This window comes from Calidris pugnax, unplaced genomic scaffold, assembly GCF_001431845.1.
Source record: "Calidris pugnax isolate Ruff unplaced genomic scaffold, ASM143184v1 scaffold211, whole genome shotgun sequence".
In the NCBI taxonomy this organism is placed as follows: Eukaryota; Metazoa; Chordata; class Aves; order Charadriiformes; family Scolopacidae; genus Calidris; species Calidris pugnax.
This window is the reverse complement of record NW_015091083.1, coordinates 7,795,661-7,867,174: the sequence shown is the minus strand read 5'-3', so window position 1 is coordinate 7,867,174 and position 71,514 is coordinate 7,795,661. Positions and strand designations below refer to the sequence as shown.

The window sequence follows — 71,514 nt, the reverse complement described above, 5'->3', positions numbered from 1 at the left end:
TTCTTATAGTGGGAGGTTTGGCTGGAACAAGATATCTATGAGTCAAACATGGTTTGCTGTGAATCAGTTCCCTGTTCGTGCCTCACAGATACAATCTGCAGCTAAATCATAATAATTTCTATTGACTAATAGGAGGTATTCAGGATTATTAATTAATAATTCAAGATTAACATAAACCACCACTTAAATCCACTCCCAAAGGCGGCAGTCCTGGCTGCTCTGCAGGCAAGGAGTGAGACTTGGCCTTTCCCTGATGGACATTCAACCTCAGGCAGCCTCTGCTCCAGCTTCAGTGTCTGCTCTGCAAGAGCTGAGCTCTGCTGGCCCCAGACCCAGACCTTTAAGGTTATTTTTCCTCTTGGACAAATGACTTTTCTACACTTTTTTTTTCCAGTTTACCTGCTGGCCCCAGACCCAGACCTTTAAGGTTATTTTTCCTCTTGGACAAATGACTTTTATACACTTTTTCTTCCAGTTTATTTCACAGCAGGCAATCTAGTATGTTTTGTATCTGTATGTTGAAGTCAACTGTCTTTCAAATGGATGTGAGTGTCAGTTTTTTAAAGAACCTTTTTAGAAATGCCTGTGTGATTTATTAGATGCGACGTTATAACGTGGAGGCTGAACTGATCAGCTGAGAGAGGATTTCACAGCACTGACCCCCAGAACACCCTGTGAAGCAGTGAGACAGCGGGCACCCCTGGGTCAGAGAAGGAGTGATGCCTTTGAAAACTAGAAAAGCAGTGTATTAATGACCTGTGTTCTCAGGTGGCCAGAGACCTGGACTCGGGGGAAATCAGAGCTCCCTGCGGCTGGCACAAGGTCTGTGCAGGATCAAGGGCTTCTTCCAAAAGGGACAAGGAGAACCAAAGCAGCAATATAGGAAATTATGGCAATAAATAGCCTAAGCAAGCATTTCTGTGCCTCTCTAACTCTCTGGCCACCCTCCTGGTTCATACTGCCCCAACTTGGAGAGGCTGGAAGCTGCCCTGCCTCAGCGATGGCGTTATGTGTGTGCTTTGGAAAGCAGAAACTCAAAATCTTCCTTGGAAATGTGAAATGTGTTGTCCAACTGTACCTCTGCTGCCCGACCCCCACCCAGATGGGTGCTGGCAGGGGTTCATTGTGCAAACCTTGCCCTGGTCTCAACCTTACTGCCACCATCTCTTCTGTAACCTCTTGCAGACCAACAGGTCTCTTGAGCCCCGGGTGCCAGGGCCTTGTTGCTAGCAGCTGGTGTCTGCAAAGCTGATTTTGGGCAGGCTTTTGCGGGAGGAATGACTCCAACCCATGTGTTTGGATTAAGGATGGTGATTGTATGCACTCATTCAGCTCAGCTGGCACCACAGGCCCTGACACAGCCCTTCTTAGCTCCCACCTCAGTGGTGGGAGGTGCTGGGGGAAGTTGGATGAGACTTTTGGTTGCTTTGTTTTGTTTTGACCGTAATTGGAGAATCCAAAGAAGGGGAAGAACCATCAGATACTCCTGGCCTGGGTGGAGACGGTAAGGAGATGTCTGGGAAGAGAAGGAGGTATCTGGGAAGAAAAGAGGTGTATGTGAGAGGCTGTAGTGCAGCTGGTGGTGGAAACAGGGTGTGAATCTTGTGGAGTTTGTGAGCTGCTCCCAGTGCAGCTGCTCTCGCTGTCACCTCCCCAGGGGCTTGCTCCTGGTGCCTTTTTGGAGTGACAATGTGCTGCTGGCTCCAGAGCAAGACACTTGTTTTATTGTTTAGTGCTTGTTTTATACTCATTTTAAAATTGATCTAAAACAGTAGTAGCTTCTGCATTGTGCAGGAAGATGCAAGTGAGCCAGGTAGGAAGGAAATAACGGGAGGGAGAAGAATTTGATTTGAAAAAGTAAAAAGAGTTAGTTCCTCATTTCCCTATAAAAAGGAGAAGAAGGGGAATTGAGATGTGGCCCTTAAAGGGTGGAATCAGCTCTGCTGCTTTGTGAAAAACGAACCCAATTCATAGTTCTCTGGTAAATCTGAAAAAAATACTCTTCCTGGTATTTAAAAACAGCAAAATTGTTGTTCCTTTTCTCAGAGAGTGATGGCAAGTAAGAGTGAGGGTATCTAAGTCCTCCAAATCCCACCTGGTGGATTGGAGGTGATCGAGAGAGATACTTAGAAAGCACTGAGTGTCCAACCACAGGTCCAACCACAGCTGTCCATCCAACAGACAGGAAGTCATCTGCTGCAGCAAATGGCAGGAGGAACCATCTTTGAATCTCCTGGCTGCTTCTGGAGGGGGTAGTGTTTTTCCATTTGATTACTGATTATCTTCTGTCAGGCTGAAGGTTGAGTGAAGAAACAGGGCTACAGAAGATACATTGGCAAGAGAGGAGAAGGGAGCGTTGTATCTCTGGCCAGCAGGCCTTGTCATGGTTTGGGACAGATCAGCCAATGACAACAGGACAGATGCTCTCCCCCAACTCTTGCTCCAAGGAGAGAAAGGAGAGAGATAAAGAGACTTAGGAGTTTAGAAAAAATTAAACTACTTTAGTGAAATATTAATAATAAAATAAAACGGAAATAATGAAATAGATACTATATATTTATATAAAACCATATCAAGTTCCCAGGAAGATGTCACCAGCAGGTGCCATGGAGGTCCCAGACTGGACTCTGGATGGGAATTGGATTCAGGAAGCGTGGATCAGGATCAAAGGGAGACAGACAGACAGACAGACAGGGTCCACCTCGGGCATCAGTCACTGAAGATGAAGAAGCTCCAGACCCTTTGATCCCTCAGCTGTTATCCTGAGCATGGCAGATGGGATGGAATACTCTTTTGGTCAGTTTTGGGTCACCTGCCCCCTCCTCCCCACAGGTGTGACCCCTCCATGGGGTAGACACCCAGGCCAGCTGACCCTGGTTGCCAGAGCACCAGGTGTAAACAAGAACCTCTGTCACAGAAGAGAACATTGGTTCTGCCCCACCCCGAACCTGGACCTAAGCTCAACTGGGCTCTTTTTCCTTGCTTTGCTCCCATCTTTTTCCAAAGAATTGAAGCCTCCAAACTGAGGGAGCTGAGCAGGGGCATGTGCAGGAGGTGGGGCAGCTTTGGGTCAAGCCTATGAAGCTGGCAGAAGGTGAAGATGTTGGGAGCAGGATGCTTTCAGCCAAGAAGAGGCGGAGGCAGAAAAGGTGTAGGGCTGGGAAGCCCTTGGATGGTACGGGGAGCAGGGGGCACCCTGTAACAGGGCCTGGGGTGGGGGGCACCGAGTGCCAGGGTGGGAGGGCTGGGATGGGGGGCTGACTCTCAGCATGGCTTTGTGTTTGCTCCTCTCTAGTCTGGTACCTCATCTTGAGTGCAAACACCTCTTGGAGGGTTCAGAAAACTTGTAGTGCCAAAAAAAAAAAGGGGTGTGGGGAATCCGCTTTACAGAGTATAAGCTGCTTTTTTTTTTTTTTTAAATATTTTTCTCATGTTGCATGAAAGACCAGTAAATCAAGTCATTGTTTTGGTAGAAGACAGTAGCAGCTTCTTGTTTGTTTTTAAACAGAAGCTGCCTTAGAAAATTTACCACAAGCCTTTCTGGCACCAGGGGAGTTCCTGTGTCTGGGCAATTTATCTATTAGAAAATTTGTCTCTAATGTGCTTTCCTGCCCTCTGCCTGTTTTAGTAGATGCTCAGGAAGTGAAGGACTTTGTTAGAAGCAGAGACTACGTAGACAGACCAGGACGTAAATGCACGGTAACTGTTTTCTAATTGCTGCTACCCTGTCTCCCTATCAAAATATATTTTAGACAGCGTTAGTTGCTTTGCCATTAGCCTGGTGGGGCAGCCAGCTCTGCTGGGGAAGAGCACATGAAGAACAGGTGTGAATTAATTAATTCAAACGGTATCACCTGCAAAGAAACAGAAGGGGAGGGAGGAAGCTGTTCCAGTCCTGTGCCACCACCTGGGCAATAAGGAAAGTGTGTTTGTTTGTAAGGTCGCTGTAGCAAGAGCTTTGGGAAAAACTGAGGGTGTAGTTATTTATCTGCAGTTTTATTTCTGAGATGTAGGCCCAGCAAAAGCAAAAAACCAAACAAAACTGCAGTGCAAATCAAAACAATGTTATTTACTGACCTGGAATTACTGTTCCTGGCAAGTGCAAGGCATGTTCTGGAGAGCTGCCTGTTGTATTTTTTTGAGGGGGGGGAGGGAAGGAAGATTTCTGTTTTCCCCTTATGTCTCACTTGCACCCAACCAGCACCACAAATGTGGGATATTTGGAAGGACAAGCTGGCTTCAGACAGGAAAGCTTTGGGGAAACACGGCGTCTGGAGTTTGTACTAGAACTTCAGTTTCACCCCAAAGCTGTGGTACCTTCTGCTTTGAGCAGCATTTCTTTCCCTTCCTCCCCTGCAGCAGAAGTGTGTGGTAGAGTCGAGCACGGAGTCCGAGCCTGAAGCCAGGGCAGAGGTAAGAACCAGCTCTCTGAAGCACTTTGGTGGTGATGAGGTTCCCTGATGGGTACCCAGCTCTTCCTTCAGCCTCAGCAGGGAGAGCCCAGGATGTGGTCGTTGGGGTTGTTGGATTTGTGACTGTAGAAGGAAAGGAGTGGTGGTGGGGGGAAAAACCCCAACACTGTTCTATCCCTCAGGCTCCGATGTTCACTGTTATTAATTTTAGCAAAATTGGTTCTGGGGGAATGAGGCAGGAAATTGTCGGTGGTTCAGGTAGACAAATGGTTTAGGTAGCACTTCTCTGCTAAGAAGTGCTTAAAGGTGACCTGGGCTGTTTCTGGTGGTTAAGTTTCAGCAGCTCTGGGCCAACGGGACTTCTACAGGTTGGAGTGGAGAACCTCTACCTTCTGAGTGTCTGTTTTGGATGAGATTAAGAGAGCAGCTCTGTTGTTGTGGTGGCTACTTACAAATATTGGTAATTTCTGAGCGTTGTTCTGTCAAACCTGCGTGTTTAAAGTTGGTGGAAAAAAGACCTGATTCTGGAGTGGAGAACCAAATACTTAATTTCTGGGCAAAAGTGTTCAGAATTGATGCTTGCTGTCAGTCCATGGGAATTGCTGTGCTCTCTGGTTTAGAGAAATTGTCTGCTGGGAATCTTCCAGAAAGCACAGGGGGAAGCTGGAGATGTCCATGGCCTCCTCCTTGGAGAAACAAGGCTGGGAGCCCAGCTGCTGGGTTGGATTCCAATAACTGGGCTGGGTGGAAGAAGGGCTTGCAAAGGTGCCAGCCTGGACGTAGAGCTGGTTGCTCTCACCAAGGGTGCTGAGTGGGTGCCAGGCCAGAGCTGGGGGGTTTCTGGGTTTTTTTTGGAGAAACAGAAGCTGCTTTTCTTCATTGGCTTTGGGGGGATGTCTCTGTGTCCTTGAACTAGCATAAGAATGCACTGTCCAAAAAAATTCTGGGTGTGTTTAGTTTGGAGAAGAGGAGGCTGAGGGGAGACCTCATTGCCCTCTACAACTCCCTGAAAGGAGGGTTCTTTTTTTTTTTTTTTAAATATTTTTCTCATGTTGCATGAAAGACCAGTAAATCAAGTCATTGTTTTGGTAGAAGACAGTAGCAGCTTCTTGTTTGTTTTTAAACAGAAGCTGCCTTTGAAAATTTACCACAAGCCTTTCTGGCACCAGGGGAGTTCCTGTGTCTGGGCAATTTATCTATTAGAAAATTTGTCTCTAATGTGCTTTCCTGCCCTCTGCCTGTTTTAGTAGATGCTCAGGAAGTGAAGGACTTTGTTAGAAGCAGAGACTACGTAGACAGACCAGGACGTAAATGCACGGTAACTGTTTTCTAATTGCTGCTACCCTGTCTCCCTATCAAAATATATTTTAGACAGCGTTAGTTGCTTTGCCATTAGCCTGGTGGGGCAGCCAGCTCTGCTGGGGAAGAGCACATGAAGAACAGGTGTGAATTAATTAATTCAAACGGTATCACCTGCAAAGAAACAGAAGGGGAGGGAGGAAGCTGTTCCAGTCCTGTGCCACCACCTGGGCAATAAGGAAAGTGTGTTTGTTTGTAAGGTCGCTGTAGCAAGAGCTTTGGGAAAAACTGAGGGTGTAGTTATTTATCTGCAGTTTTATTTCTGAGATGTAGGCCCAGCAAAAGCAAAAAACCAAACAAAACTGCAGTGCAAATCAAAACAATGTTATTTACTGACCTGGAATTACTGTTCCTGGCAAGTGCAAGGCATGTTCTGGAGAGCTGCCTGTTGTATTTTTTTGAGGGGGGGGAGGGAAGGAAGATTTCTGTTTTCCCCTTATGTCTCACTTGCACCCAACCAGCACCACAAATGTGGGATATTTGGAAGGACAAGCTGGCTTCAGACAGGAAAGCTTTGGGGAAACACGGCGTCTGGAGTTTGTACTAGAACTTCAGTTTCACCCCAAAGCTGTGGTACCTTCTGCTTTGAGCAGCATTTCTTTCCCTTCCTCCCCTGCAGCAGAAGTGTGTGGTAGAGTCGAGCACGGAGTCCGAGCCTGAAGCCAGGGCAGAGGTAAGAACCAGCTCTCTGAAGCACTTTGGTGGTGATGAGGTTCCCTGATGGGTACCCAGCTCTTCCTTCAGCCTCAGCAGGGAGAGCCCAGGATGTGGTCGTTGGGGTTGTTGGATTTGTGACTGTAGAAGGAAAGGAGTGGTGGTGGGGGGAAAAACCCCAACACTGTTCTATCCCTCAGGCTCCGATGTTCACTGTTATTAATTTTAGCAAAATTGGTTCTGGGGGAATGAGGCAGGAAATTGTCGGTGGTTCAGGTAGACAAATGGTTTAGGTAGCACTTCTCTGCTAAGAAGTGCTTAAAGGTGACCTGGGCTGTTTCTGGTGGTTAAGTTTCAGCAGCTCTGGGCCAACGGGACTTCTACAGGTTGGAGTGGAGAACCTCTACCTTCTGAGTGTCTGTTTTGGATGAGATTAAGAGAGCAGCTCTGTTGTTGTGGTGGCTACTTACAAATATTGGTAATTTCTGAGCGTTGTTCTGTCAAACCTGCGTGTTTAAAGTTGGTGGAAAAAAGACCTGATTCTGGAGTGGAGAACCAAATACTTAATTTCTGGGCAAAAGTGTTCAGAATTGATGCTTGCTGTCAGTCCATGGGAATTGCTGTGCTCTCTGGTTTAGAGAAATTGTCTGCTGGGAATCTTCCAGAAAGCACAGGGGGAAGCTGGAGATGTCCATGGCCTCCTCCTTGGAGAAACAAGGCTGGGAGCCCAGCTGCTGGGTTGGATTCCAATAACTGGGCTGGGTGGAAGAAGGGCTTGCAAAGGTGCCAGCCTGGACGTAGAGCTGGTTGCTCTCACCAAGGGTGCTGAGTGGGTGCCAGGCCAGAGCTGGGGGGTTTCTGGGTTTTTTTTGGAGAAACAGAAGCTGCTTTTCTTCATTGGCTTTGGGGGGATGTCTCTGTGTCCTTGAACTAGCATAAGAATGCACTGTCCAAAAAAATTCTGGGTGTGTTTAGTTTGGAGAAGAGGAGGCTGAGGGGAGACCTCATTGCCCTCTACAACTCCCTGAAAGGAGGGTGTAGAGAGGTGGGTGTTGGCCTCTTCTCCCAAGGGAATAATGACAGGAGCAGAGGAAATGGTCTGAAGTTGGGGCAGGGGAGGGTTAGGTTAGATATTAGGAAGAATGACTTTACTGAGGGAGTGGTCGGGCACTGGAGGTGGTGGAGTCACCATCCCTGGAGGTATTTAAGAAATGTGTAGACATGGCACTTCAGGGCATGCTCTAGTGCCCGAGATTGTTGGTTTGTGTCTGTTTGTGGGTGGGTGTGCTGTGGCATGTTTTTTGGTTTGTTTTGTTTTTTGTGTGGTGTGGTGTTGGTTTGTTTTTTTTTTTTTTGTGGTTGGACTTGATGATCTCAAAGGTCCCTTCCAATGGTGAATATTCTGTGATTCTGTGAAATGGCCTTGGGCTTCAGCTCCTCCACTAAAGCCTTCAGGTTGCTGTTGTGAGGAGGTTCTCCTCCCTCCCTGCTGAAACAGGGCCAGCAGTGAGTGCTCTCTGAGCAGCTCTGGTGGATCCTCCTAAAGGAGCTCTTTCCTTGCGCTGTGCTTTTTCCCTTGGTGTGACTGGGATTTGCTTGTAAAAGGGAGTCTCCCCGCAGAGCTCGCTTTCTTTTCTTTTTTAATAGACCCAGACTTTAAGCACTGCTTCAGAGTGATGTGGTTCTCGAGTGTAAATTCATGCAGGAGGTTCTTTGTCTGGGTCTGGGCAAGCCTGTGTTAAGTCACGTGGGGGAAAAGAAGCCTGAAACCTCGGTGTTTCAGCAGCGATACTGAGAGCGACTGAAAGGCTGGGTTTGGGTGTGTTAGTCCTCTGAAGGACAGCACGTGTGTGATCCAGCTCCTGAGGAAGAACTTCAGATCACCCCTACGCAAAAGAAGGAAAAGGGAGCTGAGTGGGAGGGAAGCTCTCTAAACTCTACAACACGTATTGTCTACTATTAGTTAAAGGCTGGTTTGGTTTACTTTTCGGGTGGTAAGGTGTCCAATTACTCTTTGTTCACTTTATAGCCATGTTTTAAGTGCAGTAAGACCATAGCTCTCCTCAGTCCCTCTATTTTAGGCCAACTTTACTGCGCCTTCAAAAGTTAGACTGAGATACGCTCTTTACTGTCTTTTAGCAAGGGGTCAAGCTGCCTTCCTCTCCTCTGCAGTTTTTAGCTACTCTGCTTTTACTTTGATCAGTAATTCCTAGGCAGGTGCTCTATAAACCCCCGTTAACTTCTCTTATGTAGGTCGTGCCTCGCTCACTTGCTGGAGGACTCGGGAAAGCGATGGACTCCAGGGGACTGCAAGTAGGTTGGGCTGTTTTGCAGGAGCCCGTTCTCAGTGGGGCACCCAAAAATTAAAATACAGGTGGGAATGTGTGGGTAAACAGAAAAACTTCCACAGGAAGTCTGTGACTTAGGTTGTAAGCGGTTTTAAAGCCCACTGTATCTTGCTTTCTCTTTTTTTAGAGACTAATATTAGACAGTAAAACATTAGACAAATAGAGACACCATATTTAGAGAAACCTTTACTTTAGTTTTCAGATCCTTATGATGGTGACATAGAAGATGCATCCATTGACTCTGACTGCAGCTCGAATTATTTTAGTAGTGTAGAATTTGCACCGTGGGCAAACAGTGCCCCAAAAGCGACGGCTTTGGAGGATGCTGATACTTCAGATGATGGCGAGTCCTTCCCTAAACCTCCAGACTGGTTCTGCCCAGGAACAGAAGCCAGTGAAATTCAGACGATAAATGACCATAAAGCACCTCTGGAGCTTCCTGGCCAAGAGATGGATTTGCAGAGAAGTCTGCTGCAATCATCTGAGCTCACCAGAGCCACGGAAGCCTTTACCTCCATGTCGCTGGCACCTGCCGCTTCGTTACTGATGAGTAATGATGGGTCTTCAGCTGCTGCAGATATCTTTGCAGTCCCCGGTGACAGCGCTGCACAGCCCGCACTGGCAGCCAAATGCGGTGGTGCAACGGCCAAACAGCCCTTCATTAAAAGGAAAAAAGGGATTCCCCTTCCAGAGGGTGCCAGTGAAAAACTAAGAAGAAAGAAATTCCGCGCGACTTTAATCTGAGGTACCAATAAACCATTGGAAGCATCAGCCCGATTCCTGTATCCAGTGCTGGGAGGCACCTGCTCAATTTCAGTGTAATTTAAACAAACCAAACCTGTAGCATGAGGGTTTGTTGAGAAGGAGGAATGAGTGCAGGGTTGAGATCCTGTATCCAGTGCTGGGAGGCACCTGCTCAATTTCAGTGTAATTTAAACAAACCAAACCTGTAGCACGAGGGTTTGTTGAGGAGGGAAGGAGGAATGAGTGCAGGGTTGAGGTCAGTTTTTAATAGCTATAGCTTGTCCCATTTGCTTCTTGTTTGGGTTTGGCTCTTCATCTGCCCGACCTCCTGCAGGAGAGGAGGGAAGGAGCCGTGCGGTGACTGGTGTTGCAGGGAGGAGCTGACTTGTGTCATTAACATACCTGTTCCTGTTTTGGACACTGTTTTAGGTGTGTGGTCTTCATGTGGCTGCCAGGTTAGAGGTTAAAATGTGGAGTTGAAAACATGGGCTGAAAGCACTCCTCTTCCTCAGTGAGAAGAGTCACGAGCAGCAGAAGTGGTGTGTGTGGATGGGAGGCTGCTGGGTCAGCAAAAACTGTGTCCCTGATCCCCCCTCCTCTACTAGAATTTTTCTCACCTTGAGAGTCTGGGTTGTCCATTTATATGGAAAGGGAGCTACTGTCTATAGAAGTAAAGTGATGGGTTCAAAGATGTTGGTACCAATTAGTTGTGAAAGCATTTGTTCTGTAGGACTGGCAGAGATTTTTAACTTGTCACTCAAAATATCAAAAGGGTGCAAGGCTGGAAGTTAAATACTAACAGCTGCATATTTATTTTATTTAAGCAAATTTACTTTACTTTACTGGAGGTAGGGAGATGGTTTGTAATCACCTTGGATACAAACTGGTTGGAACAAAGAGATTCAGGGGCCTTTTCCCTAAGACACAAGCTGCTGCGCAGCAGCAAAGAACACTGCAGTGACCACTGTGAAGGCAGCTGTAAAACAAACAAAAAACTTGTTTGACTTCTTGATCTCATCCTTAGTCGTTGACAGCAGGTGGAACTGCCATCACTGAAGATTTCTGTTTAGAGTAGCTGTAAACTGGTGTAAACTCAGCCCAGGGGCTGAGCTGTGCACAAAAATTGCTGAAAGAAAGGTGCGTGTTCAGCTGAGTTGCTGATGGCTACAACTTGGCCATATAGATATTAGATATTATATAGATATTATATTGTAATATAACATTATTATATTAGATATTATAGATAGTATTGGCTTAGAAGCTAATGCTTTACATTGCATCTGGTATTCAAATATTGTATATTTGAAATGATCCTGGAGGGAGTGATGGTAAGTGCCAGCCTCTAATGGAGGCTGGAAGAGAACAAGGATGTTACACTGTGGTTAAAACTGCTCTTGGCTGGTGCATGTAGTTCCCATTTCTGTTCCCCACAACTGGACATGAGAACTACACGCAGCAGACAAAGACCACAGGATGTGCTGGTCTGGGCCTCAGTCTTTATAAAGTAATGCTGTAATTCCTTGTTCAAGCATCTAATACCATCCTCCTGGGCTTTTAACAAGACATGAAACTGTAAAAGCAGCTTCAGAAAGAGGAAGCCCTGTAGCCAATAGGGTAAGAAAGTCTTGTTTAGGATACTCTAACTTCCAAATGCATCTCAGCACCTGCACAAACACAGGTCACTTCAAGCAGGAGCCAGTTCATTGCAAACGTTCATGCAATGTCACCAGCTGTCACAGCAGATAATGTCAGGCTGTTGTGTTTTACCGTGCTGAAGATGGACATGCCCAGGTCCTTGTCACTGGAGGTTAAGCTGAACCAGCTGCCAAGGGAGCTGCCTGAAGGTCAACCACATACTGGAGTACCAGCTCCTTACTCTCTGAAGAGATCACAGGTAACAGCTCCTCCAGTCCAAAAAAATCACCGTGAGAGTTGTATTTCCAGGAAGAGAAAGAGTCAAAAGTTTTTCTACAGGTTTTATTTCATATAACATGATCCATCAAATATCACATCTACCAGTAACCATCTAAGAATCTCATCCAGTTTTCCTTCGAAGCCATCTAGCCTGTATTGGCTTTCCAGTGCCCTGCCCTCTGTCTCTCTAGTCAACTTCACACTAATCCATCTGACAACCTAACGGGGTTACACAGCACAGGTAAGTACTACACAGAGGACTGAAGCTACTACAGTCAGAAGAACATTTTTCACTCGGTGCACAGAACTGCAACACCACGTTCATAGAAGCTCCGGGGATCTTCCTTGGTGGCTATTTCAAAGTCAACCGTGAAAATCAGATCGGCACGAGTGAAGTTCAGATAAACTGGTAAAGTAACCTGGGGAAAAACATGAATATAGAAGAAGAGTTAGGTAAGGGTGCTGAGGGGTGTAAGAAGTGCCTGCATGTAATACTACATGGTATTTATGAGATGGGAATTCACTCTCAGATAACTCAATACTCAAAATATGAGAGAAAAACCCCCAAGCCTAATAACAGATCGGCACGAGTGAAGTTCAGATAAACTGGTAAAGTAACCTGGGGAAAAACATGAATATAGAAGAAGAGGAGTTAGGTACGGGTGTAAGAAGTGCCTGTATGTAATACTACATGGTATTTATGAGATGGGAATTCACTCTCAGATAACTCAATACTCAAAATATGAGAGAAAAACCCCCAAGCCTAATAAATTGACATAAAGCACAGCTGCCTTTATAGATATAAATTTAAGTTTTGGCCTGAACAGTATTAGTATTTTTGGATGCTTCTCTTCCTTCTTATCTAACTACAAAGGAAAGACCGAGTCAACACCAGGTCTGTTTGTGCTGGCTTGGAATTTAGGTACCAACTGACACTGAGAATATGACAAAACAATAATTTGATTTGTGGTGCCTGAGAAAAGTATCCATAAAGCTTCAGGGGAAGGTAATTGCTAGGCATGTCTAATTATGAGAGTTCTTTTAAAGACTATGTTTATCCATACTTACAACATTTGCTTTTTTATCAGCATTTGTCTGCTTGATCCAGCGAAGCTGCGTAATGGGGAGTACAGTTGAAATAGCATTTGAAAGCGACAGCTTGTTGTTACTGCAGGTAGCTCCCTGAAGCTTCAGGCCTGTAAATTGAAACAGACTTGAGAGTTCAAGAGCTTTCCTACAGCCAAACATTGTTTCCATACATATCATTTAAGGGCTAAGCCCGCAAAGTGAGAATGAAGTATTTCATACTGCAAAATAAAGAGGTTGTAGCAGATTCACTATCCTGTATTGCTTAAATACGTACTGACCCCAGTCTTGAGATTTATTAGCATTATAAGTACTTCCCTACTAAATAATATCAATCTAGTCTTTAAGTACAGTTGAAATAGCATTTGAAAGCGACAGCTTGTTGTTACTGCAGGTAGCTCCCTGAAGCTTCAGGCCTGTAAATTGAAACAGACTTGAGAGTTCAAGAGCTTTCCTACATCCAAACATTGTTTCCCTACATATCATTTACGGGCTAAGCCTGCTAAATGAGACTGAAGTATTCCATACTGTAAAATAAAGAGGTTGTAGCAGATTCATTATCCAATATTGCTTAAATATGTACTGACCCGAGTCTTGAGATTTATTAGTATTGTAAGTACTTCCCTACTAAATAATATCAGTCTAGTCTTTCAACAGCTTCAGAAAGTATTAACTTTTGCAATGATAGGATCTTTTTCATCTGATACAGCCTAGTTATTAATACCAGAAGCTTCTGAAGATATTTTAGAGCGAGGACACCTTCTTTCTGGTAAGTTTACCTGTGACTCCAAAACTGCACGCGTCCAGCACTGCGTTCTGTGTGGTCGTAACGTTGACCTCGAGACAGAGCTCTTCAAGGGACCAGCTGTTTGCTTGGGCTACATACTGCCTTGTGGCAGTGATGTATGCCTCTGGTACAAACAGGCCTCCGAGGCACACGTGGATGTTCTATTTGAGGGGGAAACAATTTACTGAAAATATTTTAGAGCGAGGACACCTTCTTTCTGGTAAGTTTACCTGTGACTCCAAAACTGCACGCGTCCAGCACTGCGTTCTGTGTGGTCGTAACGTTGACCTCGAGACAGAGCTCTTCAAGGGACCAACTGTTTGCTTGGGCTACGTACTGCCTCGTGGCAGTAATGTATGCCTCTGGTACAAACAGGCCTCCGAGGCACACGCGGATGTTCTATTTGAGGGGAAAAAAAAAAAAAGGCATATCAGCTGCAGTATTAATGATTATCATGAATATTACTTCAGCAATCTATTTACAGTAAATATTTCCTGCTGCTACCGGAACACTGTGTAACTGTTAAACTGCTTTTTGCTAAGGCTATGTCTTCTGTTGTTCTAAAATACTGTTTCCCTCTAATCTGTATGAATATTAACCCCGCTGAGCCCCTCACACAGCAGTCCCACAGCTCCACCATAACCTCCAGGAGAAGTCAGCACAAGATGGTACCTTCAGTTCCTTTGCTCCACCAGAAGCAGCTGCCTGGGAGATATTCTGCAGCTGTTTAATGCGCTCGCTGAAGTCAGACACCCACTGAATAACAGTCATACCCGCTGGGACGGTGTAGTGAGACCAGCTACGAGGCAAAATACCTGTGAAAAAACGTGGTAAGATTTAAGTTTTGTTTGCATACGAGTCAGAATTACACAATATTTTGATGCTTCACTTTTTCTCCCAAGAGCCATTTAAGACTTGGACCAGGATATCAGCCTCTAACTTAGAAGGTTCCTCAGTAAGTGAAAGCATTTCCAAAGATTACAAAGCAAATGGCCTCCAGGTCTACTATTTACTTAAAATGCCATCCAGTTACAGAAACCCTTCAATGGCAGCTTCAGTTACACACAGCTATAAACTGCAGTAACTATCTTCAAGTTTTTGTGAAGAGTCCTCTAGAAAGAATCAAAGAGGTCAAGTGTATTTCAGGAAATGCTTTTGTTTATAGCAGACAGCAGATTTTCATGTATTGCTAGAATGAAAACTCCACATTTATGTACAATCTTGAAATTACAAAGCAAATGGCCTCCAGGTCTACTATTTACTTAAAATGCCATCCAGTTACAGAAACCCTTCAATGGCAGCTTCAGTTACACACAGCTATAAACTGCAGTAACTATCTTCAAGTTTTTGTGAAGAGTCCTCTAGAAAGAATCAAAGAGGTCAAGTGTATTTCAGGAAATGCTTTTGTTTATAGCAGACAGCAGATTTTCATGTATTGCTAGAATGAAAACTCCACATTTATGTACAATCTTGAAACAAGTTTAGAGAACTTGAATATTTTCTAGATTTTCTAGGAGCAATATTACTACTGTGGTACAACTAACTTAAGCTATAAACTGCAGTAACTATCTTCAAGTTTTCATGAACAGTCCTCTAGAACGAATCAAAGAGGTCAAGTGTATTTCAGGAAATGCTTTTGTTTATAGCAGACAGCAGATTTTCATGTATTGCTAGAATGAAAATTCCACATTTATGTACAATCTTGAAACAAGTTTAGAGAACTTGAATATTTTCTAGGAGATTTTCTAGGAGCAATATTACTCATTTACAATGAGTAACTTTACAATGAGTAAATTTAAATTACTCATTTACAACAAAGTACAACTAACTTTGTTCCATCACAATTCAGAGACTGAAAGAATTTAGTAAGATTGCAGCCTAGAAATTAAGCTGCTGATAAAACCTGTACAAAAAAGTCTAAAATTAACTACCTCAACTTGAACTCTCAAACCAAACTAATTAGAATTAGTATTCCTTGTGTCAAATGGTAAAGTCAATCCTAATTTTCTGGCAATTGTTTTTAAGCTGCTGAGCATAACAGCCTGTAACTTACAGAGTGTAACAGGCAAAGAGAGCAGTGGGAGGTGCTGGTTGGAATCACCATACCTTTCACCAGCTCGTTTATCAGCGTGCGCAAATAGTTGGTTTGTTTCTTTTTTCCTTCACACACTTGAACAACGTCTGCAAGGTCCTGCCGAACATCCTGAAGCAGCTTAGCTCCCATCTTCACCTCCCTCTCAAAGAACCGGAACAAAGGATCCTGATTGTCAAAACATTGAAAGTTAAGTTAGAGATCAAAGTTCTTGCTGGAAATATCTGCTACAAAAAACAACCCCAAAATCCTGGAAGGACTGACTGGTAACACAGTGACTACAGGCAGTAAACGTGCAGATGCAGTCTACAGTGCAGAGAGTGATTGCAGAGACTGTTTTACAACCAAAAATCTCCTCTCCTTTGGAGAAACAGGAATGTAGAAGCCTTAGCTGAACTGTTAATGCAGACTGCAGCTCCTTCCAATCAACTCTGGACTTCTTGCAGGTCCAGTTTACAGTGCAGAGAGTGATTGCAGAGACTGTTTTACAACCAAAAATCTCCTCTCCTTTGGAGAAACAGGAATGTAGAAGCCTTAGCTGAACTGTTAATGCAGACTGCAGCTCCTTCCAATCAACTCTGGATTTAATTACCAACAAAAGGTTCCCACCAAGTTAAGTCCTAAATTTTAGCAGCAATTAACGTGCGCTGGCTCTAAAGGCAGTATCATAAGCAGTCAGTGTGCTACAAGTACAACAGGAAGCACTTGTTTCTTGCTACCTGATGACAGAGCAGCTTCAGGATTGGTACCCTTGACAGGCAGTTTATATTTCTTCAAATAATCCCCAGAAGACATAAACCAACTTTTAAAAGCATTTCAAGAAACCCACTTTCTTGAAATGGCACTAAATAGCTACGACAGTCAGAATCAGCATTGATACAGGTTCCATTGTACCCCCAAACAGTTTAATTGGTACTTGCAATCCCAACGCACTGGTTCCAGTGCACCAGAACTCAAGCACTTCCTATGCCCATGTTAGATAAAAATTAGTGCTTACCTTAATGTTTTCCACAGTGCGCTTCAGATGGTTCAGAGTCTGTGGGATAAGGTGAAGCCAGTTGGAGGCTGTGGTATGCAGCGTTCTCATCCAGGCTGGGCGACCATCTGATGTAGAATCAGTTCTTGTCTTCTTCTCAGTTTCTGCATAAGCCAGATCATCCTCATCCTCTAGCATCTGCATTTTCAGCATTTTGCTGATCATATCGATGCCTAGAACAGAAGATACGCTGTCAGTCAGAGCAGCAGTGGCATCAAAATGAAAACATCCCACTACATGCAAGAACTGGGACTTCTCCTTTTCCCTAGTCCAGAGCTAAGACTCAGAACTGCCCGGCTGGAGGCAGCTCTGGAGCTGACAATAAAGCTTCCCAGCATCAAGATGGGAGCTTGACAGCTGGAAGGCTGAATGTAACCACTTTTTTAATTCACAAACTTCAGTTTTTGGACAACTCAAGTGTCTCACCTTGCAGAAGTTAAACTGACTACACTGAGGGAGAAGGGGAAAGCTATCAACTCTTCAGCAGGATTTATATTTCTCTTCTGCTTTTTCGTTAAAATGGTGGCCTGGTCATCTATGGAACACATTGTTAAAGTTCTGGTTTTACCTTGTGTGGTGAGAAGAACTTTCTCTGCATTATTTGGCAGACCCAGCCATGATGGTGTTTGTGTATCTGGCAGCATCTCAACCCACTGGACAAATTCTTCACGCCTGCAAGTCAGAGTTTTAATATTCATTAGAAGGCTTCCCTTATTAGAATGGCAAGGTTAATTCTTTGCTTGAGTCAAACATTTACACACCTACATTCCAGCACAGAAATATAGATTAGGGTTTTGTGGTTTGCTTTGCTTTTTTTTTTTAATTTAATAAAAGTTGCACATAGAGATTATGATAAGGAAAAAATGGTACCTGATTCCATCTGGCATCTGAATATCTTTGTGTCCGTCAACTTTGCAAGCCAGTTTGAACTCACTGTCAAAACTTAAAGTAGTGAACAGACGTTCCAAGAAAGTGTTCAACAAACGCTGATCAAATTCGTTGTCAATGCGCCCTCCATAGATAGACTGTGCCATCAGGGTCTTTAGTGCAGACCAGGGGATTTTATCAGGTGAAATGTTTTGGCGTCCCTGTAAGTAAAATGCAAAACAAGTAGCAAGAACTCTTTCTCATCTCTCTTCTGACAGAGGAATCAAATTTAAGACCTAAGTTAAATTGCTATCAGGTTATTTGTGCTCACTCATTTAACTCACTAAATGTTTCCCAAACAGACTGACTGACTGCAGATCTTCAGTAATCTCAGCACGACCTATACCTAAGCACACAAGACTACTTGCCTTCGCTGTATCATCCAACCAGGTATCAACCGTGTCACAGGCAGATCTCAGATCAGATTCCCCAAATTCATACTTCTTGGACCAGCCCAGGGGAGCGTAGCGCAGGCGCTCTTGGATAATGGCATGGAACCAGGCGAGGAGGAAATACAAACGGGCACGCTCGTTTGGAGACTGGGAAGTGGAGAGAAAAAAATACAACTATTACTCAAGTGAACTGATAAAAATCAGAGTCTGCTAAAAGGTTAGAAAACATCAGATTTAATGCTAGGTTGCTATCAAAACTGAATACATTCTACCAACAGAAGCAGCAACTACTGCTTTACTCCTGTGAGAACAGAGTATTCCATGTACATCTTCAAAGCTGAGGTTTTATCACCTATGGTAAGACTTCAATGAACACATTCTGGCATTGTCTTTCACTTAGAGGAGCTGCAGCCTTACCTTGCACATTCTAGAAACGGGAATGCTGCTGAAAGTCCTCAGCATGTTTGCCTTCACACCAGGAGGAGGTTCGAACACGAAGATTCGTCCAGCACGTAACAAATTCACTGGCACCTAGAAAAGATCAATAAGCTCGAATCCAACTCCTTTAGCCTTCACTAAACTAGATCCCTCTAACAGCACAGTTTGCATTGGCTTCAGAATCTCACTGTGAGCCTTCTGGAGGTTAGGAGAAGCAGCAAAACAAATGGTATGAGGTTTTCAGCTACAATTAAGTTATCAGAAGCCAAGGCTAGTAATTACCCTGAAAAACATGTATTCTACTTTTCCTTTAATGGGGAAAGGCATGAGAAAACCTTCCCTGGGCAGCACTCTTGGCTCTGCCAGCCAGTGACTCTACCTGAGGATCAGATTTTCAAATTGATGCTACCTTTGGATTAATCTCCATGGTAAGGAAGAGTCTGAAGCAAGCATGAGGTTGTAGGGAATGGAGCTTCTTTTCCAGTTGCATGAGCCATCCAGGAGCCAAGTGAACGTTCTTCAGCATTACCCATCTGTGAAGTTTTGAAACAGAACAAGTGCTTTTTAGTGTACAGCTTATGGATCCTGGCTATAACCACCACGAGTAACAGAATAGATTATTTCCCCTTTCCCTCCCATTTACCCTTCTACTAGGCTGTATTCTGGCTGAAACGGAGATAGTACTTACCTTCCAGATTTCACTGCTGTGTTTATTGCTTTATCTGCTTGGTTAAATCCTTCAGCAGAACCTAAAAGACAGAAGGGTTGCTAAAGCTCTCACTGCTAACAATTTTATTTATGCTTTGATGATGGAATAAGGTATATTCTTACCAATAGCGATAGAAGTAATCTGTGTGTTCTGCTCAGCTGCAAGGTCTTCAACATGACCGCTGGCATCGTAACCAGGCACTGAACACATCAGCACAGGGGTATTAGGTTTCACCTGTTGTCCAAAAGGTTTAAAAGGATACAAATCAGTCACTACATAAATATGAGAATGCAGTAAATTCAGTTTTTCTTCCCTCAGGCCAGCTAAAGACATTACACTACTCTTAGATTTACGTTAACAAATAGGAAAACAATCTGCTCCTCATACCATGAGAAGGGTGAGTGGGAGCAACTAAGCACTAGCTCAGGATTTCAGCCCTTAAAAAAGTAGATTACCTCTGTATCTACAATGTGTGTCAGATCTAAAGGCTGCTCCATAATGGACATGAAGGACTCTCCAAGATTTGTTGACACAAAGGTGTGTGCCATTGCCAACAAGCGGTCTGGACGGAAGGCCTGGATCAGAAGCAAGCGATGAATGGCCTGTCCAATGGGAGCTGAAAAAGGGATACAGGGTTAGATGGACAGGTGAGAAAACCATCCTCAACACTCATCTCCTCAATTCTTCATTCAATTTTTCCCACCTTGCTCTGAAGACTAAGTATTTAGAGAGTCAATTATCCCTTTGAAAGGGCCATTGCCAACAAGCGGTCTGGACGGAAGGCCTGGATCAGAAGCAAGCGATGAATGGCCTGTCCAATAGGAGCTGAAAAAGGGATACAGGATTAGATGGACAGGTGAGAAAACCATCCTCAACACTCATCTCCTCAATTCTCCATTCAATTTTTCCCACCTTGCTCTGACTCTCTAAATATTTCGTCTTCAATTATCCCTTTGAAAGATCTGTTGCAACATATTAACGGAATGCTTATGTTCTGTCTTCACTTTCACAGCCAAAAGAAACTTACCATCTTCAGTTGGTTTGTCTTATGTGTCATTTTAGGTACCTGCTCAATTACTCATGTTGTGAGCCCTTTAAAAGCCCAACTTGACAAGATGATCTAGATTCTACTGAAATCATACTGGTTTACAAAATGTACAGTCTAGAAGGACTGTTGTGATTTTAACTTCCAGAGGCAATAGATCTCTTCACATCTTCTCACTCACTCACTCACGTGCCATTCTGCTAGACTCTGAAGTATTCTATGCTTGTCCAGCATGGAGAGGACAGATAACCTAGTGCTGCTTCAGTTAATGGTCAAGCAGCTTTACAGCAGCTGGTAAATACAGGCTTAGAATCCTTAATTTAGAAAGCCACCTACAGGAACGAGCCCTGAACAATCACAGATGATCACAGATCACTTCCTGACATTACCTTTCAGACAGGGGAGGAAATGAAGTATAATGGTTACCCTTAAGTCTTAACAAATTGGCACTAACAACTAATGCAGCAAGAATTAAGACTTCATGCTTAGATACAACTGCAGGAGGAAACTGTCAAGTAGACCAGACACATCCTCAGAAAATCTTTGTCTTAAAGCTTTTTAAAATATTGAGCTGCCTCCAGATTTGCAACAACTAAGATTAATCCAAACTATTATGCAATCTAATGAGATTATGGAAGTAGATTTCAACTTCAGTAGAAGACCAGATCCCAGGTTAAGGTGCAGGAAGTGTAGTACCTAATGTTTACAAAAGTTTGGTTTTTTTAAAAAAACAAAACAAAAACACTAGACTTGAGATTCTTCCACAATCCCAACTTCATGATTTTCCCAAGAATTAAGGTCCAAATTAAAGTTCTACTTTAGAGTTTCTTTAAAATCATAACATTTCTACTTAGATTGAAGTCTGCAGAGTAGGACTGGTGTGAACAATAGTGCAATTTAACTTACTTGCAGGTTTTTCTTCAGTCCAAAGGTATGGTACAGTCTGCTCTGGTGAACTGCTATCCAGCCAGATACAAAATTGCTATATTGAAATAAAATACAAAAAAACTTGAAATGGAGTTTCAGGGCATCAAAAATCTGCTGCAAAGTGCATAGATGCTCAATCTCAGCCTTTAAATTTAGAATTTAATGTAGTGTGTAGTGTTCAACTAAATATCAACTTTCGGTAGGAAACACAGACTGCTGGGGTAGGAATCTCAGCCTTTAAATTTAGAATTTAATGTAATGTAGTGTTCAACTAAATATCAACTTTTGGTAGGAAACACAGACTGCTGGGGTTGGGTTGAACTTGGTACAGTCCAAGCTCTACCAGCCTTGGATTTGCAAACAGATCTTTCAAAATTTTATTAAGTAGCTAAACATCTGAACAATGAAATGCACAACTTCATAAGATTTTTCCTATTTAAGGCTCATATCTTATCATCTATCTTTAGAATACAAATTTAATTGAGTTCCAGATGAAGCATTTGAGCTTTCACCTAAAAATGTCTTGAGAAATAAGACAGGGCTCACACTGTTAAACAGAAGCACTACTATATTAATGAAATATTCACCCCAAATATTGTCCAACACTCACATAGTCTGGTCTTTTCCAAGGCTTCCAAATTCGTACAGTTTGAGTGTTTCATTTGTAAGTGGTTTGAATGTTTCCCTGAGCAAGACTACAATCTGACCAGCACATTTAGTTATGTTCTTGACTCATTTTTCTTCAATGAATTTCTCCAAGTTCTGTTTCTGTTGATTTTAAACCACAATAAAAATATTCTCCATCTTATATCTTCTTAGATGTGTCCAATTGTTTCACTAATATCCCCTAATTCTGCATTGCCTCCAGCAGTCTGATTCTAGAGATGTCTACCAAGTCCCAGCCCAAGCTGTATATTATTTTAGCCCAGGCTGAAGAGTTTGAGGAAAAGGAGATGTGGCAAAGAGAATTTAATTTTTAACGTAAAACCTAGGCAGGGCAACCAAACAGGTCCTATTTAAGATATGGCCACATTTTGGAACACACAGTTTCACAAGCAGACACAGATGTAATCTTAGAATACTTCAGTCACCAGAAGGAGCAAACTACCAGCTGAGCACTATCCAAATTTATTCCAAATAGTAATGTCCAAGAGCCCACCATAATGACATTACGTATGGCTAGGACTGCTCCCCTACTGCATAATCATCACACAACAGTGACACGGTTAAAGACACACAGTGTCAGACTCTGCTACCACAGGAACCAAAGCTGACCATAAGGTTTGATGAATGGTGAAACTGCTTCCAAGGCTGAGTGATGAACAATGCTAATATTTACAACTCAAGTTTCATAGCTTGATTACAAATGAAATAAGAACATTAATTTCCACAACTACCACTAGTTGATCTGTAAGCCTTCCCTTAAAGCAGACACCTAAAAAGCTTTACCAGGTAGTTTAGTGCAGAAACAAGCCCCAGCCAACACTTACCTCATCAGCTTGAACTTTTGAAACGAGGTCCTTAAATGCAGGAAGACAGCTCAACCGCATCATTGCTTCTGTTTGCTCTACAGTCAAACCATTGATTTTTGGAAGAGATGCAGTGTTTAGTACAATCTCTTTCCCTCTCAAGAAGTGCTGGAATTCTGCATCATATGCAGGCTCCCTAAAGTAAGGAGAAAAAAAAGACTTCAGCTAAGTGCCTTCAAGACATCCATCCCTTTTCAACTAAAGTGGAGTGAGAAAACAAATATTTACCCAATAGTGCCTTTCAGTTTAATCCGGGCCAGCAACATCGCAAACGTTATATGATCCTGATGCAACATGCCACGGGCCACTCTATTGAAAGCCACCTACCAAAAAACCAATGAAGACAGTAGCATAAGAAGCCTTGAACTCATATTTCAATCATTTTTGAAGGGTCAATTTACTAATTAAAAAACTGAACCTGGAAGAGATCCTTTGTGATGATAGAGAGACGATGAGTATGGTCTGTGATTCCCTTCAGATTTGGGTTCTCATACAAGACGTTGTGATAGATGTCCAAGAAAAACTGGAGAGAGTATTGGTACAGGAAGTGTATCTGAAAGAAAAAACCAAAGAGTTTGTTTTTTCTCTCTCGAGTCCTGCTGTTTGATAGTCAATGGCTTATGTCTACCAAACTGCAATGGAATTAGGCAGTGCCTACTTAGCTTTGAACAGTAGTTGGTACAGGAAGTGTATCTGAAAGAAAAAAACAAAAAAGACTTTGTTTTTTCTCTCTCGAGTCCTGCTGTCTGATAGTCAATGGCTTATGTCTACCAAATTGCAATATGGTAGTCAGAGCTGGAATTAGGCAGTGTCTACTTAGCTTTGAACAGTAAATGCATGAAGCTTCTGGTAGGAAAACCCCATCCTACCTGCTTCAGTGACTCCATAGTAAAGTAGATACTGCTGCACGCTGTAGAAAGAGGCAAGTACTGCTGAGAAACAGTCTCCACTTCTTGCATGACAATATCAGTCTCTTCTACTTTTCTGGTGACCTCTGCTGCTTCCTTCTTCAGGTTCTCAAGAGTAGTAATGATGGTGTCATCATCCAGGATACGTCCCTTCACTTCATTAAGCGCTTGTAGTAAGGATTTTTCTAATTGGCGCAAGCGCAGCTGAAATTCACCTTAATTAGAAGAAAAATTAGGTTACATATTGTATAGATGTGCTAGTTTTTAAGAATTATATGAATTATAAGAATTATACTTTGCCATTGGACAGCCTTAAAAAAACAAGAGTATCATCTATAGAGATTTTTCACCGTGTATTTCTACAGCTACAGTAAAATCATGGTATTATTTTAGAACAGGAGGAATTTACTTCCATTTTGGTAAGCATACCCTGAAGCTTGAGGAGGTCAGAGCGTTTTTCATCAACATCTGGCCTTTCAGCCTTCAGGACTTCGTTCAGGCACTGGCTCTGTAAGCTGCTGCGAGTCACTGTGAAGTTCACAAATGTCACACGAGAGCAGAGGTCCGGTGGGAACTCGACCTATCACAGGAAACATGAAAAACTCCCTCAGGTCTGTGTCACACCACTGCCACAAACAGGACAGCCCTCCGTTCCACTTACTGTTGGATCCCTGGTGGAGAGGAAGATAACGAAGGATGGTGACAAGTCAATATCTTGGTCTCCCAGAGTAATCAGAACTCTGCCTCCAGTTCTCCGGACTTCACGGTTCAGGACAGGATTCAGCACTGGGTCGTAGCTCTCCACATCCTAGAAGCAGAGATGTGTTAAGAGATTCTGTTTCTTGCAAGTGTCTCGAGCTAAAAATCCTGATTGAACTGGGGCTTAAAGCTCTGGTAGCAATCAATTGCAGTTTGTTTTGGACATGGATTACATTCAGAAGGTATTTCCACTTTAGATTTGTAGTTGAGCTACACAAGCAGGAGTTCAGGCTATTACCATACAAAATCTCAGCAGGGAGCACTACTATTGTGTTAGTTCTAGTACATAATAACCCCTATCCCTAAGCAGCACAAGCGACAGCTACTGATCTCATCTGTGAGCTAATCCTTTCTTTTCCCATTTCCATACTAAGAAACAAAAACCACATCCATCTCAAGTGAAAGTCAACTATTCTTACAGCTGCCTATTTCTTTGTATTACTGAAACTTCTTCCTGCAACTCAGAACAGATTTAATTCTAGATAACTAGCAATATTGGTTGCTGTTACCTATGACTAGAGATATCATATGGGAGCAAAGGAACAGACAGGTTGCAAGTCATTTTATAGAGTGGAAGTAAAGAAAGATCATTTGAAAATAAAAGCGTTTGATCCAAAAATGGTGGAAGACAGAAATACCTTCTTTTGACTATCTCACTAACGTTTTTCTCAGGACTAACACCTCACGTATCACTCGGTACTAGTTTATTTGTTAAATTATGATTTTAAAAATGTTTGTATCTTACTAACGAAACAATCCCAATTTTTTCTAGTACACAGTAAACTAGTTTCTAAATGATCATGCAACTAACCTGTACCAGCAGTGGGTTACCAAATCTCAAGGCACTTTCCAAGTTCTTCCTGAAAGCATCATCCAAGAAACTAGTCCGAGTTATCTTACGGTCTTTGTATTCATTCATGATAAACTCCGTAGCTTGCCCCGAGGGATCGATGATCAATGGATACCTGAGTTAGTAATGAAACACTCTCATTATTTGGGTTTTGACTGCAGCCAGACTTTAAGCAGTTCTATAAATCTAGGTTGCATTATTAGTCTCAACTCTAAAAGGTTGTATATTGATGGAATAAGTTGGCCAGGTTCAATGACTTATTTCAGTTTAGGGTTTTGAAAGGTGAGACTGTACTTAGGGAACAAACCAGCTTCAGTTCAGGCCAGTTTATCTTAACAGCTAAGCGTAACAAAAAAGGCAGGCAAAGATGAATTAGAGTTTTTATGTTTACACACAGTTGAGAAGCTTTTACAAACTTCAGAAGCTTTCACAGCAGCAAAACAGTGCTTTGAAAGAGTTACTGTGGTTCTTTGATAGGTGTAAAACCAGGCCGACTGTGAGAATGTCGCTTTAGAATTCTACATCTTAGAATGTAATTCTACATCTTAGAAAGCAATCCTGCTTCAGCAGGGGAGTTGGACTAGATGATCTCTATGGTCCCTTCCGACTCTAAAATTCAGTGAAATTCAGTGAAATACCTATTGAACCGCTTCAGCATGATGGCATTCTCAGTGCACAGGTCGTCTGCAGGCAGAGAACTTGCTTGCCAGCGAAGGCGCTCGTCTGCGTTGGACAGGTACTCTGTCCTCGCAATATCTGTGCGGAACTGCAATCAGTACACACAATTAGTGTTTTACTAGAGATTCTCCAACGAGCTGGTGAAGACGTTTTGAATAAACACAGCTCTACAAAGTGGGTTTTTTTTCCAATAGTTCCACTCTTTACTGAGCAATCTTAAAGCTTCTATAACTGTTGCAGTAAATTGATTTACAATTAACTTATGATGCCTGTATCTTTACCTGGATATTTGCCTGCTGCAAATGGTGAGACCATGTAGTGAAGAGATTCTGACGCATCTGCTGATCAAAGTAGCCAGCGTAGGCAATAAAAGCTCCTGAAAGCAAGCAGTCTCCTGCAATAGTGGACATCTGGTTCTTGAAAGTTTCACTAGTCTTCTCCCATCTTTCACGTTCAGCAGAAAGACTCTTCAGAAGAGCTGTGCTACGGTTTACCTAGTAATAAGTGGTGAAGGAGTCTCCTTAGATGACGAATTGTTACAGTATTACAAGTCTCTCAGGACACTTAAAATACAGTAAATTGATTTACAATTAACTTATGATGCCTGTATCTTTACCTGGATATTTGCCTGCTGCAAATGGTGAGACCATGTAGTGAAGAGATTCTGACGCATCTGCTGATCAAAGTAGCCAGCGTAGGCAATAAAAGCTCCTGAAAGCAAGCAGTCTCCTGCAATAGTGGACATCTGGTTCTTGAAAGTTTCACTAGTCTTCTCCCATCTTTCACGTTCAGCAGAAAGACTCTTCAGAAGAGCTGTGCTACGGTTTACCTAGTAATAAGTGGTGAAGGAGTCTCCTTAGATGACGAATTGTTACAGTATTACGAGTCTCTCAGGACACTTAAAATATTGACTCAAGGCCCAAGTAAAATGTAAAAGCTCAGAATGAAATTAAACTTGTGTTTCTTCACTTTGGTGTTAATTTATCATGGTGGTTTTAATTGTAATCTTGATGAACGTAAAAGTGTCGAGTACTAGCACAGTGGTGACATGCTAATGATTAGACCAAATACATGGATAAATTCTTTCCCCCCAAAAAAGAAAAGAAGTCTAGTAAAGACATTCCAGTTATACTACATCTATGCCTGTTTTCAAAGGCTTTCCACTTATTTTGAGGCTTATGTGAACTGCCTCTAATCAACTAGCAACTTGAGTTGCTATTTCCAGCTCGAGACAGGTTTCAGTAGTTTAATAAGTTTCATGAGATGCAGGGATGAAATGGACAGGGGAAGCAACCAAGTCTGCTCACAAGTTTGAAGAATGGTTCAATTTCTGACTGTCAAAGATTAAAGAATGGAAAATTACTGATACGTAAAATTCTTACTTTTGCTTCTACAGCAGCCAAGTCTGCCTTAATAGCTTGAGCCTCCGAAATCAGTACTGCATATTCTTCTTTGTAACGGGCAATACTGGCCTCAAGATCACGAATCATCTGCTCCACTTCATTTGCCTTCTGTTGGTTGTCTTTGGCATCATCCTCCAGCTTCTGCAGCTCATTGCGTAGAGGTTCCACTCTTTTCAACATATCAGCGTAGTTCAGCTGTAAACAGTAAACAGGCTCTTTATACTTTCTGAAGTGACATATGTTAACAAGAGCTTAGTGTAGCTAAGCCACAGAACAGTTAGGATAGGACCTATGGACAAGAGTCGAGCTAAACAGTCTCTACACATCACACCATTCACAGCAGGCAGAGTTTTAAAAACCCAAACAGGCACCAACAGGCAAGTGAAACCATTCTTGGATATCTCCATCTAGGAGCATTTCCCCAAAAGTCTATTCCTTTAGGAAACTAGTAGAGTATTTAAGTCTGCCTAAAGGACCTTAACAGGTCAGAGACACACACAGAGGCTCTCAAGCAAGATAGAGGCTGCATATGTGTCATCTGTCCTGTAGAATGACACTACCTACAGAAAGAACAGTTAGGATAGGACCTATGGACAAGAATTGAGCTAAACAGTCTCTACACACCACGCTATTCACAGCAGGCAGAGTTTTAAATACAGATGGAATCTGCTATTGTTCACTGTAAATCTCAAGTTTCTTGGTGCAAAAGCTTTATCCCAACTGGCCATTGGTTCTCTGGCACAGCACCACAGAGCCTGTAGGTATTCATCCAAACCACGTACTGATTTCTTTGAAGCAAAATAGCTTGAAATATTTAGTTGAACAGAGGCAAATTCAGAGCCTGTAGACATTGTTATACACCTTCAGGCTCCCTCTTTTCACCTTGCGTTTGCCTCCCCGCGGCACTGACTTTACCTGTGCAATTGCCCATTTCACCATAGGTCCACAGGCCAGGGATGCTCTGTTGACAATTTCATAGTTGTAACTTGGATTTGACAGGTAGTTTTTCTTCATCTTCTCCCGGATGGCATCACTGCAAGGGGAAGGTTTTTAGAGATAGCATGAGTACTCTGTGAGACAGCACACAGGTGTTCAGTATCCCTTTATCTGGCCTGCCTTCCATAGCCAATATCTTTACCTGTGCAATTGCCCATTTCACCATAGGTCCACAGGCCAGGGATGCTCTGTTGACAATTTCATAGTTGTAACTTGGATTTGACAGGTAGTTTTTCTTCATCTTCTCCCGGATGGCATCACTGCAAGGGGAAGGTTTTTAGAGATAGCATGAGTACTCTGTGAGACAGCACACAGGTGCTCAGTATCCCTTTATCTGCCTTCCACAGCCAACATGAACATTTCCTAGCAGTTTTGTTGCCTGGTAGCTGGGATTTTCGAGTTAAAGATGTTGTTTCAGAAATTACACCTTACAGGTGAAAAAAAACATTTAACAAGCAAGGGGAAGGTTTTTAGAGACAGCATGAGTACTCTGTGAGACAGCACACAGGTGCTCAGTATCCCTTTATCTGCCTTCCACAGCCAACATGAACATTTCCTAGCAGTTTTGTTGCCTGGTAGCTGGGATTTTTGAATTAAAGATGTTGTTTCGGAAATTACACCTTACAGGTGAAAAAAGGCATTCAACAGTATTTTAAGACTAGTCACTCACAAATTGCTTAACTCTGCTCAGAAAAGTCTGAAGCTAGAAGGGAATTCAGCTCTCTCTGGTCTGACTTTCCCTCAGATTCAGCCCCAGCTAGGGGGTCAGCCTGGACAAAGCCCTCAGCAGCCTGGTCTGTTATTGTTTCTAAACTACTTCCAAGTAATAACATGGCTTTGGACAGCAACACACTGCTTTGCAACCATACTTTGAAGGTACTCAACAGCAGCTGTTTTGTCCCAGATTGCAGTCCTTTGCTTCAGCAGTCTGTTTCCTATACCACCTACACATTCACTACATGCAGGAATAAGGTAGTTTCAAATGAAGTCACATGCTACCAAAGCAATTACACAGAGAAAAATCCCGTTAAAACCTTCCAGATCTTTGTAAATAGTTTTTTCACCTAAATAACCCACACTTGCACTTTACCTGATTTCCTCAGCAGAGAAGTTAACGATGGTTGGAATGAAGTTCTCTCTCATGATGATGGAACGTATCTGTTTCCAGTCAGTTGTGCTTTCTCCCAGCAGCAGGCAGATGGACTCCAGGGCCAGCTTCACTGCTGCAGGTGGATTAGCCATGGAACGGACCTCTACCAGGTGCTGCTTCTTTATCGACTTCACCGCTAACCAGTGCCAGACAGATGATGAATGTTGATTGGGAAGAAAAAGAACAGTTAGTGAAGTCCATTAAAGCATAAAAATGCTTCAAGATTCTCAAAAGGAATTTGAGGTTATTTGAGAAGCACATACTAGTGGATAATATTCAAACTATTCTATCTATATAAGCTTTTGTGAATGTAAACTTGCCAACTGACCACGGACAACTTGTTCTGCTGCCTAAAAATGATTAACTTAAAGCAATGATTCCTCAATCCAGTTTAAAGAACAGACAGCTTGATTGTATGCTGTCTGTGCAGAAAGACATCAGTGCTCTTTCTGATGATGAGCTTGCTTTATGAATGCACAGACTGAATAAACACCTAGAGCTGGTCAGTCAGAAACGCCTCAATCCAGTTTAAAGAACAGACAGCTTGATTGTATGCTGTCTGTGCAGAAAAGCATCAGTGCTCTTTCTGATCATGAGCTGTTATGAATACACAGACTGAATAAATACCTAGAGCTGGTCAGTCAGAAACAAAGCCACAAGCCATAAAAGGAGCACCAAGTATCAGAGCAGTACTACAGATGGCACAAGTTCAAAGACCACGGATTTCTTCACCACTGTTGAGCTCCATGCCAAGAGCCTACACATTTGTTAGACAGGACTAACCTAGACCACACCAAAACACGTTCCCCTAGACTTCAGTTTTAGATCCAAGCCCACAGTGTGATGTCTTTAGGTGCTCACATACCGTTCTGAGCCTCAATGACAGCAGGCTCCACCTTGTCAAGATCTTCTTTCACACTCATCTGCTTGTCTGCAATGACCTCCTGCTGCTTGTGCAACTGTTCCTGAATCTCCTGGCTCATGACCTAGAAGGAAATTTCAGACAAAATACTGCTTTTAGAAGTTGAACTTCTTCCAGTGCCTGCTCTGCAGGCTCTGTTTTGTACATAAAAATATTTACTATGCAGAAAGATTTTACAAAGATTTTTACCTTTTTCTTCTCAGCTTCCTGCTGATCTTTCACCATCTTTTTCAATTTGTCATTGGCTGCTGCATTCTTCACTTCCAGCTCCTGACTCTTTATTCTTAGGTCACGCCGCAATTCTTCCACCTAAGAGAGATTGTAAGATGGGAGAAAGAATTCACATTAAACATGGAGATTTATTTAATCACTCCAACCTTATATAAGGGGCAAAATTTTAGAGAACCTAAGAGAGATTGTAAGATGGGAGAAAGAATTCACATTAAACATGGAGATTTATTTAATCACTCCAACCTTATATAAGGGGCAAAGTTTTAGAGGTATGTACCTGGTCAACCGTTTCCTTGATTTTTCTAAGACCAACATTCAAATGCATTTGCTGTTCCTCCAATTCACTTCGTTTCTCATTGAACAAGTTGGCATAATGGTTGATGAAGTCTAAATAGTGGCGTGGTGTGATGGCCATGGTTCTGCCTCCTCGCTTTGCCAGACGAGCATTAGCCTTTGGGAAGAAAAGGTTGTAGATTATGCATTAGTTTTAACTCTATTTGGACACCAAAGATCGTGCTTTTTAGGAAATGGGTGCACGATGCTGTGGCCTAAAGATCAACAGAAGTTAAGCAGTGTAATAACAACATACCTGATGAAGAGTCTGATGAACAAACACGCAACTATTAACAATAGCTTCCCTGTGTGATGGTGGTTGTGGTAGCTTATCGTACACAACCGGCATGTAATCAGGCACAATATAATTTGGTTTCTCAAGATCCATTTTGCTTGTGAACTCTTTGCCAACTTGGTACAGCGCCTCAGTTGACCAGTCTCCAAACCAGTTCAAGACACATCTGAAATACAAAAGCATTTGTGAAGACTTCTCAAAACGTACTGTTTTAACAGTACTTTTAATACGTGCTGGAACACACAGTGATTACCTGTTGAAGAGGGCAGGAGAGGTAGCTGCCCTGTCCTTCAGGCCCTCAGACGATGGATTCATAGTGAACACAACATGGAGGTTGCGAATAACTTGGCTGGTGAACCATTTGTAAAGTTCCTCGTGCGAATCTAACATCAAACCTTCTTTCTGTGCTCCTTCTTTACACTGAGTCATGAGGGTGGCATATTCATCTCCTTCAAAGAGACCAGGAACCTAATTCAAAAGATAGTTTTGTTGTAGCTTATAGTTGTAAAAAGGTGCTTCAAGTATTTACTTCAAATCTTCTTACCTCTCCGTTTGCTAGCAGAGTGTTCATTCTCTCCAGGAATCCAGAATCCAACACATTTGACTCATCCATTATAAAAGCTATTTTTTCATTTTTACAGCCAGAACGTCTCAATACTGTCCTAAGGTCTTCATCAAAATCTTCACCTGTATATTTTCTGTGAACCTAGTAAGATTTAAATCAACTATTAACATTTAGGTTTACCTTTTAATGGGTATATTTTCTGTGAACCTAGTAAGATTTAACATCAATTATTAACATTTAGGTTTAGCTTTTAATGAGATTTTTTAGGGGTTGATATTTAAGAAGTGAGAGTTTTGACTGACAGGGTTTTTTTTAAGTTAATCTAGCATGCCAACCTTAATCTGGTAGACACTCAAACCGTTCATCCAGGCAACAAATCTTGAGAGGGTTGTTTTCCCAGCTCCACTGACTCCAATAAGCAGCAAGTGGCCTTGTGGCTGACGGAAGATTCTGAGAAAGAACATAACCAAATATGTCATCAACTTACCAAAGCTTTTCCTTGAACCCCTAAACTTCAAGTTAGTACCAAAACTGCCACATCTTTCCAGATAGGATCCTGCTACCTGGAGGCCAGCAGTATACTGGATCGTGATTCATTCTTTCTTACTCTGTACTCAGACTACCTTTTTAGAAAAAGTGTCCAAACATTATTTATACTGAAGTCCCAACTTACCTGTCAATTCTTAACACGTGATCCAAGACTTCATTGAACAGAACAAGTGGTACATCAAGTTCTTCTTCATAGAAGACTTTAAGCCTAGCTTTCACGTAGTCTCTTAATTCTTCTTGATCCACTGGAATATAATCCTAAAAGAACCAGTCAATACAGTACAGAATTTAAGATGAAGGGAATTACGCTTAGAGATCAATTTATGAGTAGATAAAAGCAGAACTATTAGAATACTTAAAATAGCAATCTGCTACTAAAGCTTAAGAATGCTGTACTCAACTTGTACAGGAACAGACAGCGCCACAGCCAAGAACATGGGTTTTAAACACTGTCTACTGAACCTACCATAGGCCGAGTCTATGTGCCAGTCACCAAAGAGACTGGGAAGCAGAATGACAGACTCTCTTCCCTCCCTCACTCCTCCAGTTTATTTTAAACAGCATTTCCTGGCCACTTACTATTGCTCACAGAGATGGGCAGGGGCTGATGGACTTCTGCTTGGCCCAGCAGGATTTCTACAGATTGCCTGGCCGGATCACTTCAGATTGCAAGAAACAGGCTGCCATATAATTTATATTATCAGTATAGGGTCACTACCTTATCCAAGAGATCCCATATGCAATAACTGTTGGCAATTTTCTGGGAGTGGCATACTGGTTTTGAGAAATATTATGTAATACTGCCTTTACATACTGTGGTAGATCTTACAAAAGCATCCCTGGCATAACAGCTATTAACCTTGTGGTACAGTTCACTGCAGATAATCATAGGAAGAACTTCTTGGAGATCAGTTTAACAAAATGATGGGCTCCGATTATCATGTTAATACAGTCATAAGAGCTGCATCACTCAGCTGTTCCCAAACTATTTAGGTTTTTAAAAAATTAAAAAAAAAATTTTTACTTACCTTTGACAGCCAGTTGCTGTACAAGATAGGTCTGCTCATGGCTTTTTCTTTGTCAATATTGGGGAAGTGTTTCAGAGCAACCATATCAATGTTCTCATCAGTCCAGCGTCTCTCCTCATCTTCTACAAGCCTGGAAAAAGAATCAAGTCAGTGAGTACAAGTCCTCTGTAACGGGAGGATACAATCACACCACATGGCAGTACTACCACTAAACTGTGTTTCATAGTTTGCACAGATACTACTCCAAAAAGCGTCGAGTGAAGGGAAATATTCTCATTTCTATTCCAGCTTTTTAACATGAAGCACACTTCAATTTGGTTTTCTAATTTGGCAAGGATGGGGGAAAATTAATTTTGAATCTTTTTTTTTTTGTGTCCCTCCCATCTCGTTGTTTATTTTACCTGTCCTGGAAGAGACGTAAGGCTTCATGGGCCCAAATCCTGATAAGGCCTTCAACCGGTAAGGTTTCTAGTGGTCTTAATGCTTCGAATATACCTCTCACCCATCGAGTCATTTCACGAGGTGAATAGATGTAGTGTGGCTGTGTGTCTTGAGTGAATCTCTCCTAAAAATTTAGAGTTAATTAGTTACTTCATCCCAAAGTCACACAATGTTTTTCACAGGCCTTAGCATTGCAAGGCATTATTTTACTAGCATCGTTCAGTGGCTTTCACTAGAACTCAAGAAATTAGTTGAGTTCTTGTACATATATTACACATATGAAAGGCAAACAATGCATGTTAAATGATTCAGCATAAAAGGAAGACTTTTAATTAGAGTTTGGGGTTGGTTACCTGAGACATTGTGTAGAATTCCACCATAGCAGCAGTGAGAGGTTCTGCGTACGTGCGAAGTGACGGGATCAGCCTTAGCATTGCACGATTGAATGTCCCATAGATCTGAGTGAGTGAAGCTGGTCCAGGGTAGTCCACGTAAACCACAGGAACGTGTCGTAAAAACCTGAAAGATCAGGGTATTAGACACTTAAGAAAGTCAAATTACAGTCTGTACTACTCTCATTATCTTTTGCAAAAACTAATTTAAAATGATCAGCAGTAACTGCAGTTGGTTTGGTTGCTCCTTAGTGACTTGGACACAGTCAGTGCTTCAGTTTTGACCCCTATTTGGTTGCTGTATAGAGTTTACTGGATACATTACCTATGTGAGAGAGGTTTTCTTCCAGGATCAGTAGGTGGATTACATGCGCCAACAAACTGAATTCTCTCCAGTTTCACCCACGTCTGGTCTGACGTACGATAGAATCCTCCATGTTCCACCATCTGGAAAAAAAAATAGTAAAATAAGTATCAGTGCAACATTACATTTCCCTGAAAATAACTGTTATGCTATAGTTGATCACAAAGGAAAACAAACCTGTCTGATGAAGGATATGACTCTCTGTGTGCCGTACTTATCCATATCTGGCAAGTTGATTTCATCACAGAACAGCACCAGCCACTTTCCCAGCTGCACAGGAGCCAGCACCACTCCGTTAGGTGTGCGCCTGTACTCGCAGTAATGATCAAAAGTTTTCAAGAGCAGTTCTGGAGTGGTAGCACTAGAAAAGTTGAGTCCAACCACCTTAAAGAGAGAACAACAAAAACAAATAGTTAAAATACATTAAGGCTTGAAAGAGCATATCAAGAGTCCTGAAAACAGGTATGTTTGGCTTTGCGCAGTGGAAATACATATAGCAGCTATATTTCAGGTTACTGCCTGTACTTTGACTGTACACCCCTTCCCACTGCAGGTTCTCCATTGACTGGGCAGCAGTGCCTCCTGCTCAGCCTTGTACTTAAAACATCACAGCTTCATATAACTGTTACTCTGCCTAAATATACTGAAGATTGAGAATTATTCTTAAACACTCCTGCAGGTATTTACTATATGGAGGAATGCTCCTGTATTGTTGAAGTGGGAAAGGAAGGACATAGCTTTTAGGTTAGGGATCTTGAGACATAAATTTTGATTCTGCTCGACATAATTTTTATTTTTTGCTATGTATACACACAACCAACTAATGTGCAGGTATCACTAAATTCTGGCTAGCAAATAATTTCTGAGCTAAACCAAGATTGCTTCAATCTTTAAGGAGATTAGAGACTTGTTACTCCTCTGTAATTCCCACATGTACGTGCGTGTGCACACACACACACACACTCTCTTGTGTACCTCCATGTCAGGTAGAGCTCTTAGAGCACTGAAGAGGGTCATGGTCTTTCCAGAACCTGGTGGGCCACACAGCACTAGAGGTTTGTGTTCTGCCAGCCAAGTATACAGCAACGCTTCATGGCGAACTGTATCTAGGGTGGGTACTACAACATCAGGAGCTGCAACTTTGTGTGTTTCAACTTCGATCTGAGGAACCTTGGATTGCCACGGCACCCATTCACCTGTGATGGACACCTAGGAGCACAAAAACGTAAGGCAATTTAGAACAGGAATATAGCTCAACCTTAATTAAAATATTTTTTATTAAACCACAGAATAGTTTGTGGCATCAAATTTGATTTTAACAAGCAGCTTGTTCGCTAAACTGTGAAATGGTAAAATTTAAGATAGTCTAGCACTTTATTTTCCAGTTTCATCTCCAGAACACAAAAGAGCAACACTTCTAGCATAAGAAAGGTTTACCTCATAGTCAATGATCGGTATGTTGGGCGCAGTCGGCAGCGGCACGGTGGTGATTCTCCGAATGTATTCTCCCAGCTCTGCTCTCATTTTCAAACGACTGTCTCCAGAAAGAGACCAGAGGATTGCATAGACCAGGTACCTCTGTGAAAAGCAGCAAAAGCAGCTATTGGTTTCAGAGCAACGGAACAAGACTTCATGAACAACAGATCACATCTAGCTGCTATACTGACAGGTCAAACCCAGCTGTCACTCAGCAGCACGTTGTATCTACCTGGATGTAGCGCTCCAGTTGGTCTATCTGCATGGGGAAGTCTGGATGATTAGCGTTGTACTGGGCTACGTTGCGACAAGCTTGGTGCAACATGGAGAAGAGAGAACCGAGGCAGCGCAAGCGGGTGAGATCCATAATGTGCTCCAACTTGAAAGCATGTTCCAGTGCTTTGGTTACCAGGCCGTTGGACGTGAAATAGGGCTGCATTATTGTTGCAGCATCTCTCTGAATCTGTTGGGGGAGACAAACACCGCTTAAAGCACTTGCTTCTCATCTGATTACCAGGCAGCAGGAAACAATTTTGTTTAAGGTTTGAAATGCTTCATAGAATCATAGAATCGTCTAGGTTGGAAGAGACCCTTGGGATCATCGAGTCCAACCATCTACCCTACTCTACAAAGTCCTCCCCTACACCATGTCCCTCAGCACTGCATCTAAACGGCCCTTAAACACAGCCAGGGATGGTGACTCCACCCCCTCCCTGGGCAGCCTGTTCCAATGCCCGACCACTCTTTCGGTGAAAAATTCTTTCCTAATGTTTAGTCTAAACCTACCCTGTTGGAGCTTGAAGCCATTCCCTCTCGTTCTGTCACTAATTACCTGTGAGAAGAGACCAGCACCAACCTCTCTACAGTGTCCTTTCACGAAGTTGTAGAGAGTGATGAGGTTTCCCCTCAGCCTCCTCTTCCTCATACTAAACAGTCCCAACTCCCTCAGCAGTTCTTCATACGATTTGTCTTCCAGCCCCCTCACCAGCTTCGTTGCCCTCCTCTGCACTCGCTCCAGCACCTCGATATCTCTCTTGTATTGAGGTGCCCAAAACTGGACACAACACTCGAGGTGCGGCCTCACCAGTGCTGAGTACAGGGGCACAATCACCTCCCTACTTCTGCTGGTCACACTATTTTTGATACAAGCCAGAATGCCATTGGCTTTCTTTCGTTTCTTTCTTTTCATATTTTAATATTCTTTTTTTTAAAGAAAAAAGAAAAAGATGTGAAGAGCAAGTCAGCTTTTCTATGCTAGGCTGCCATAAATTCTTGTGATAAAAGCATTCTTACTACATTATCCCATAATGTAATCTAAGTTATACCTGCAACATTGGGGATGCTGCTTCTTCTCCTTCATCCTCTTTGCCCTTTCGCCTTCGCTGAGCTTCTTCCTCACCTTCATCCAGAGGAATGCTTCTTAGTCTGGCCAAGAAGTTATTGAAGATCATGTCTGTACTGAGAACATCCTCACTGAACCAGACCATGCCACACCTCGACACAGTAGCCAAAGTGGCATATTTCAGATCCTGTACCTCAAACATGATACGCACCTAAAGAGTAGAAATTTAAAACAAGAGTTTGAAGTAAAACCAACCAACAGCAAAACAAAACACCTCCCCACCCATCGCAGAGACCTTTTAAAATAAGTGTATTTGTATTTAGCCTCTGAATAATCAACAGCAGCATTAAATTAGCTTAGTTCGGCATTATTGACTGTCACCCTGGACTCTTATACAATCCACAAAGTTTGTCTTACAGGGTCAAAGTAAGTATAACCTGAAATATTGGTTTTCACAAAATCTCCTAACTCCAGCAAACCACTACCTGAGATCTGTATTATTTTGCTTCTAATGTGAAAGAGGGACAGCACGAGCATACATTAAGGTAAAGACAACAACTTTTTAGGACAGCAGCTAAGCATCATGTAAAAAACCAAAAAAACATTACATTTGGTGGAAGGCTGAGACGTTCTCCATTTGGCAGAGTCAGTAGTTTGTTGTCATCCAAAACAGAGTTCAAGTTCTCAACCCATTCAGGGTCTACATCACCATCAAAGATGATCCACTGACGCTTTTGTAGTTCACCTCTCACATTGTCTATGATTCTGCATTAAAGGAAATATTTATTTCAACAGAGAAAAAAGAGTCAGTAAGGCCAGATTATCCATGGCACAAATGTACTGGCCGTTTCTCATTTGTGCTATTAAAGACTCACTTTCTCAGGACATGTGTAAACAAGCCATCTGTCCACTCTCTGGTGTTCGGATCCAAAGTACCATAGAGGTGATCTTTGCTGATTGCTTTTGGATCTATAATATGAGCAACACCTTCCACACCCTCCAGCCGTTCGAGGGCTTTCAGAAGTACTCTCCAAGCCATGCTCTTTCCACTTCCAGAGGGACCGACCATCATCAACCCATGATTTATCTGTGTAATCTGATACAGCTGAAGAACCTGTGACAGAAGAAATGATGACCCAATTAAGTCTTAACTTCACTAGTCAATCTAAGCTTCTATGTATTGCTTGCTTAAGACAAGAAAAAAGTTTTCCACCTTTCATAATAAAAGAGGAAGTTTAGTCTTATACCTGAAATTCAATTCCACATTTTCAGTTTTATATTTTACCTTTTCAACCCACATGCCTCCAACTTCTTCTCCATCACCATAGGTAAGGTACATTTCCTGACACACTTTCTTAAGCTCCTCTCGCAAGGCTGTCATCTCCCCACGATGATACTGCACTCCAGGGAACACATCCGAAAGGAGACTGAACAGCAATGGAATGTCTTCTGCAACCAGTTTTGGAACCATAGTTTCACATACACTTTGGATCAGGATCTGCAGAGAGAGTCATGTCTTGGTTAAGAATTTTTGTTAAGTTTGCTTTACCAAATGTGTTTGACAAGCAATACTTCACTAAATACTGATAAAGCAGCAGACACCAGGATGGTTTTTGTAAAAACAACCACTGATGGCACTTCAACTTTGAAACTACACAATGAATTCCTATTGCGTTTCAGTTTATACAACTGTAGTTCCTTATGTCTCTTCACCATGCTTTTGGTATTAATCGCTGAGAAACTGAGCAGCAATAAGCATTATGAAAGCACCATCTCATGAGAACAAGTCCTTCACTACGATGCAGGGACTCAAGACATGTTTAACTTGGCGCTTCTAAACTATCAAATTATCACCTTTTGTAACCAACATTACTTTACTTGCATGGCTTAACACTGAATAGTAAACAGTGCAAGTTTATTTCCTTTGTTTAGTGTGTATCCTGTACTTTATCACAGAAGTCAGGAGTTCACACACACGTTACCTCTTGTTCTGGTAAGTTCTCAGCGATTTCTCCCTCATCAACAACTTCACCGCGCTCTTCTTTCTCCCGTTTTATCTTCTGAATCCTCTCCCTCTTCACATTACCTGCACTAACCAGCACACTCTTCAGTGCTCTCAAGCCAAAATCATAGTGACTTTGGGAGGACAGCTGTTCATCACAAAGCCTAAGAAGCAAAAGAGACAAAATGCAAATTGATTCTCAATAGGGACCAACACAACAATCAGCAAATGTCATTGTTTGCTTGAAATGATTGCTGCACAATGTGCTTAGTGAGTTGCAAAGAACATTACAGCTTGATCAATAATGTCTATTTTTACTGATTGAAGAAGTCAAACTTGTTACTCACTTGAAGAATGGTACTATCTTATTGGCAAGCACTTCAGCTGTACGGAAGCCTTGGGAGTACAACATGACCTGGGCAATCAACTGACGGTCTGGTTTTGTCATTGCCAAGCTACGGAACAGCTTCTTCAAATTATCAGGCAGATTTGATCTGCCTGCATAACCAGGATTCATGGTGATGAAGATAGCCATGTCAGGGCTCACTTTGACTTGTTTGTTCAGCAGCTCACAAGTAATAGGTGTTGCAGCTGAAAAGAGAGCACATTTAATTACACCTGAGTCAGTGATCGATCACCCTGAGAACAGAAGATATATCTTATTCTATTTTAGCTTCCTAAAGTAATGGACAACAGGTTCTCTAGTACTGCAACTTAAATATTCAAATACAAATTTCTACCACCTGAAAGTTACTTAAGTTTTTAAGTTTTGATAGAAAGTGGCTTCATTCTTGGATTGTTTGGTCGAAATGTAACTCAGCTACAAAACAGCATGAAGGACATTAAAGACACAACACTATTAGGAATGACGAGCACATTTAATTACACCTGAGTCAGTGATCGATCACCCTGAGAACAGAAGATATATCATTCTATTTTAGCTTCCTAAAGGAACGGACAACAGGTTCTCTAGTACTGCAAATCAAATATTCAAATACAAATTTCTGCCACCTGAAAGTTACTTAAGTTTTTAAGTTTTGATAGAAAGTGGCTTCATTCTTGGATTGTTTGGTCGAAATGTAACTCAACTACAAAACAGCACGAAGGACATTAAAGATACAACACTATTAGGAATGAATAATTACGTACTCTTGTCATAGTTGGGGTTGGAATGCTCTCGCAAGGCTTCCTGGATACACTGAACTTGCTGTGAAACGGCAGAGAGCATACGCTCCTCCAGTCTGTTGAACTCATCAAAGCAGCCCCATGCACCCACTTGGCAAAGTCCCACAAAGATGCGTCCCATTGCCTGCACGTGGAGAGGGGAAAATTCACTGAAGTTGCATTCTTGCCTATGCATAGGCAAAGGGAGCAGAAAATAGCACTTTATACAATGCATCCAAGGCAGGAAGAAGCCGTATTTATATGTAGCTTAACATCTCTGTAGTACCCTAAGAGTTATAAAAGGGTTCACAATGACCTTCAGATGTTTACTGCTTCACAGAATCATAGAAGAGGATCATATGCTTAAGACAAGAAAAAAGTTTTCCACCTTTCATAATAAAAGAGGAAGTTTAGTCTTATACCTGAAATTCAATTCCACATTTTCAGTTTTATATTTTACCTTTTCAACCCACATGCCTCCAACTTCTTCTCCATCACCATAGGTAAGGTACATTTCCTGACACACTTTCTTAAGCTCCTCTCGCAAGGCTGTCATCTCCCCACGATGATACTGCACTCCAGGGAACACATCCGAAAGGAGACTGAACAGCAATGGAATGTCTTCTGCAACCAGTTTTGGAACCATAGTTTCACATACACTTTGGATCAGGATCTGCAGAGAGAGTCATGTCTTGGTTAAGAATTTTTGTTAAGTTTGCTTTACCAAATGTGTTTGACAAGCAATACTTCACTAAATACTGATAAAGCACCAGACACCAGGATGCTTTTTGTAAAAACAACCACTGATGGCACTTCAACTTTGAAACTACACAATGAATTCCTATTGCGTTTCAGTTTATACAACTGTAGTTCCTTATGCCTCTTCACCATGCTTTTGGTATTAATCGTTGAGGAACTGAGCAGCAATAAGCATTATGAAAGCACCATCTCATGAGAACAAGTCCTTCACTATGATTCAGGGACTCAAGACATGTTTAACTCGGTGCTTCTAAACTATCAAATTATCACCTTTTGTAACCAACATTACTTTACTTGCATGGCTTAACACTGAATAGTAAACAGTGCAAGTTTATTTCCTTTGTTTAGTGTGTACCCTGTACTTTATCACAGAAGTCAGGAGTTCACACACACGTTACCTCTTGTTCTGGTAAGTTCTCAGCGATTTCTCCCTCATCAACAACTTCACCGCGCTCTTCTTTCTCCCGCTTTATCTTCTGAATCCTCTCCCTCTTCACATTACCTGCACTAACCAGCACACTCTTCAGTGCTCTCAAGCCAAAATCATAGTGACTTTGGGAGGACAGCTGTTCATCACAAAGCCTAAGAAGCAAAAGAGACAAAATACAAATTGATTCTCAATAGGGACCAACACAACAATCAGCAAATGTCATTGTTTGCTTGAAATGATTGCTGCACAATGTGCTTAGTGAGTTGCAAAGAACATTACAGCTTGATCAATAATGTCTATTTTTACTGATTGAAGAAGTCAAACTTGTTACTCACTTGAAGAATGGTACTATCTTATTGGCAAGCACTTCAGCTGTACGGAAACCTTGGGAGTACAACATGACCTGGGCAATCAACTGACGGTCTGGTTTTGTCATTGCCAAGCTACGGAACAGCTTCTTCAAATTATCAGGCAGATTTGATCTGCCTGCATAACCAGGATTCATGGTGATGAAGATAGCCATGTCAGGGCTCACTTTGACTTGTTTGTTCAGCAGCTCACAAGTAATAGGTGTTGCAGCTGAAAAGAGAGCACATTTAATTACACCTGAGTCAGTGATCGATCACCCTGAGAACAGAAGATATATCATTCTATTTTAGCTTCCTAAAGGAACGGACAACAGGTTCTCTAGTACTGCAAATCAAATATTCAAATACAAATTTCTGCCACCTGAAAGTTACTTAAGTTTTTAAGTTTTGATAGAAAGTGGCTTCATTCTTGGATTGTTTGGTCGAAATGTAACTCAACTACAAAACAGCACGAAGGACATTAAAGATACAACACTATTAGGAATGAATAATTACGTACTCTTGTCATAGTTGGGGTTGGAATGCTCTCGCAAGGCTTCCTGGATACACTGAACTTGCTGTGAAACGGCAGAGAGCATACGCTCCTCCAGTCTGTTGAACTCATCAAAGCAGCCCCATGCACCCACTTGGCAAAGTCCCACAAAGATGCGTCCCATTGCCTGCACGTGGAGAGGGGAAAATTCACTGAAGCTGCATGATCATTCTTGCCTATGCATAGGCAAAGGGAGCAGAAAATAGCACTTTATACAATGCATCCAAGGCAGGAAGAAGCTGTATTTATATGTAGCCTAACATCTCTGTAGTACCCTAAGAATTATAAAAGGGTTCACAATGACCTTTAGATATTTACTGCTTCACAGAATCATAGAAGATGACCATAGCTTCCTATTACTACATACTGTACTGCAGTGTATTCACAAAGCAGTCAAGATAAGTTTACTGTATCATGTTTTGTTTGCTGATACCATTAATACCAGGGGCAGTTCTAGTCCTTTATCGCAAGGAGGATACTAGAATTACATTTCAGAGGAGCAAACTGGATGGTCACAGTATGATTAGGCTTCCACCTAAAGAACATCCTCTAAGGTAGGATTCTGCAAAAGGCAACAGGAGGGAATATGATGGAGGTCTAAAAGCCACTGGTTTAGGATGGAATAGGAATCAACTGTTCTTTTCTCTTCCAGTGCAAGACCTAAGGAATTATTAAAAAAGACAAAAGAAGGTTCCCCTTCATAAAGTGCACAGTGATGCAGTGGAACTCTTTGGTAGAAAATGCTATAGAAGCAAGTGCACACGTGGATTTAAGGGGAGAAATGAGTACTTGGAGCATGAATAGAGCAACCCATTTCAGCCTGGGACCTCGTGATCCTCACAACTGTCAGAGGTAGGAAGGGGACTGGGGGAAAGGAAGGAGTATCATACTATCTGTGATCTTACTGCTCCTTAGGTATTTTCTTACAGTCACCACTACAGGCCAAACGCTGACTAAATGGACTACTGGTCTGATCAATACCCAGCTGTACAGGAAAAAAAAATATATAGATGGGCAACCTGGCAGAGTCTGTGAAATATTGTGATTCTTTGTCCATATTTTATATTGGTTTTTATATATGCACCTGCTCAAGGTTAAGACATTTGCTGTAAAACAGCTTACAGAGACATTTGATCTGGCTCTTAGTTGGAAGATGTGATTAATTTTGAAATATCTGGGTAAATTTTCTTAGTTTTGAAGAACCTTTCACATACTGAAGCTAACTCTACAGTTACGTTGCAAAGGATAATTCAGCAGTAGAACAACTACGTTGGCAGTCTCACACTCTTACCTATTCTCTGTTTAACAAACTGTTTAGTTTGCATTGATAATACTGGTTACCTTCCTAAAGCCAGTCTTAAGCCCCCACCCCATACTTCCTCTTCCTTTCCCTCCATTTCCTACTACAGAATTATCCAGTCTGAATAACCAGAACTCCTCCCCCAGCAATGTTCTGCCCCACTTTTGCTTTAGGCATTTTTTTGCTACAGAGCATCTATATGACCCACAGACACCAGCTCAGTTAAGATTTATACATAATCATCTTGCAAATAAACATTGCTGGCTGTTTCAGAGTTCTGAAGAGACTCCTATCGTTTGTTAGCAGAGGCTACATTTTTAAAAATCAAACAGCTTACCTGGAAGTCAAATGTTTCATCGCAGTTGAAAACCAACACAAAGCGGCCAAGTTGATGTCCAAGAGCCTTAACAGATTCTGTTTTACCAGTACCAGCAGGACCTATTTTCAAAGTGGGACAGACTTGTTTTAGTCTTTATCATCTGAGGTACCATTGCCTATTTCTGTTACAGCTTCCCCCAAAAGACTGCTTTGTTCTTCAATATCTTAGTTCTAAGAGCTCTGCATGTTTACATTAAAGCTATATATTAGAGAGGATAAGAGTTTATATACTTGTCTCAAGTTTTCATCATACTTCAGCACCAACTTACCAAATGGTGATCCTCCAAGTCTTGCCTCGAGGGCTTGTGTCATTGTCAGGTAGCAGCGGTCAGTAAGAGGAGTCTGTACCAGCTTATCCTGAACACCAAGGTACTCAAAACCGTAATTGAATTTGGCATTTGCCATCTGAATGGAGAGCTGTTGCAACACATCTGTCTGTTTTGGGTCAAAGTAGAACCGCATTTGGCTGAGCCACTCAAAGGATTTGGAGTTGTCGATCTTGCTTTTGATCAGTGATCTTGTAACATCTCTCTGGTGCACCAACTCGGTGATCTAGAGAATGAAGTAACTCTTTAGACCACAGCAAAGCCACAAAGCCAGGAATCCTACAGCTTCTCACATTAGCACAGTAAATTGCCATCACTTAGAAATCATGATGTACCAACAGTCTCTGCCTTAAAATCCATTGCTACAAAGAAAGGCAAAGCTAACGATGTTGAGTGCTCTGCCTTTCCTAGCTTTCAGCAAAATACACTGGCCCAACTAGTCTGTTAATCCATTACACTGCTGAACTAGGTATTTTACTTGCCAGAAACTATGAAGACAAGTACTCCTAAAACTGACCAGGTATTTCCCTTTAAAAATCTATAGAAATAGTCTAAGATGATTTTATCTTCCTCCCCCTCTCAATCCTTATCTACAAACAAAAGTACGTAATAACAATAATAAGCAGCTTAATAAGATATTTTATGCTTGAATGAAGAAATCAGTGAGTTCCATATTTGGAAGAGCTAGTCTGAAAATCAATTCAGTGAGTTAGTCTGTAATACACTATCATGTATTAAGCTGACTAGAGTGAAAAACAACCAGGATCAGGGCTTGATGTCGTTGCTTAAATTGCATGAAACTTTCCTAGAGGAAAAATAAGTCTTAGACTAACCTATCTTTTTATTAAACTTCTAAAAATCCTCACCTGTGAGCCCAGAAAAGGAAAGGAGGTTTTTACTCACCAAGTGCTCCAGTTTCCTTCTGCGAAGGGGCGGCTGCTCCATCAGCACAGAGTCTGCCAGGACATTGAGCGTGACCTCAACGTTCGCTAGCACCGAGTGGAGAGGACTGTTGTCTCCAATTCCACCCACGCCATTGAGGGCTGACTCCACATTCTCAGACCACGCAATCTGGGCTGACAGGACAACAAGCTGAGCCTGTGTAACGAGAAATCCTCATCAGATAGTTGCCCTCACTGAAGTAACCAAGCTGCAGTATACTTAAGTGTTCCGTATCGATACCTGGTATTTGTCAATCCAAGAGATGTAGACTGCTGGGTCAATTGAAGTTGCTTTTCCAAAGATTTCTACTTCGGTAACAGATTCTGCAAGCAATTTAGCAAGGGTCACTCTCATTTCTTTCTCAACCAGAGTAAGCCACTCATTGATCTTGGGATGTTCTGTGATGGACACAGGCGTTTTGAACAGCACCTGCAAGAATTAGGTTTAAGTCAGCCCATGTACACTTATTTTCAGAATTTTATTTAAAAAGAAAGACTGCAGCTCTACCTCCTCTCCTTCACGTGAGGATATTCCAAGAACCACGGAATTATCTTCGTTGAGAATAATGCTAGCAACACCAGCAAACATCTTTTTGAAGTGTTTCTGCAGCTTGGCAACATTTTTGCTGTTCCCAATGATTTCAAGCAAGTCTTCATCACCAACAAAGTAAAACCTAATAATTACATAAAATTAGATCAATAGCAGAACTCAAACAATCCCTTTTAATTTATTTGTGCTTCATAGATGGCAGCTATAGAAGAGCAATTAACAATCATTTCCCTAACACTGCAAGAGTGCATGAACCATAAATTTGCTAGAAGTTACACCTCTTATAAGTTAAGTTATACCAGTTTTAATCTTAAGTCAGTTCATATAGGTTTGACCAGATGATCCCTGAGGTCCCTTCCAACATGGCATTCTAAGACTGATGTGGTCTGTACCATGCAAAAGTGTACACACGCTCCATACCATGGATCATTTTCTTTACCTATCCATCCCTGAAATACTCACAGTAGAACCCAGGATTGAATTAAATCTAATTAGGCAGGGCAAATCCACACTCAGTAACTCCTAGTGACAAACTAGTTGAGAACTACAGGCAAGTCAGAACCAATGACTTAAATAGTGGATTGTGACAGTTCAGACACTGTCCTTCAATCAAATGCTACATTTAAGCAGTTCAAATTAGAACCTGTAAGTTTAAGGAAATCAGTTGCAATCCTTAAGCAGTATCTAAATTCTGCAACCATCCACAGAGGAAGAAGTAAGGGAAGTTTAAGTCCCACTTCCTGAGAAGTAGCTGTAACTGAGGTCTGTATTGAGACAATACAGATTTAACTGGTCATAACATCTTAATATATATGTAATACATAAAAACTGGCAGAGGCTTTACAGAACAGTACACCAATTCCTGCACACAAACACCAGGTTACTTCAAGAGTCAGCTAAAGTCAGCTTCTTACCGAGGGAAAGAGGACCTCTCCCTTTCCAAGTATTCTCCCAGTGCCTTCTGTATCTTCCCAAGCAAGTCTGCCAGTCTCTCTAACGACCTCTGCACACCTTGAATGTTAAGGACATCCATCACAAGGGGAGATTTGGACACCTTTTTCATGAGTGCCAAAAATTCAGTGCTGATGCTGCAAGTAAATAAAACAGTACATTAGTGCAAACTCAGTAACCACAGGCCTCCATAACACCAAAGTTATTTGTCTCTAAATGACCACTTCCTCTCCAGTTGTTGGTGCTGCCCTAGGGAACAGAAAGCTAAATTCCCCAAAATGGCTTTTTATCTACCTCAAGTCCACAATAACAAAATCTAACTTCTTTCCAATGCTCAATTTATCAATTCCACTGCTGAAGATCTACTTTTCTTCATTTCCCAAAGAGATGCATATATCTGATTCTTTGATCTGACTGAATGTGTGTGGAATGAATAAGGATGATCTGAGCAACTTAAAGCAGAGGCAGAAAATGACGTTTGAAGGGTGAGACTAAAGACTGTGGCAACAGCAATCAGCCTGCTGGCTGCAGCCACCATGCCAGAAAAATCCTTGAGGTAGCTGACTGGAACTAGCAAGAAAAACCACCTGAATCTCAATCATCTTCTAAAAATTGTACTTCAGCCTCTTTATAAAAAACCTTTTTCTGTCACAGCTGTCTACATGCACCTCTTGCCATATTTGTTTTCTTGATGAATTTACATCTACAGCAAGGCTGTAATCCAGCTGGATCAGGTAAGAATACTGTCAGTGTTTCAATTTAAAGAATGCTACAGCAAAGTCATGAAGTTGCAGGCCTGTCCACATGGTGCCTCCCGGGAGGCAAGAAAAGAAAATAGCAATTAAAAAGTACCTCTGGAACCGCTGGGTCTCCACGGGCAGCAAGTGCTTGATGTCTGCACTACCAGTAAAGATACCCTCCAGGTAGACCCATCGGCGTTGGACATCTATCCAGACATCAAAGAGTGCCATGATACGGTTCAGCTTATCTTCCCAGCTAAGGGCATCTTCCTCAAACACCTGAAGTTTAAACTCTGCATTAATATTTAACAGTATCAGGTTTCATTGCTAATAATTACTAGTGGAAACAGTTGTTTGAGAGTTACGAAGTATGTGTATTCAATTAATTCTCTGTCAACCTAAACAGTGAATATAGTCCCTGCTGACAAATATATATACTAAACAAGAGGGGAAGGCAGAATTAAATGAAGATTCTTGAGCTTTGTACTCCATTTTACCTTGTAGTAGGGCGACAGCTTCATAGCAGACACGCTGTTAATGTGCTCTTTTACTTTGTTGAAAAGGTCATCCCAGCCACGAATCAAACGACATTTGTTCTGGTAATTGACCAAGTCCAGGCTCTACCTCCTCTCCTTCACGTGAGGATATTCCAAGAACCACGGAATTATCTTCGTTGAGAATAATGCTAGCAACACCAGCAAACATCTTTTTGAAGTGTTTCTGCAGCTTGGCAACATTTTTGCTGTTCCCAATGATTTCAAGCAAGTCTTCATCACCAACAAAGTAAAACCTAATAATTACATAAAATTAGATCTATAGCAGAACTCCAACAATCCCTTTTAATTTATTTGTGCTTCATAGATGGCAGCTATAGAAGAGCAATTAACAATCACTTCCCTAACACTGCAAGAGTGCATGAACCATAAATTTGCTAGAAGTTATACCTCTTATAAGTTAAGTTATACCAGTTCTAATCTTAAGCCAGTTCATAAAGGTTTGACCAGATGATCCCTGAGGTCCCTTCCAACCTGGCATTCTAAGACTGATGTGGTCTGTACCATGCAAAAGTGTATACAGGCTCCATACCATGGATCATTTTCTTTATCTATCCATCCCTGAATTACCCACCGTAGAACCTAAGATTGAATTAAATCTAATTAGGCAGGGCAAATCCACAGTCAGTAACTCCCTTGCCCTTACTTTCTCATGCTAACTGACAAACTAGTTGAGAACTACAGGCAAGTCAGAACCAATTACTTAAATAGCCAATTGTGACAGTTTAGACACTGTACTTCATTCAAATGCTACATTTAAGCAGTTCAAATTAGAACCTGTAAGTTTAAGGAAATCAGTTGCAATCCTTAAGCAGTATCTAAATTCTGCAACCATCCACAGATGAAGAAGGGAAGTTTAAGTCCCCCTTCCTGAGAAGTAGCTGTAACTGAGGTCTGTATTGAGACAATACAGATTTAAGTGGTCATAACATCTTAATATATATGTAATACATAAAAACTGGCAGAGGCTTTACAGAACAGTACACCAATTCCTGCACACAAACACCAGGTTACTTTAACTTCAAGGGTCAGCTAAAGTCAACTTCTTACCGAGGGAAAGAGGACCTCTCCCTTTCCAAGTATTCTCCCAGTGCCTTCTGTATCTTCCCAAGCAAGTCTGCCAGTCTCTCTAACGACCTCTGCACACCTTGAATGTTAAGGACATCCATCACAAGGGGAGATTTGGACACCTTTTTCATGAGTGCCAAAAATTCAGTGCTGATGCTGTAAGTAAATAAAACAGTACATTAGTGCAAACTCAGTAACCACAGGCCTCCATAACACCAAAGTTATTTGTCTCTAAACGACCACTTCCCCTCCAATTGTTGCGGCTGCCCTAGGGAACAGAAAGCTAAATTCCCCAAAATGGCTTTTTATCTACCTCAAGTCCACAATAAATAACAAAATCTAACTTCTTTCCAATGCTCAATTTATCAATTCCACTGCTGAAGATCTACTTTTCTTCATTTCCCAAAGAGATGCATGTATCTGATTCTGTGATCTGACTGAATGTGTGTGGAATGAATAAGGATGGTCTGAGCAACTTAAAGCAGAGGAAGAAAATGACATTTGAAGGGTGAGACTAAAGACTGTGGCAACAGCAATCAGCCTGCTTGCTGCAGCCACCATGACAGAAAAATCCTTGAGGTAGCTGACTGGAACTAGCAAGAAAAAACACCTGAATCTCAATCATCTTCTACAAATTGTACTTCAGCCTCTTTATAAAAAACCTTTTTCTATCACAGCTGTCGACATGCACCTCTTGCCATATTTTTTTTCTTGATGAATTTACATCTACAGCAAGGCTGTAATCCAGCTGGACCAGGTAAGAATACTGTTAGTGTTTCAATTTAAAGAATGCTACAGCGAAGCCATGAAGTTGCAGGCCTGTCCAAATGGTGCCTCCCCAGAGGAAGAAAAGAAAATAGCAATTAAAAAGTACCTCTGGAACCGCTGGGTCTCCACGGGCAGCAAGTGCTTGATGTCTGCACTACCAGTAAAGATACCCTCCAGGTAGACCCATCGCCGTTGGACATCTATCCAGACATCAAAGAGTGCCATGATACGGTTCAGCTTATCTTCCCAGCTAAGGGCATCTTCCTCAAACACCTGAAGTTTAAACTCTGCATTAATATTTAACAGTATCAGGTTTCATTGCTAATAATTACTAGTGGAAACAGTTGTTTGAGAGTTACGAAGTATGTGTATTCAATTAATTCTCTGTCAACCTAAACAGTGAATATAGTCCCTGCTGACAAATATATATACTAAACAAGAGGGGAAGGCAGAATTAAATGAAGATTCTTGAGCTTTGTACTCCATTTTACCTTGTAGTAGGGCGACAGCTTCATAGCAGACACGCTGTTAATGTGCTCTTTTACTTTGTTGAAAAGGTCATCCCAGCCACGAATCAAACGACATTTGTTCTGGTAATTGACCAAGTCCAGTTCGTAAGTGTTCCACACTTCTCTTATCTGAAGAAAAAAAATGTTTAAGGTATGACATCAATTCTGCTCCAACGTAGTTACAAACTAGAAGTATATTACAGTAATCAGATTTTTTTTTTTAAGCCAGGGATTTTGGGTTTATGCTCAAACTTTTAAAAATATTGAAAATATGATGCAGTTAGGTAAAACTTAATCAAGGTGGGGTATTTGCAGGCATTATTAAGGACTGCTTTTCTCAAATAATACAAGTTTCATCAGAGGAAGCTCACATAACTTCAAGTTGTGTTCCATGGAGTCTCAGCACTTGTACCAACAGCCAGATTGACAGGTTTACTACACAAGCATCGGTCACCCCACAGCAACGCTTTGATTTTCTATTACATGCACAGAATACAAGAGCTGATACTAGCCTGTTTCAGGAACTCTTCCAAAGCCATCTCTCCCTGAGCCACAAGCAGTACATCTTTGACGATTGCTTCATTTCTCTGTAAATCGACATCCCAGATCTGGCCCAGGGTCAATTCTGAGACAACCCAGTTAACGTGAAGCCTCTTCATCAGCTGTTTCCAGTGACGATCTTTAAGTGCCTCGGATTTCAGCTCAATAACTAACATGTTTATCTACGTAAGACAAGAAAGCGAGTTACATCTCTCCCTGAGCCACAAGCAGTACATCTTTGACGATTGCTTCATTTCTCTGTAAATCGACATCCCAGATCTGGCCCAGGGTCAATTCTGAGACAACCCAGTTAACGTGAAGCCTCTTCATCAGCTGTTTCCAGTGACGATCTTTAAGTGCCTCGGATTTCAGCTCAATAACTAACATGTTTATCTACGTAAGACAAGAAAGTGAGTTACATCCTTGAATATATAAAAAATAAAAATAAATACAATATACATGCATTTTAGAAATGAGTATAACTTACCTTCATGTAGCCCTTCAGAAGCCTCTGAACATACTCATAGGAAGCATACTGTCGCAAGCGGGCAGGGAAGTTTTTCAGTTGGTTCAGGAGACCATCTAAGTTTTGTCGAAGCTGTCAGTAACACAAAAGCAATGAAATCTTTCTCTGCAAGTGCTGTGCATGTAGTTGTACAAGTTAAAAGTTGTCTATATATTTTTACAGAAACCTCTCGCTAATGAGATATTATTGACCGTACAGTTCTTTTAGTGTTATAGATATCTGCATAACAAGTGGTTACTCTATAGCTGGGAATGTAATTTTATTGGTCTGATTTAAGATTTATGACATAGTATTGTCACAGGCAGTTTATGGCTTAGTGTTCCCACCACTCTCTTATCTCCTGATCATTGAACTGAACTGATGCTGTTCAACCAACCTTATAATGAAGTTTCCCTAATGAGATCCAACAGCCTATTTAAAAACAGGACACTTTCTTCTCTGCAGATGCAGCCCAATCTCAATTCCAAAACTACTGGAATTGCATAAATCCCCTGCAAAATTATTTAAGTTCTTACAAAGCCCGTGGTTTTTATTTTTTAGCTTAGCATGAGAAGAAACATATGTCGCAAGCGGGCAGGGAAGTTTTTCAGTTGGTTCAGGAGACCATCTAAGTTTTGTCGAAGCTGTCAGTAACACAAAAGCAATGAAATCTTTCTCTGCAAGTGCTGTGCATGTAGTTGTACAAGTTAAAAGTTGTCTATATATTTTTACAGAAACCTCTCGCTAATGAGATATTATTGAGATTACAGTTCTTTTAGTGTTATAGATATCTGCATAACAAGTGGTTACTCTATAGCTGGGAATGTAATTTTATTGGTCTGATTTAAGATTTATGACATAGTATTGTCACAGGCAGTTTATGGCTTAGTGTTCCCACCACTCTCTTATCTCCTGATCATTGAACTGAACTGATGCTGTTCAACCAACCTTATAATGAAGTTTCCCTAATGAGATCCAACAGCCTATTTAAAAACAGGACACTTTCTTCTCTGCAGATGCAGCCCAATCTCAATTCCAAAACTACTGGAATTGCATAAATCCCCTGCAAAATTATTTAAGTTCTTACAAAGCCCATGGTTTTTATTTTTTAGCTTGGCATGAGAAGAAAAATGCACACAAAATACTGAAAAAGGTATCTGCACACTGAAAACTATCTGGAACATGACAATTGAGCGTGTCTATCTCAAGAGGTCTAATTCCTAGTTTGCATGTATTTGCAGTAGTTAGACTGTTTATGTATAAAGAAGTGAAGTACCTTACGAGGCTGTACTGAAACCCAGGGTTGTTCTTTCATTTGATCAATCTGTTCCCAGACCTTAGAGAGTTCAGACCAGACACCTTTGAGATCCTGCAACTCTTCAAGGGCTACCTGTAAGTAAAGAATGTATCAAACATCAGCAGTTATTCCTAATTTCTTCAAAATCACTAGCATGGGGTAGTTAAACAGAATACTTTTAACATGTCAAAAACCTTCTTCTGAATTGTTGCCAATTCAACAGAACTGCAATAGCAAGTGACCCAGATGAGATTTTTACATCTCAGGTCACATAACAGCTCCACAAGAATAAGACAGTCAGGGAAGAGACAATCTCTTAAGGCTAGAACTGAACAAGTGTGGAGATTGTCTCTGGATACTAGTACAGCACAGGCTGCAAGTCACTCGTTTTAAGAGAGAAAGAGATAGAACTGAAACATTTTTATCCAAAACTGAGAAGAGGTTGTATGAGCAGGTTGTACCTGGACACGCTCTTCGCTGCCACTGAGCAGTCCTGTATCTGTCAGCTCCAGAGCTTCCTTGGCCTTCGCGCACTTCTCACGATCATCCTTCAGCCTACCGAACTTCCCTTCATAGATGGTAAGAGCCTGAAGAGCCTCTTCTGGACGCAGATTTCCCTAAGGTTTGCATGGGATACATTAGTCCAAAAATCCTACAATCAAGTTCAAGCAAGGTTAAAAGCAAGGACTAAATACTAAATGTTGGTTTGTCTCATTATTTTTCCATTTCCAGTTTGCTGGCAATAAGGCTACATACTAATCCAGAGTAAGTCTCATCCCACTTCTACATGCAGTTTTTGGGCTTTATGAAATATCACTTTAGACAACAAACAAAAAAAAGGCAAAAAAGCAGCTTGCTCCTGAATCCTCTTACACACACGCCTCTCATGCCTCTGACATACCCCTTGTTTCAGCCAAAGCTTTCTTAGTAACTGAAGTCATCTTGGTTTTTGCACCTGAGGCTTATGTTGCAAGGGTAAATTTCCCTCTGCCACCCCCCACCCAAAAATCAACACATTGGCAACTTATAGAACCCTCAAACAGACTTCTACCATCATCTAAAATGAAAAGCTGCAAGAAAGCATAAACTACCTACTACTTACTGAATGCAGAGAATCTGCCTCATTTGCTGAATGAGTATTAATCATCAGCACTTACTGTTACAGGCTTTGTTTTCTCCCAGTCTGTTAGCAGGTCAGTAGTTCGGCTCTCCACTGCACGATCCTCTTGAACTATCTTCATCTGCAAATTTGCTACTTGCTGCTGAATGGCAGAGTCCTTTCTACGCATGATGTCATTAAAGGCACCCCATTCTCCTTCAATGTTGTCAATGTACAGCCAAGAGGATGGAAACTGGAACCTTTGTTTCTCAAGCAAACGCTGACCATTGCGATAAAGCTACAAGAGACAGTGGTTCTAAGTTAAAAAGACAAAACTAAAGTCACAAGGCTAAACACTCAAGTTATTTTAACAAGTGCTCACTATAGAGTTCACAGGTTTCCTCAGGATATGAAGTTCAAGGCTGTTCTCAAGAGAACTTAAATATGAAGCTGCATCTTAAGATCTAAGCCTGACATTTCCAGAAGTAAGAATCATTAGCAAGACAACATACCTCAACTTGCTTTTCAAACTGCTTGATTTTACGTTTCAAGGACTGCACGTATGTGATGAATGTCACTGCATCTGATGTGCTAGCAGTGTCCACTGAATGCTGCTCCAGTTCTTGACGGGACTGTTTGGGACACAAATCAGTGTTTTAGAAGCCTAGAACAGTTCATCTGAAAGTAAAAAACTGGCATTTGGACTCGTCTTACCTTAGAAATTTGTGAATGAAACTCTGTCATATTCTGACCAAGCATTTGGCCAAATTTGCTGAGCACCTCCTTGTGCCAGGAGTCATACTTCAAATTCACCTTTGATTGTACCTAAAATTGAATAAAGTTACATAACAGTGATTTGTCAGCTTTGCTATTTTCTGTTATACACTCATTCTGAAATCTAATGCATTTGTCACAAACAGTAATTACGATTTCTTACCTTGCCATAGTCTATGACAACAGGTCCAAATTCCTTTCTGGTTTCTGCATTGTCAAAAGTTCCTCTTGCCTTTCTTATCTGAACTAAAAGGGCTTGCCACTTATTCAGGTCTTCTCCAAGACGGTTGTATATGTTTTCAGCCTGCATATCCCACAGACACTGGTACTGCAGCCAAACCTAATGGAGATATTTCACAAACAATGTTCAGAACTTCTCCAGTATATTCCAAAGACGTGTTTCCCCAACTCCCAGAAAAACAGAGTGAAAAGTCCATGTTCATTTTAGATGTAGCGTTATGTGGTGTCAACCTCCTACCTTGACATACTGCTCCACTTCAGTCACAATTCCCATGACAGCAGAGTAGGACTCCTCCAGAGCCGCGGGGCCGTCAGGCATCCTTGTCAATGCATTACGATAGAATTTCTCTTCCTCAGAGAGCTCATAATGCACTCCAACCTAAGAACCACAATTATACATGCAATATACATGAATTTCTATGGCACTGAGATTCAGCTTTAGAGCAACACACTAGGATGCCAAGCACAATTAACTACAAAGTGAAAATAATTGCTCAGACTTAGCTACAGCTTTATTACGCTTACCTGGTACCTCTGGCTTTGAATTCTTGGTAGCGACAGGATTACCATCTTCCAAGAAAACATTTCTTGATAAAGTTTGTATCTACACTCTTCAATCGGTGGATTCAAGTATATCACCTGGTTGGTTATTCTTAGTTCATGTACAATATTCTGCAGAAACAATAAACACACTCAGTTTTACTGGCAGATACTACTATGCGTAGCTAAGAATTTTGGACTTTGAAAAGTAGCACAGACTTTAGAAAAATCAACTTGCACTTAGCTGGGAAAGGGAAAGTATTCCTCCAAAACCACATGCAGAAGAAATATTTATCTCCCATATAAAGCTCAGATAGAATTCTTGCATTAAGTAATTCACAATAAGGAAAAACAAACACAAAAACACCCCACACCAAAACTTACTTTGATCTTCGGTTCACCACCGGGCTTATGGCTCACTTGAGGAGCATCTGTATCCATGTCAACTTCTGCTTTGTCATCTGCTTGTCCAAGGAGAACTTGGGTCCAGGCCCTCAGTCCAGCTTGCAAACGAACACCCAGGATTCTTTCAATCTAAAGAAAATAAGCCGCATTAGAGGAAAAAGCTGCATATTCACTGCATAAAGTTCCCCTCTATCGATATATTCTGACACCAGGTACACTATGACACCTCAGAGAACCCAATGGTCCTTTTACTGAGTCATTAAAAAGGTTTAAGAGTTTTGGTAAATTTTCCCTGAATATCAATTCAAAGCTTCTCCTGCCTCATGGATTTCAATGGAATTTAACAATTTTAACTGCTTTGAAGTTGGCCTCATGTCCAATAACCTGAAACCTAACAGGCAGAGCTGAATAATATGAAGGCAATGAGACTCAGTGACTGGCAGAGCAAATTTTCACCACCCTTATCTACCTCGCTCCCCAGCACCTTTTAGGCAGTCAAGCTGTATCAAACTTTTTTTCTTCAAAGGACAAAACTCCCCTTGAATTAAATGATCCCAGAAGTCAACAGCTAAAACCAAACAGATCTTTCATCTTCTGCATGCTGAAAATGCACTGACATTTTCAGAGAATGGGGAGAGAGAATTTTCCCTGGGTGACTATGAAGAGTAAAATCAAAAAGCATTTTACATTTGATTAAAATGTTTCCTCTAAATAAATACATAGTACTCCTTGATCTCAAACCTACCTCCATATCCAACTTGTTGACCCAGATTGGCAAATTTGAATATGAATGAAGATTCAAGTCATCCACAGCTTTCTGAACCCTGTTCAAGATTTCGGAGAAAGTCTTGTGATCGTACATGCATGTTTCCAAGGATCTCACTTCCAGGTCTATTTTCTCTTCAATAATGAGCAGATCATCCACCTAAAATGGTTTAGGAAAAACAGGACGTTTAGTTTGACAGGTTAGATAGAGGTAACAATAACTATGCAGTTATGTCATTTCTCTTTATTTGGATATGGCAAGTCTACTGATTTAAGTAGTACTAAAAGATCCATTCAGCTTGGCAATTTGTGCCAATCCAATCAACTAAACCGAGGAGCTACAGAACAAGTCATCACCTATCCAATTCCACTTGGTTAACTGCATATTACAGAAGTACAAATGTAAACATTTTGCAGAATTTGAAAGATGAAACAAACCTTTTCCTGGAAACTGAAGACGGTCTCAGCCAAGCGCTGTACATATGGATCAAGTTTGTACGATTCCCACACGAGTGCAATTCCTTCTGCAATCAAAGCCTGCACCTCTTTCTTCAAGCCAGCAACCAGCAGTGAGATGGTGTTACGCTCTTCTACTTTCTCACACGTTCGTTCGTAGGTACGGACGCTTTCAATGAGAGAAATAGCAAACGGATAGAGCTGGTTTGCTTGGTGGGCCTTGTTGACAATTGCTAGTGGAACACGGAAACCAAGCCACTTCAGGTTTCGGACTTCTTTTGAAAGTGTAATTATTTCTGGGAGGAAGTTGACCTTCAGTTTCAGGACGTTTCCAGTTCGACCTCTAACACGAGTGCTTTCAATGGTGAAAATACGACCAGACACACCAAGATTGCGTTGCTGAACTTTTCTTGCCCAGTCATCAAAGATCTCCTGAGTGTTGAGCTTCATGCGGAAGCTATCTCCATCCTGCTTTAGCTTCTGACCTTCTACGTGGTTCTCCCAACCTTTTCCAAGGACATCCTCAACACGCTTCATGTAAGCAGTGAGCTGCCTGTCGATCTGTTTTGCCCAAATTATAGACCCCGACACAGGAGGCAAGTCACGAACATGACTCATTTTACAAGCTTGACTCTGTGGGTACTGTACTTTAAATTTGTCATGGAGAGACTCAATATCATCTTTGACGCGCTGGATCAATTGTGTTTGATACTCACGAATGGCACCGCGAATGTGAGGTCTGACAAACAAGGCATTGAACCGAGAGAAGATTCGGAACATTTCATTGGCGTTCTTTGCGGTGCCGAGCTGGTCTCTCAAACGGGCAGTTATTCTTGTTTCAACTCTATCAATTCGTTCATCATATCTTTTCATTGCTGCCTCCCAGGCTTCTGTACCTTCTTTGGAAACATCTAACCCATCTACTTCCTTCACATTCTCATAAGCAAGATTGACTTCTTCAATCGCATTAGCATCTGCAGCATCAAAAAGGACTTCTGCTACTTTCATATCCTGTGGTTCAGGTACCTCTCCTTGATTTTGCTGGGCAACAGCAGTGACCTGCATTAAAATCATAGCTTAGTGAGTTGGATGCATCAAAATGTATCTACAAATAGCTAAGCACAATCTGTTCTAACAAGCATTGCAAACCCCCTGCAAATTAGTACCAAATCCTTAACCATCTTTCAGTCATGTTTCAGATTAAAGTTCCACTAGGAATAGGGCAACAATTACTTTACAAACTTCCACTACCATGCAGCGTAATCTCATTTTCCACTGTGATTTAGCCAAGCTCAAGTATTTACACACTTATTAATCTCCTCTGTGTTAAGCCTGGAGATTGCTGTGTCTATTAACACGAGCAGATCATGTAGTATGTGAAGTACTGTCAGATTTAAAGCTAAGCCTATTAGCAAGGGTTCAAAACCAGGCTGGTTTGGGAAGCAGATGGTGAAACTGAGCGTTACATTAGCTTTGAGTTGGTAACTTTTTAAAGCACTGAACGTTTCTGAAGTTGAACACTCTTGAAAAAATTGCACAGATCTTCTGTCTGATAACAACCAAAAATATTACCTGAGGCCGCAAGACTCTCACAATGACTGCCCTCAGCTGCTCATGCTGACGCCTGAATTTCCTCATCTGATCAAGGCGGCCTTGGAGTTTCCTGTGAGCAGGGTTGATACGCCACACCATCTTCAGGTTCTCTTCCCTCTTCCTTTTCACAATATCTCTCAGCAGAACTTGCAGCTTCTCATATTCATCATCCCAGGTTTGGAAAACTTCAAAGCATGCAACCATCACCTGAAGAGAGTGTCAGAATAGGAACTTCAGCTCCCAAATTAAATGCTTTCTTAACGTCACTATTCAATGCAAAAACACAGCTGTCAGCACCACAAAAGCACGAACGTACCTTTTCAAATTCTTCATAGGCAACATGCATCAGTTTTCTGGTTCCCAACACTTTAAGCAGCTGAGAGCTCAGATCTCTTGAAATAGCCTCCACTAAACGCAGTGCCCTTTGGATTGGGTATTTTGTGTTTCTGATTTTTCTCAAATGGGTAAATATCGCAACAAGGGCCTGCCTTATTTTGTCCAGCTCAGTAGCGGACAGCAAGTCATTCAGTGGAAAGTCCTTCATCAGTGGGTTATAGTCATTCACAGTTTCCAGGGCCTGTTTTAGACCTACAAGAGATTTTGAATGTAACATTTCATTAATTAAATCTTTATAAGACAGTTTTAAGTAGCTTTTAGTAGACTAAGGTTACTTGAAACAGCATTGTTCTCTGTACCATAATGTTCAAGTTCTGTAACAGGTTAAATTCCATAGGACATTTGAGAAAAAAATTATTGGACATTTCACCTGTGTCTGTATCGAAGCTGACAGTTGCATGAAAACGTTTGCCATGTTTTAGAATATCCAGTGTTAGAAGAACTTCTGGACTTTCACGTTTTTCCTGAATGCGATACAGAGCCCGCTCCAAATTTAACCAGAAGCTTATCTCCTGTAACGCAGTGCCTGATGCAGGATCTCGATCCAGTTTGGTCACCTTAAAAGTAATAAAGAGAAGGGGGTGAGAGAGAAGGAGAAAAGCATTAATTTACATGCTTCAACTGTAAAAACGTGCCCTATTACTAAATATAACTGAAACACATAACTAGGTTTTAGTAACCCAACATGACAGTTTTGGCACCCATTCTGTGAGAAGTGTGGGAACTGTAGTGCAACAAGAGTAAAGGTTTAATTCCAGGCTGGTTTTAGGACCTTCGTGCAGGGTCGCCTAAAAAGGTCACCTGTCCACTTTCCTGATCAATGTCTGTATTCTGGCTAACGACAGACAAGCCAGGCAAGAAAACAAATGTTTTATGCTCTGGAGTAAGAAAAGGCACTGATCTCTCATGAGCAATAGGTGTTTACAAAGCCCATGGAGAGGAAAAAGCAACAGTAGTATCCAAGATGCTATTTCTGAGTGACAGCAGAAGAACAGCAGAGTTCTTATGAAAAGTCACAGGCAGGAGTACAAGAGATTACAAGATAGGATTGGAGCAGCTGTTCTGATGGGGTTGTGGATGCACCCGGTGAAATAACAAAACAACACAAACAAGACCTTTTTCTCTCCATCTGCTCTAAAGCTTTGAAGAACAGTTAAAAAATTCACTAGGTCACAGCCACTTATTTGAGTCTATTACAATAGAAATAAAATATGCTCTCAGCTACTTGCAGAACAATTTAGACTAGACTCTAACTTTAGACTAGGCTTAGTCTCGTCTAGAATTAGACTTAGTTTAATTTAGACTACAGTCTCTGGTGGCTCAGAAAACTGGTCTCAGATCTTCAGAGTATCCTCCATGGAGCAGCATTTTACCAGCTAAACTGTGAAGAAGATCCACACTGCTACACAGAATTTCTTATCACGTAGCCTAGTACTTGGGTTTTGTTTTTTTTTACCTTTTGTATCTCTCTAATCCAGCGGTTGACTCCAGATTGTAGTTGATTGAGGAATAATGGATCCTCAGCCTTCTCACCAAAATCTGTAACCTTTGGTTTTTCTCCACGTTCATAACACTGCTTGGCAACATTAGTAATGGTTGCATGAATTGGCAGACTAATCTCTGGAATTTCAATATTCTGCTGCAGATGCAAGAGGCCCATTTCAAGTTCTGCAATCTTTTTCTCAACTGAAGGAGCCATCTTATCTCCGTCCCTGAAAAAGCACAGGTGTTTCCATATAAGAAGCCAAACCAAAACCCATACACAATACATTTAAACCATCTGAATTACTCCCCCAGAGTCGGCAGCAGCATCACATGCAGCTGTGTGCTTCAACAATTTCACATGACTTGCCTTGTTATTTTTTTCATTAAACACCTGCTTTAATTCATTAGCAGAGAAGTGCAGTATTTATATTGAATTACCTGTCTGCTTTGCCAGATTCTCTGATATAGGACTTGAAGTAGGGAGCAACAGCATTGCTGATGAAAGAGTGCAATGTTTCATACGGAGAATCTTCACTGAGAGTGAGCACTCTCAGTTGGGAAGACACTGGTTTGTCAGCATCAATCACTGGTGTACGTTTAATGAATGCCAGGCTGCAGAACAGAGAAAAATTACCAACTAAACATTTAAAACCTAAGTGACAGAACAGCTTTAAACCGACTGCAACTTTAGGTCAAAGGAGTCAAATCCTAACCTGCATCACCATACTTTGTATTCTTCTGAGAGACTTGAACACAAGTCTTCCAATAAATACAACTTTATATTTCAGTACTACATGGGAGGTGTCCCTGCCCATGCCAGCGGGGTTTGGAACTAGATGATCTGTAAGGTCCCTTCCAACCCAAACCATTCTATGATTCTATAATTCTATAATTCAATAATCAGCCAAACTTAGCTATCAGTAAGGACTCTGCAGCATGGGCACACGAAAGAGGCACGCATCTTACAAAGCTTCAGAGTCAAATACGCATTAAGGTAAGTGACAAATATCTGAGAGTCAGAGATAAGTGAAGATTATTGAACCAAAGTTGTGTATGTTACATTTGTATGTATGCCAAATGAATAAAACTTAATTTCTTTAACCTCAGAGCTAGAAGTCCTAAGTCCATTCCTTCCAGCTTCATGACACACCCTTGTTTTATCAGAGCCCCACCTGAATAAAAACACTGCAATGAAGCACTAGGTAAATTTGTAGGTAAAGTAGGCAAATCTGCTTCTGTAGATTTTGCATTCATAGGGTAGAAATGTCAAGATCTATTTTACTAACTCACCTGTTAGATTTTATTCCATAATGAATGTCAGTGCTGATACTGTAGGAAATGAACTCTTTCTCCTCTTCTCCTTCATCTCCCACATCCTCTGCAAAAAATATGCTATGTAAAAAATACTGTCTTTCGAAGGCATCTGCCACTGTCTCTCAACCAACTTCTGCTATTACCAGACTGTTTTTTAACCTTTAATTTCTACACCAACTTAATATGTAAAATTACTTAAGTTACATTTAGCTTTGCAATATTCCTCAAATTCAGGGAGTGGGTTCACTGTTTTATAACACAACTTTATTAACATTTTAGGTTGCTATAAAAAAACCCAATAAAACATTACAACAGGGCAATTATAACCCTCATGCTGCTTGTGGAGAGAAAGAGGGAGAAATCTTCTGCAATACAGAACATGCATTTATTTGTAGACATAAGCTGCTAGGATAACTGTATTTAAGTGAGAACATTGAACAGCTGCTTTTTTCTTTTATAGGTTGCCTTGCATTTTTGGACTTTTTCTTTAAAAGTGATTTGGAAATTAAGCCTCTGAACAATAAAGCCTGCCAACAAAACAAAAACCCAACCCACGGGAGGTAGTTGGGCATTACCACAGCCAATGTATCACAGATGATGTAATGGCTGGGGATGCAGGCAGTCGTGCTGCAATGCAGTGATTACAGTGCAGAAGGTTACTCCCTGTTGGAGGACACACTCTGACTGGGCACAATGCAGAGGACTCTAATCCTGCTCCCATTTCATTCGGCCCTTCATAGCAGAACCAGCCTCAGGGTATCACATCTGTGATCCCAAGCACCAGGAGCCTGGTCACAGAACAACACTGCACTAAGACACCACACGAACCCCTACGAAAGCAGCTGGCAGGCTGTGTAACTAGTGATACCACACAGCAGTTTGCCCTGTTTAGAAATATGCCTTCTGTTTTATTGTATTTGTAAATAGTAATTTATTTCACACTACCTAGCCTACGCACAAGTATCAATAATAATGTTGGTGTTAATGTAGTGTCAGAGAAAACAAGGTCTCCTGACGCTGCTGGAGGTTCTGAATCTGTCAAGTTTGAAGACTGGCTGTCAATCAGAAAATCCACTCTCCCCATGTAACTGCTATTAAACCAGAAGACATAAATGGAAATGCCTTCTACCCACAGTAAATCAGTATTTAGCTTCTAAAACATGTAATAAGTGTCTCAATTTGTTTTTAACCATACATATATAACAATATCTATGTGACAAGCCCGGAGCTGACTAATCACCACTATCTTTCATTATTTCCAACCTGAACTAAGGATAACCAACCTCATGAGCCAGATACAAGAGAAATTTAGCAATTGCCTGCCTAGGCTATTAACATCCAATGGATGTTTTTTACAAAAGAGAAATTTAGCAATTGCCTGCCTAGGCTGTTAACATCCAATGGATTTTTTTTTACATCTTGTTAAACACTGTATCATGAATTCATAAAGACTGCTGTTCTTCCTCTCCCCCTCTAGAAAATTCTACCATTATCCCTGCTGACAAAGAAGTCTCAAACTTTGGAAGGGGAAGGAAGAGGATAATCAGTGGAAATAAGCATGAGATAAACAAAGCCAGGATATTTTAAGCAACGTCTTCAGTTCAGAATGACTAGACAGTGAGTGGAAGAACGTTCCTCATATTTCCCTCAGAGTGCAGCAACTACAGGGTATATACCTAGTATCTTACACTGCGGCTGTTGACACGTTAAATAATGCAATATGAATTTTGACTATATTAAGAGTGCATATACACCTACAGGGACCAAAACAACAACACGCTAGGAGTAGAGAAATAGAAGTTTAACATTAAAATTCTGCAAGCTCAGATGGCAGGCACGTAGCCATATACAGACTGTAGATCTTGTTTAATAATGAAAGTCTGTGTTATTAATTATTATTATGATAAGGCTGGATTCTGTGACAATAAGTCCCTATTTAGCAACTGATTTGTCGACAACAGAAATTCATTTTTGAAATAAACAGAGTCACTAACAGCAGTCTGTAAAGTGTCACCTTGGCCGTGTCAGTATTTAATGCGGGATTTGTTGGGTTTCCGAGCAGCGTTTAGAAGCAGCAGGGCCGCCGGGCCTCGCTGACTTAACAAAGACACTGCAAGGTCTACAGCTCGCTTTATGCACCTGGGACTCTCGCTAATGAACCACGGAATAACGCTTTTTCACAGGCTGATTCGGGATTGGGTTTTTCGGGGCTATTTTTTGTCCTGTTTCAGCCCGTTTATCTGCCTCCCCGAGGAGCGCAGGGGGGTCACTTCCCCAGCAGACCGCAGGCCGCAGCCGACTGACCGGCCGCTTCCCGAGCCGGAGCCTGCGGTCCCAGCACCCGCGCCCACCTCCAGCCCACAGCCCCGCCGTGCACCGGCCCCGAGCCCGCCCACCGCCCTCAGCTCGGGCCCCGGAGCACAAAGACTAACGGGGGAGGAGGATCGGGCCGGCGGCCCGCGCGGCACCGGCCCGCTGAGGCAGCAGGCCCCGGCGGCCGCGCCTCACACCGAGCCTCGCGGCGGCAGTGCGGGCCTTCCCCGCACGGAGACGGCCCCGCACCCGCAATGCGGCAGGGCCGGCGCCTCCCCGGCCGGGGCCGTACGTGAAGGCGGAGAGCGCCCGCAGCCCCCGTGAGAGAGAGAGAGAGGAGTCCCCTCCCACCCCGCGGCAGGGCGGCGGCTGGAAAGCAAGCGCCGCCATTTTGACAGCGCGGCAGCGCGGCCGCCCGGCTGCGGCCCTCACCTTTGAGGGTGGAGCGCTCCACCAGCACCGTGTGGACCTGCGGGTCGGAGAGGAATTTGCGCATATGCTCCACGGCGCCCTTCTCTTCCAGCGCCGCCTCCAGCACCGCCGGGGCTTCGCCGCCATCCTCCAGCAGCAGCGGCACCAGCTTGCGCAGGTGCTTCTGCAGCACCGACACGTCGGCCACGTTCTGCACCGCCGAGCCCGACACCTCCATGCCGCTTTCCTCACCACCGGGGCCGCCGCCCCCACCGCCGCCGGAGTCGGACATGCCGAGGCAGGGAACACCGGGCAGGCGATTCCCCGCTCCGCCCGCTGCTGCAGCCGCCGCCCCGGCACTGCCCCGCCCGCCTCTCCGCCGCGGGGGAGGCTGGGAAAGGCGGCCCGACACGCCTCCCGCCGCCGGGCACAGGGGCGGCCTCCGGTCCCGCCCGGCAGCCGCCGCCCTCAGCCCGCCGTTCTTTCTGGAAGGAGAGCGCCGTAGGCGAGCGGCGAGGGAAGGGGAAAGGGAAAGCGAACGGCCACCGTCTCCCCCCGCTTAGCCCCGCCGCCGCTCTCAGCTCCCCGGCAGCGCGGCCCCGGTGAGGCGTGTGCTGCTGCGGCCGCCCCGCCGCCACCTGGAAGGGAAAGCAGCCCCGCCGCTCTCAGCTCCCCGGCAGCGCGGCCCGGGTGAGGCGTGTGCTGCTGCGGCGCGTGCTGCTGCGGCGCCCCCGCCGCCACCTGGGAGGGAAAGCAGCCCCGGGGCTCGGTCCGGGGCTCGTTTGTCCAAAGAAAAAAAGATTAAAAAAAAAAAGCAAAAAAAAAAAGCTTACTTAATGTAACAAAAAGAAAAAAAAAAGAAAGAAAAAGCTTGCTTCATGTGAAAAATACACCCGGAAGCCATGGGAACAGATAGTGCAAATGACCTTTTTTTTTTTTTCCATGAAGGAAGCAGCAGGCCGGCTTGTCACCATCCGGGGCATATTATAGAATCATAGAATGGTTTGGGTTGGAAGGGACTTTAAAAATCACCAAGTTCCAACCCCCCTGCCCTGGGCAGGGACACCTCCCACCAGACCAGGTTGCTCAAAGCCCCATCCAGCCTGGCCTTGAACCCCTCCAGGGATGGGGCAGCCACAGCTTCTCTGGGCGACCTGGGCCAGTGTCTCACCACCCTCACAGGAACAAATTTCTTCCTGATACCTAATCTAAAGATCTCCTCTTTCAGTTTAAATCTGTTACCCCTTGTCCTGTTGCTACACTGCCTCACGAAGAGTCCCTCTCCATCTCTCCTGTAGCCCCTTTAGATGGTGGAAGGCTGCTATAAGGTCTCCCTGGAACCTTCTCCAGCCTCAACAATGCCAACTCCCTCAGCCTATCCTCACAGCAGAGGTGCTCCAGTCCTCTCATCATCTTCATGGCCATAATGGCTTCTCTTCAGTGAAGACACGGCTCCCCTTTAGTGAAAAGCAACCCACCACCCTTTTGCACCCTGGGTGCTTTAAAGGCCCATCTCATCCAGCTCACCCTACTTAAAATTTAACGAATCCAGCACCCAAACTGTTAATTCCAGTCCTTTGTGAGACCACTTCCCAAAACATAACACAGGAGGGCCTGAAACACTGAAAGGGGACTTTTCCTTCAGAATCTCATTTAAGTTTTAAAAAACCTTAAAGCTGCTCTTTTCCTGCTGCATACGGCTGCCTGCCGTATGCCTGTATAGATGTTTGATGGATCTAAACAAGTTTAGCTCAATGCTGTCCATTGCTGCTGGACAATCCTGTTTGTCCTTGTCCAGACGAGTCCTCTCTTTCACCTGGCTCTAGCTAGTACATGAATGTGAGAGGGGAGGTGGCAGTGAATTTCCAAAGCAACTCTACTGACCCCCAAAAAGCACACTGGGGCCGTTGGGTGACCCACAGACTGAAAACTCCAGTTCTTGTTCATATGGAGGTGGAAAAGAGGGAATCACCCAAAAAAACAGAAACAAGCAAACAAACTATAAAAAACTGCCTCCAAGCCTCACATGTATCCTCAGGTGGATACACCGGCAAACACGTGGAGACCCTCAGGCTCAGGATCTGTTTGGATGTATTGCACAAGGAATACGGAAGCGTGTCCTGCCAAAGGAAGTCCTGACCACACCTGAAGCCACCACACAAGCCTAACTCAGCCAGTATGTCCAGCAAGGATAGCAGGAATCCAGAAAGCCCAGCCACGTACCCCAGCTCCTCTGTTTCTACCTGGAAAAAAGGGTGCCTACACTTGAGAAGGCCACTGAGGGAGTTAGGAGTCCAGGTTAGCTTTGAAAAAATACTGATTTCATATGTAATAGAAATCTCAAACCTTCTTGTCTGGAAGGAAAATGATCTGTTTGGCAACCAAGGTTCAACCACGAGCACCAGAACTGATAGAGGTGATTCACTGAAATCTGATCAATCAAAAAAACCCATTTAATTTTCACCCCCAAAAAAGACCTCATTAGAAAGGCAAATTTTGTTTTTGATGAAAAATAGCAGGAGATATTAATCCGAATATTCTTTTTACAGAATACAGTTACTGAAACAGTGTTTTATGAAACAGTCACTAACTTCCATTTCTGAAGTCTACTTCGCTCACACCTTATCATTCTTCTACATGCAGGTTAAGTTTTAGGATTACGTTTTGTATGAAAAATAGAGCTATCTTTGCTAGGCTGCCTGAATTCCACCAAGGCTTCCTGTATCTGGTCCTGCCTGACTGCTTTCCGATGGTGGGAGAATTATCTACTTACATCCATGTAATGTCAGTACGGGCCAAGTATCCCAAAAACACAGGTTAAATTAACAACCTGGCCTTTGGATTGTTCGTTAAAAGGGTGTTGATAATACTCTTAAGCAACCTAGGTATGTCCTCGGTGTAACCTGCTGTCTCTTAGGAGGTTAGCTCAAGCTATGGTTCCAAGTGCTTGCATGCTCATTCTGCTAAAACAGCTGTCCTCCTCTCTGCCAAAATATCATGCAATTTTTATAGCTTACAAAGCGAGATACAATATTTCATTACTGTAAAATTGCTGCCAGGTAAAAGTAAGGAAAGTAAAGTAAGGAAGCAAAAAGTGGGACAGAGATAGGAAATAAGAATTCGATAATTATTTATATCTATTGCTGCTGAATTGCAGAGAAAGCAGGGTCAAAATACCCCGAGTCTCATGTTGCTGTAGGTTTTAAAACCAGAACTACTTCATCTGTGACAAGACTTTATGGTACAAAGAACCAGTCTAGGATTCTGGTATTTAAACGCTAGGCTATTTGCAACTGAAAGCCAGTGTAAGTTAAGACATTTTGTGTTCCTTTAATCACTTCAGCCTTATTTGCTGTGACAAAAGGGGCAGGAGGAAGATGATGTAAATTAAGTTACAGGAAATTGAAAGAAAGGCAAGATAAACTAGCTTTTTTACACAAGTTCTCATGTTCAGTTAAAGCCTATGGAGAGAAAAGGCTTTATCTTGCTGAGTCAGGGTGAAAAATAGTTTACTTTGATCTACCTCGAGTTAATTATGAATGTCCTTTCCTTGGATACACAAAGGGCCCGTCCCTTCTCACCAGTATGCAAGAAGCCATTGAAATTGGCCATCCAAAAGGCAAGACTGCCAATATTACACATTTCCCCTATAACTACAGTAAAAATAAGTATTTCTGAGAATCAGAATGAGAACTAGGCCTTGTCAAGACAGACAAGATTTGCTCCTGGCAAATGCCATACAACGTATGTAGAAAGACAACCTTCTGCATAAGTTATAAATGAAACAACTTCCATAGAAAGAAAGAAGTCTTTTCCCCATATTTAATAAGTTGCCAGTATTTGAGACAAAAAACAAAGTAAAAATCCCAAACAAGCAACAATGAGTGCAAATCACTTTCTTTCCCATCTCTAATCCTCTTGCATCTCTTAATTTTACAGCCAGAGTACCGGAAAAATGACTATGGCAAGGCCTTCACGCTGGCATGAACCCTCTTAGTGTGGTCTTCATGACAAAAATGCCTAAAATAGCTGGAGGCAGATTATGTGACTACTCTTCCTTCCCTTGTAGCAGAACATTGGGTGCCCCCTCCCTTCAGCATCACAAGGCAGGAGTGAATGCAGCCCCAATGTGGCCAGGTCTGGAGCAGCCACACTGCTCATCAATTACGCAAGGAAAGAATAATGTATTATATCTTCTTTAGCTCTCCACTGTCAATTCTCCCTTGGGAAATTTTTCATACAAAATTTTTAACTACATCAAAGTTTTATTTCAGGAGGTAAAGACAGTTCAGGCCAAGTCTCATCATATAAAAGAAAATATAATCCAGGGAGACAGCAAAATGGTAATTAGAACGGCATTTCTTAATTAGCTATAATGCAGTCAGTGTCTCCACAATCATTACGCAAAATAAGGACAAGATCCAAGGAGCAGAAATGCTCCAATTGTAGGCAGGTGGCCCATAACAGGATCCAGAACAATACTCTGGACAACCCAGAGTCGTAGCAATCTCCTGTAAGTACATCTGTTAGGTACTAAAATAGCTTCCATAAAGCAAACTCCCAAACCCAAACCCACTTGTGCTACACCAGCACCTGCCTTTTCACTTCTGACAAACCAAACCAAGCAAACAAGGCCAAAAAAGGTTGTCGGTCAAAGCCCTGAGCTTCATTCCCTTAGAGAGAAAGGATTAAATTGACTTCCTGAACACATGTGCAACTCAACAAGAATTTTTATCCAGGGAGACAGCGATATGGTAATTAGAACAGCATTTCTTAATTAGCTATAATGCAGTCAGTGTCTCCACAATCATTACGCAAAATAAGGACAAGATCCAAGGAGCAGAAATGCTCCAATTGTAGGCAGGTGGCCCATAACAGGATCCAGAACAATACTCTGGACAACCCAGAGTCGTAGCAATCTCCTGTAAGTACATCTGTTAGGTACTAAAATAGCTTCCATAAAGCAAACTCCTAAACCCAAACCCACTTGTGCAGGTACTAAAATAGCTTCCATAAAGCAAACTCCCAAACCCAAACCCACTTGTGCTACACCAGCACCTGCCTTTTCACTTCTGACAAACCAAACCAAGCAAACAAGGCCAAAAAAGGTTGTCGGTCAAAGCCCTGAGCTTCATTCCCTTAGAGAGAAAGGATTAAATTGACTTCCTGAACACATGTGCAACTCAACAAGAATTTTTGTGGAAAAAAAATGCCACTACTGTTGGTATTTTATAACATTACATTTTGAGAGGTATTTGACCCTAATTTTGAAACCCGAATGGCTGAATCCCAAATTGTTTCAATACCCAGTTTCTGATTGCCAATTAGGCTCAAGAGTGCGTGTGATGAGTTTGTTTTTCAGCCCCTGCAGAAAACCATTTCCTTCTGTAGGCAAAGGCTTCACTTGTAACCCAAATATCTTCCATTTGTAACTCAAATCAGCAGTCAGATGCTGATCCCAGGCTTGAGGTACTAAAATAGCTTCCATAAAGCAAACTCCTAAACCCAAACCCACTTGTGCTACACCAGCACCTGCCTTTTCACTTCTGAAAAACCAAACCAAGCAAACAAAGCCAAAAAAGGTTGTTAGTCAAAGCCCTGAGCTTCATTCTCTTAAAGAGAAAGGATTAAGTTGACTTCCTGAACACATGTGCAACTCAACAAGAATTTTTGTGGAAAAAAAATGCCACTACTGTTGGTATTTTATAACATTACATTTTGAGAGGTATTTGACCCTAATTTTGAAACCCAAACGGCTGAATCCCAAGTTGTTTCAATACCCAGTTTCTGATTGCCAATTAGGCTCAAGAGTGCGCGTGATGAGTTTGTTTTTCAGCCCCTGCAGAAAACCATTTCCTTCTGTAGGCAAAGGCTTCATTTGTAACCCAAATCTCTTCCATTTGTAACTCAAGGCAGCAGTCAGATGCTGATCCCAGCCTTATAACCCCCTCTTGCCCCAAAAACCCATCCCTTACTGAAAGTCAGCTTTACCTGAGTTCCTTAGTTCCTTTGAGGACTTTTATGGATTCCTGAGGGAAGACAATTCCCAGCGCAGGCTGAAGTCTTTTCCTACATCCTTGTCACCTGCCCACGTATCTCCTACCACACTATAATCCCTCATTTTATGGCTACTTCACTTGAAGCCTGTCAATACAGAAGAGTTACAGGGGAAAAATACTATGGTATGAAAGATGCATCTTTCATATTCGTAGACTGCTCATTTATCAAATTTCTTTCAGCGCTGACAGTTATTCTAAAAGTTAAGTCTGTTTTTTTACTGAATATCCATTATTCCGCTTTTTTTTTTTCACTAATGGCCTCTCCATAATTTTTTTTTTGCTTTTGTGAAATTTATGAAATTATTTTATACAGCTGATTCTGCAAACAATGATAATCTGAACACACCCCCAAATGCCCTGTGCTAAATTTAGTTTCATGATGAGCAAGTAAAATTCACATGGTCTTTATTTGTCCATATAATACACCTTTTTTTTTTTTTAAAGTTTTAAAAGATAAAAGCATATTAAATGGCAGGTGTGTGAAGCTCTTCAGAAACAATGCCAGAACAAAAAATTGAATTACAAAATGTTAAAAAATATGTAGGTACATTTGAACTTAATATTCCACTAACGCATAATGTTACAGATATTGTCTAATGAAAAATAATTGTGCCACTTACCTACTTTTGCTGTTTCTAGGAACTTTTTATTCTGTACATAGGACGATTCTGTACAAAATATGAAGTCTACATTTTTATTACTTATTACCATAAAACAAGGTACAATGTATGTACAATATTAAAATGAAGCCATACTAAAGCCACACTAAAAAGACACTTGTAATATTACTTTTGACATTCCTGATGTACAGGCGTAATTTTGGAAAACAGGGGAAGGTGTCAGACATAGAACTTTATGAAGAACAACAGTCACCAAAATTATACTTTAATTTTTCCTTTTA

The 71,514-nt window shown here is 42.0% G+C and overlaps 1 protein-coding gene and 1 long non-coding RNA gene across 2 annotated transcripts; one reads left to right on the top strand and one right to left on the bottom strand.

Moving 5' to 3' along the window:
- Window positions 1-3,069: 3,069 nt before the first annotated feature.
- LOC106897106 lies at window positions 3,070-4,413 on the top strand. Its single transcript, XR_001413722.1, has 3 exons — window positions 3,070-3,175; window positions 3,629-3,699; window positions 4,360-4,413. It is a non-coding gene; the product is annotated as an uncharacterized LOC106897106 (long non-coding RNA).
- Window positions 4,414-11,480: 7,067 nt separating this feature from the next.
- DYNC1H1 (dynein, cytoplasmic 1, heavy chain 1) lies at window positions 11,481-64,861 on the bottom strand. The gene is made up of 78 exons (XM_014957516.1): window positions 64,576-64,861; window positions 61,807-61,894; window positions 60,955-61,128; window positions 60,488-60,743; window positions 59,402-59,588; window positions 58,952-59,223; window positions 58,615-58,842; window positions 57,025-58,101; window positions 56,567-56,746; window positions 55,801-55,950; window positions 55,402-55,548; window positions 55,115-55,255; window positions 54,800-54,976; window positions 54,577-54,687; window positions 54,375-54,494; window positions 53,921-54,160; window positions 53,225-53,380; window positions 52,743-52,856; window positions 51,449-51,559; window positions 50,934-51,143; window positions 50,404-50,550; window positions 50,019-50,185; window positions 49,127-49,300; window positions 48,147-48,312; window positions 45,523-45,711; window positions 45,244-45,438; window positions 44,284-44,566; window positions 43,974-44,074; window positions 42,304-42,463; window positions 41,772-42,015; window positions 41,405-41,588; window positions 40,708-40,920; window positions 37,957-38,195; window positions 37,690-37,846; window positions 37,065-37,292; window positions 35,972-36,202; window positions 35,701-35,841; window positions 35,239-35,472; window positions 34,441-34,647; window positions 34,225-34,346; window positions 33,861-34,026; window positions 33,468-33,631; window positions 33,067-33,196; window positions 32,163-32,296; window positions 31,825-31,939; window positions 31,469-31,630; window positions 31,178-31,392; window positions 30,886-31,090; window positions 30,574-30,747; window positions 30,255-30,374; window positions 30,009-30,129; window positions 29,084-29,279; window positions 28,136-28,253; window positions 26,977-27,192; window positions 26,211-26,423; window positions 25,555-25,682; window positions 24,878-25,031; window positions 23,969-24,115; window positions 23,737-23,887; window positions 23,269-23,522; window positions 22,818-22,952; window positions 22,628-22,722; window positions 22,361-22,535; window positions 20,850-20,925; window positions 19,354-19,514; window positions 19,021-19,132; window positions 18,878-18,938; window positions 18,599-18,722; window positions 18,169-18,282; window positions 17,728-17,898; window positions 17,303-17,520; window positions 17,001-17,104; window positions 16,394-16,605; window positions 15,411-15,564; window positions 13,977-14,119; window positions 13,297-13,465; window positions 12,500-12,627; window positions 11,481-11,850 (listed from the first exon to the last, which is right to left on the bottom strand). The coding sequence occupies exons 1-78, from the start codon at window positions 64,844-64,846 to the stop codon at window positions 11,722-11,724; spliced, it is 13,956 nt and encodes a 4,651-aa protein (XP_014813002.1). The 5' UTR covers window positions 64,847-64,861; the 3' UTR covers window positions 11,481-11,721.
- Window positions 64,862-71,514: the final 6,653 nt, after the last annotated feature.

Bases quoted from the DNA above. Each gene is read 5' to 3' on its own strand.
- DYNC1H1 (XM_014957516.1), bottom strand. From the start codon at position 64,846: ATGTCCGACTCCGGCGGCGGTGGGGGCGGCGGCCCCGGTGGTGAGGAA. The intron at 54,161-54,374 runs GTATGTTGTCTT...TGTCTCTTGTAG, and splicing joins AGTTTGAAAAGCAAGTTGAG to CTTTATCGCAATGGTCAGCG. The intron at 20,926-22,360 runs GTAAGTGTTGGC...ATTTCAATATAG, and splicing joins CAAAAGTTCAAGCTGATGAG to CAATTTTGTATCTGGCTGGA.